Source organism: Cynara cardunculus (genome assembly GCF_001531365.2).
Source record: "Cynara cardunculus var. scolymus isolate 2C chromosome LG 14, CcrdV1, whole genome shotgun sequence".
Classification (NCBI taxonomy): Eukaryota; Viridiplantae; Streptophyta; class Magnoliopsida; order Asterales; family Asteraceae; genus Cynara; species Cynara cardunculus.
Genome location: NC_037541.1, coordinates 992,004 through 1,054,503, shown reverse-complemented (window position 1 = coordinate 1,054,503; position 62,500 = coordinate 992,004). Strand labels below are relative to the sequence as shown.

General features: G+C 35.2%; 3 protein-coding genes across 6 annotated transcripts; all 3 read right to left on the bottom strand.

Moving 5' to 3' along the window:
* Positions 1-9,765: 9,765 nt before the first annotated feature.
* Positions 9,766-34,099, bottom strand: LOC112526757 (protein MOR1). 2 transcript variants are annotated; one of them, XM_025137171.1, is made up of 54 exons: positions 33,779-34,099; positions 33,495-33,600; positions 32,694-32,817; positions 30,295-30,374; positions 30,026-30,203; positions 29,880-29,944; positions 28,033-28,115; positions 26,473-26,558; positions 26,257-26,370; positions 25,468-25,587; positions 25,056-25,158; positions 24,533-24,669; positions 24,076-24,141; positions 23,867-23,984; positions 23,748-23,785; positions 22,999-23,070; positions 22,797-22,895; positions 22,319-22,424; positions 21,575-21,687; positions 21,395-21,482; positions 20,253-20,353; positions 20,059-20,166; positions 19,838-19,943; positions 19,686-19,765; positions 19,455-19,604; positions 19,283-19,358; positions 19,051-19,175; positions 18,827-18,937; positions 18,154-18,303; positions 17,979-18,053; positions 17,816-17,897; positions 17,599-17,711; positions 17,419-17,520; positions 17,249-17,323; positions 17,060-17,155; positions 16,636-16,737; positions 16,431-16,532; positions 15,990-16,172; positions 15,807-15,918; positions 15,535-15,611; positions 15,145-15,224; positions 14,812-14,874; positions 14,524-14,650; positions 14,262-14,384; positions 14,070-14,147; positions 13,549-13,707; positions 13,311-13,469; positions 13,114-13,211; positions 12,855-13,011; positions 12,655-12,771; positions 11,860-11,955; positions 11,704-11,775; positions 11,314-11,614; positions 9,766-10,391 (listed from the first exon to the last, which is right to left on the bottom strand). In XM_025137171.1, the coding sequence occupies exons 1-54, from the start codon at positions 33,936-33,938 to the stop codon at positions 10,156-10,158; spliced, it is 6,048 nt and encodes a 2,015-aa protein (XP_024992939.1). In that variant the 5' UTR covers positions 33,939-34,099; the 3' UTR covers positions 9,766-10,155. The 2 variants fall into 2 exon arrangements, with proteins under 2 accessions (XP_024992939.1, XP_024992940.1); XM_025137172.1 differs by having other exon boundaries at positions 17,599-17,708.
* A 4,826-nt stretch (positions 34,100-38,925) lies between these two features.
* Positions 38,926-48,726, bottom strand: LOC112526829 (formin-like protein 20). Its single transcript, XM_025137250.1, has 10 exons — positions 48,291-48,726; positions 47,548-47,979; positions 47,004-47,099; positions 46,767-46,884; positions 46,412-46,632; positions 44,018-45,729; positions 43,776-43,941; positions 41,466-41,630; positions 41,226-41,378; positions 38,926-39,530 (listed from the first exon to the last, which is right to left on the bottom strand). Exons 1-10 carry the CDS (start codon positions 48,372-48,374, stop codon positions 39,357-39,359), a joined length of 3,321 nt encoding a protein of 1,106 aa, XP_024993018.1. The 5' UTR covers positions 48,375-48,726; the 3' UTR covers positions 38,926-39,356.
* A 768-nt stretch (positions 48,727-49,494) lies between these two features.
* LOC112526745 (COP1-interacting protein 7) lies at positions 49,495-60,706 on the bottom strand. 3 transcript variants are annotated; one of them, XM_025137151.1, is made up of 9 exons: positions 60,441-60,706; positions 58,899-59,075; positions 57,371-57,489; positions 57,214-57,269; positions 54,815-54,861; positions 54,572-54,724; positions 53,209-53,426; positions 50,287-51,776; positions 49,495-50,029 (listed from the first exon to the last, which is right to left on the bottom strand). In XM_025137151.1, exons 1-9 carry the CDS (start codon positions 60,497-60,499, stop codon positions 49,826-49,828), a joined length of 2,523 nt encoding a protein of 840 aa, XP_024992919.1. In that variant the 5' UTR covers positions 60,500-60,706; the 3' UTR covers positions 49,495-49,825. The 3 variants fall into 3 exon arrangements, with proteins under 3 accessions (XP_024992919.1, XP_024992920.1, XP_024992921.1); XM_025137152.1 differs by having other exon boundaries at positions 57,214-57,266; XM_025137153.1 differs by lacking the exons at positions 54,815-54,861; positions 58,899-59,075; positions 60,441-60,706 and having other exon boundaries at positions 57,371-57,445.
* Positions 60,707-62,500: the final 1,794 nt, after the last annotated feature.

Genomic DNA, 62,500 nt, shown 5'->3' with positions numbered 1-62,500 from the left:
CTTATTCACATATAAACCCTCTCTTTTTATCACTCACATATATCTACGGAAGGGGTATAAGTGGTATGAATTTAATACACATTTTTAAATCAGTTTAAAGTTATGATAAAAGTTATTGGTAGATCATAACTTACGGTTTATAAGAAGCTCATACATCTCATTTAAAAAAATGTCATATAAACACAAGTGTCCTATAAAATAATGTGTTTACAGGACATTTCTCAAAAGTGTCATAAAAAACTATTTAAGATGTCTAGCTAAATGCGTTCTATAAACCTATTGCAAAACTATATATACGATATATATTTGTTTGGTCATATAAAGTACTCTTTTAAGACACTTAGAAATTTGTAACGTCTTATAAATTTTATTTTGTTGTAGTGAGAAAACTAGTGTACTATGATCGGTCAAACAATCTTTACGCAGTATTATATTAAAGAAGTTAAATTAGTCCAATAAAACGATTTCTGAAATACTACGACCAAAGCCGGCTAAAGAAACCATTTTCCCTTTAATATATGAAAGAAAAAAAAAACCATCTGAAAACAGTGTAATTATACAATAATTAACCTTGGTAGTTGAACTGTATACCCTACAACTAGAAATCGGCAAAAAGAGACAATTAAGATCAAAACTCAATACTTGGACAAAAAAAAGTTGATTATCGACAACTCCAACCAGTCTCATACGGAACCCGTCTCCAAAAATACTAACATAAGAGGACATTTTTTTACTAACTCAGCAGTTAACGCTAGCAATCGATCTGGGATTGAATCCAGAATTTATCGTGTATTTAAATAAAGTCGTTTCACTAATTTATTAACTGAGTTACATGACCAGAGACCCTAAATGATGATTTAGAAAACCATATCTTTGTTAACATTAAAATCAATAAACATAAATTCATTTTTTACTTGAAAACTATATATTAAAAATAAAAGTAGAATAAATATAATGAAAGGAATGTTGGTCGCATATTTTTGTCATTAGTAGTTCATGTGTACTTGTGGACAGAAAATCATTGTTTTATTGTTAATTAACAAATATGGTACAATCGGTGGTTGTCATCTATGACTACTTCCAATTTTAAATTCCCATCTCATTTTGGTATATATATATATATATAGCAAATAGAACAAATAAGTTTGTACACCATTCTCACATTTGATGATGTTTGAACCTCTGATCTGTTAGAAGGCTAAAGACTCACGTACCGTTAGGTCAAAGTTCATTTGGTTTGATATATATTTTTTCTTTTATTTATTTATATTGTTATAATTTGGAAGGAAAATAATGATTATTTATAAAGGTTGTTTTATTTACACTTTATGTTTTTTGGGATTTTTAAATTTGTTTTATGATTAGAGCATGTGTTTGGTTGTTTAAGTTTATAATATTAAAGAAATTGGGATTTTAAATCGAATAAAACATAATTTCTTGATTTTTATTGTTAATTTTAACATGTCATATATGACGTGTATGTAGGAGCAGGTTTAGTTACGAACCTAACTTTTTGTTGTGACCCCGGGGAAAAAAATGAGAGAACATCATGTGTCGTGGACATTCGCAAGAAGTTCATCGTGAAGGTTGCAACATTCGTCATGAATGCTGAGAAAAATCTGCATTCACACTGCAACGGAGTTAGTTATATAGGAGGCCTAGATTGTCTAAACGTCCTAACAGAATACTTTATAGAACTTAAATTTATAGGACCCAACCAAAAAATGACGAATCTAAAAGCGTTACAACAGGTTTATTGGACGTTTTTAGGCGTTTTAACAAGTTTTTTTTAGAATACATTTAAAAATAAATGCCCTATTAGCTATTTTATATGACAATTTTGAGAAGTGTCCTATAAAGTATAAACTCCTCTTTTTATAGAGACTTATGTTTGTAGGACAATTTTTCCAATAGTGTCGTATAAAAACAGTTAATACGACACTTTATTTTAAAATCGTCCTAAAAACTTGTTAAAACACCTAAAAACGTTTATATAAACTTATTGTAACACTTTTATATAAGATAGTTTTTTGTTTGTTCCTATAAATTTAAGTCTTTTTTTTCAGACGTTTTTACATCTTAGACGTCCTATAAAATCAATATTGTTGTAGTGTCATTATTCATGATGAATGGAACAAGCGAGGACACATGTCGTATTCTCGTTTGTCCTATACCATCCACCTTTTTATCAATGGTTGATACGAATTGGAGGGAATTTTGAATTTGAAATAATGAAAAATCATGGAAAGAGCAGTTTTGAAAGACATTTTAAATATTTTAAATATGAATATTAATCAATAATTAGATGATTATCTATTTTTTATTATAAATATTCTGTGATTATCTCCTCCAACCTTAAAATATCAGCTTCACTACTAAACCAAACAGAATCGCCCTCTATATCAAATAACACGCAGCTCATTTTGATTTCACAGATTTATTAGTCTCTAACATCTCCCAACTGATAAAAATCCCGTTTGTGATGTTTCACATATGAAATGTTAGTATGCATCGTTTTTTAAAGTTAATGTATTGTTTAGTAAGTGATACAACACTCGTATGAAACTAGGGTAACAAAAATTGTTATGGTTTCATATGAGAATCAGTAATTGGTTTCGTTTCATACGAGAAACAAAATGGTCACATATGAAAACATGTGACGCGTTGTTTTGTAAGTGAAATAACACTGGTATGAAACTAGGGTAACAAAAACAGTTATTGTTTCATATGTAAACGAGCAATTGGTTTGGTTTTATATGAGAAACAAAACGATTACAATGAAGATGGTTGGAGAGAATGTGACGAAATAACTTGATGAGATTTTTAAGGAAGATAAGTAACCCTAAAATATGAATCCATTGAAAAGACAAAAATGCCCTTGTGTGTAGGGTTTATAACCTTTGGAGGGTTTGTCAAATAAAAAGAGGACTATATATGATTATCTGTGTGTGCACGCATGACTGTAGATTCAAACGAGTTATTTTACGAAAACGTGAGAACACCCTTATCACATGTGATCATAATACACTGTAGTAAAGAGTGTTCTCGTTTGAATTTTTATATACATATGTGTGTGTATATGTGTGAGAGAGAGTGAGTGTGTGTGTGTGTGAGAGAGAGAGAGAGGGGGGGGATAAGTATGAGGAAATGGTATGATTAAGAAATGGGTTAGGGTCCTTATGGAATTATATGAACATGTGCAACATATATTCTCCACTACAAAAAGGAGAAAGGCATGTGAATGGTCGTGAGCCCACAAGTTTTATTTCTAGTGGTCAAATCTTTGTTCTCAAGCTTGGTCAAATCTTTAATTGGATGTCACCTATTATTATTAATATATATATATATATATATATATATATATATAGGTCCAAGAGAGAACTGATTAGTTTGTGGTAACTGTGAGATCCAATCTCAACCACAAATCAATTGATAAATTAGAAAATTAATAATTATGGTAATTTGAGTTAAAATTATAATTAGAGGGTTTTTTAGGTATTTTTAAAAAACTCATCTCTCCTCTCTCCGACCTCCAATCTCCGGTCTCCGGTGAACATTAATCCGGCAGGTACCAAGTAATCACAAAGATACACAATGTGATACCCATTATAATATACTGTGATACCATTGTGATACCAACTATGATACCAACTCAAACCTTAAAAACAAAGATACACAATGTGATACCCATTGTGATATACTGTGATACCGATTTCACCGGAGGCCGAAGATTGGAGGTCGAAGAGATGAGAGAGGAGAGATGAGTTTTTAAAAAAAATACCTAATATGCCCTCTAATTATAATTTTAACTTAAATTACCATAATTATTAATTTCCTAATTTATCTGTGATTTGTGGTTGAAATTGGACCTCATAGTTACCACAAACTAATCAGTTCTCATTTGATTAGGCCCCTATATATATACTAGAAGTGTACTCGCACAATGCAGCGAGATATATCTCGATTTTAATGTTTCTGTTTTTTGTCTCGGTCGATATTAAAATACGGTTTTATGTGGTTTTGATAAAACGATAATGTTTTTATGTTTTGAATAAAATATAAATATGAAAATATCATAAAAAATTGAAAAAAAATATTGATATTAGTGCAAACTAACTATTAATTTTTTTTATTTTTCTGTATTTCTGTAATTCATTTTTTATTTTTAGTTTAATAATATAATATTTTTATAAAGATAATAATTAAGTATTTTGTTGGAAGTCCATTATTATCCTAATTTTATTTTAGATTTTTTATATTAAAAATAAGATATTTATCCTTTATTTGATTATGTTTATCTACAGTTAGTTACACGAAATCAAACATAACGCTTTACCAAGTTGTACTTGCACACAATTTAGTTGTACTATTGAAATTTAAGTAATATGCATCAATAAACAGTACTTCATGCATAAAAAATTGTWTCTAAGAGTTTTTGTCAAATGTTTTATAATATAGTATATATATATATATATAAATGCTTTTTTAACTCTTAATTATATCTGATTTTGTGTTGATTAATAAACTAATAAAATTGGAATTTGTTTTATCAAGTATCTGAACTATGGATATCAAGGGTGATGCCCGATTGGTTTGAGTTTGGATCTCAAAGATCAAAAGTGTTTGGAGGTACCAGGTTTGAATCTAAGGAAGGATAAGAATATCTTGTAGCCACAGAGGTTCAAATGCGGTGAATCTTAACTACCCGCGAAACGGATGATCGTCCTGGGATTAGTTGGTTTGCATAGCAGGTTGGATATCCAGGTTAATCAATATATATATATATATATATATATATATAGAGAGAGAGAGAGAGGGAGGATTTACTTTCCAAACCACGTTATTTGTACAAACCATACAAACCTCATTTAACCAATCATAATTTTACATTTTATTCATTTTTTTGTAATTATGAGAGATTGATTAATCATTTTTATTGTGGATGGTGTGAATCATGGATATTATCATCTTCATTATTAGAGAAATACATGAAACAATTTCATTAAAATTTCATAAGTATTATATGAAACAATTTTATAACTATATATGAAACACCTTTGTAAAAAAATATATATGAAACAATTTTATAACTACATATGAAACAACTTTATCAAAAAAAAGTATTATATGAAATAATTTCACAAAATTAAATGAAAAAATTTCATAAGATTAAACAATGAAATTGACGGATAAAAGTGGTTTCCACGGTTTGTAAAAATATAGATGGTTTGCATTTGATCGCTCATAAATATACGATTATTATAAAAGAGTTAAAAAATAAATAAAATTAAAATAATGTTAGTAACATCCGTCCCTATATATACGTTAGTTAGGGTAGGGGCAGGGGCAGGGGCAGGGGCAGGGGTTGATTGGTGGGGGGCAGTTTTTGCCCATAAAATAATCAGGCTTGTTAATGGTGTTTAAATTTTGATTAATTACTTGTTAAATAAAATTCAAAATATTTATGTCATCACATGTTACCAAATATAGGGAGGATCAAACAAACAAAAAAAACCGATCAAACTAAGATGACACAAGAATGGCTATATAACATACTGATTTTGAACTGAAACTACGTAACACGATTAACGCAAAGCTGTGTGAGCGACTTCGCCCATGACGTCCCAGGTTGCAACCAAGGTTGCGTGTAATCATATGTGATTTTACACATGAATTTACTGTAAAATCACATGTGATTTGGTCGTTCTTGTGTTCTCTTATTTGGTTCTTGTTTTTGTTCGAATCCAACTCTTAGTGTATATATATATATATATATATATATATATATACACACGTAATTTTAGTGTAAAATCACATGTGATTCAATTATTTTCTTATTCTATTTTTTGACTATTGTTCTCGTACGAAACTGACACTTTCTCTCTCTCTCTCTATATATATATATATATATATATATATAGTATTGGTATTTAATCTGTAAAATACGAATACGTTATTATGTAATCTGATGTATTTATGTAGGTACAGAAATTTTATACGTCTCCGAGTATATACATACTGTATTAAGATTAATCTATGAAAGAGCTGAATGATTAATGAATTTAATAATAAAACATGCGTGTAGCTTTTGGATGGGAGAATAGACATAGAAGCTCCCTAAAGATTTGTGGGTGTTAGAATACATAAAGTGGAGAGATATGCTCCAAGATTCATATCTCCCACCTTTTAACTTTTATTGGCAATCTTTCATCAAAATTATATCATCTTACACCTGTAAAATACAGTCATATATGGAAAAATACTGTATAAACACTACGTTTTCACACATGTTTTATATGTGAAACAACATATGAAAACTGTTCTGTAAGTTTGTACTGTTTATGACGTATGTAAATGATTATGTGTTTAATTCTTTTCTCTACCTGTATGTTGTTTCAAGTCAAGTGTATTGCCTTGCCAGGAAACACTGTTGATTAATTCTAATCATCGTGATCCAAAATTGTGTGTTTATCTGTCATCAACATCAAAATCTTTGTCGGTAATGACTACTGCAAATAGACAAGAGGGTTTCTGTTCTTGTGTGTGTGTCGGTCTTGATGTGGGTAGGAACCCCACTTATAAAGCAAGTATCTGATCGTGAAGTTTGGCCTTGATCAATTATCTACGTTTTCGTATATTGATTTCAATAGTTTTCGAATTTGCTTAAACATGTCTTCTCAGGCTCGATGTTGAAATATTTCACCATTAACTACAATATTTTTTTTTTTTTTTGTGCAACTATTATGTGTATGCACTATAAATAGAACAAATTGTATGAAAAAATAATGTACTTTAACGTGATTCCTATTTTGAGGTAATTTAGTTTCAAAACTTTCATTTTGATACATAAGATGTAAAGTTTTAAACATTTAAGTACCCAGGTAACCGGTTGAAGTATTAACCAGTTACTATGCAGATGTGGCGATTGATGGGATAAAATTGAATTTAATAGCAATTAATAATGAGTTAGATATCACATCAGCATGCAGTGGCGGACTTACTGTGTAAAGAGTGGGGAAAGGGCCCCCATTAAAATATAAAGAGAAAGAATTTTCCTAGGTTAAAAATTATCTTTTTTACTTTCTACGATGGTTCTCTTCAGTAATTTCTTGTTAAGGCCCCCACCAACTAAAGAAAGTATCTCGAAATCAACCAAAAAACTAAAAAATTCTCTCGAATCGATAAAAAAATACCTTAAAAATCCCTCGAAATAATTCAAAAATCTCTTGGGATGGTGGAATTAGGCTAAAAACACATCGGACGACTTTGTGGGCGTTTAAGCTACCTTAAAGGTGCCCCCACTAGACCAAAATCCTGGATTCGCCACTGTCAGTATGGTAACCGGTTAATGTTTCAATCGGTTACCCGGGTACTTAAATGTTTAAAACTTTACATCTTTAGGTACCAAAATGAAAGTTTTAAAAGTACATTACCCAAAATATAAATCAAGTTAAAATACGTTACATTTTCATACAATTTACAATTTCTTAAAATAGATATCAAATATAACACAACATATACAGGAATGGAGGGATATTGCCTCCAACCTACTTCAAATGTGGCTGTTAAAATAGCACTGCCTTATTTGACCTCCAAATATGAAGGTCAAAAAACATGGTTTTTATATCTAAATATTACCTTATTTTTTTTTAATTAGAGAGAGAGAGAGTCAGGTTAGAGGAAAATTGATAAAAAAAATTAAAAATTAAAAAACACCTTAATAATCATTCATCTGTACAATATGCATATGTTTACACTAGTAATTGAAGATTTTTTTTAGTTTCTATACATGTGTGTATGTTATGTATATGTGCATATCTAACAAAATACTTGTACGCACATGTGCATATTATATGAATGAATTGTTATTAGAGTGTTTTCTAGTTTTTCGTTTGTTTACGGTTTCCCTAAACCTGATTATATATATATATATAGAGAGAGAGAGAGAGAGAGAGTGTGTGTGTGTGTGTGTGTTCAAACGAGAACGTTAACTATTTAAGAAACAAAAAAAAATCGTTAATGTACGAAACCACATATGATTTTACATTAATGTCAAAAAAGTAGAAGCGGATGACTTTTGAACTTGTATGATTTTGTACGTAAATATATATATATATATATATAGAGAGAGAGAGAGAGAGAGTTTATTTCAAATACAACCTGTTGCATTTGTACAATCAATGCAACCCAATAAATTAAGATATTTATGGAAATGATGAGAGTTCATTTATTATGATTTGAATATTTATGGAAGCTGAATATGATTCGTTAATTATGATCAATACTTTATATTAGGAAACAATCAAAACTTCTATGAAATCACATATTAATCAAATGAAATGGACGGTTGAAATTGGGTTGTATTGGTTGCACAAATGTCATGGGTTGTATAATAACCAACCTATATGTGTGTGTGTGTGTGTGTGTGAATCATATATAATTTTGTATATTAACGATCTTTTTCTTGTTTTCTTAAAGAGTTAGCGTTCTCGTTTGAACATGTCTTATATATATACTAGAAGAGTACTCGCACAATGCAGCGAGATACATTTCAATCTTAATATTTCATTTTATTCTGTCCCTGTCAATGTTATAATGTGGTTTTGAAAAAAACGATAATGTTTTTATTTTTTAATAAAATATAAATATGAAGGTATCATAAGATTTTGAAAAGAATATATCCATATTAGTATCAAAATTAACTATTTAAAAAGTTATTGTATTCTTGTGTAATTTCTTTAATTCAATTTTTTTATTATAATTTAATTTAAGTTTAATAACAAAGTAATTTATTTTTTATTTGATAATATAATGTTTTATAAAGATAATAATTAAGTATTCTATAAAACTCAATGATTATCCTGATTATATTTTAGATTTTATATTTAAAATGAAATGTTTATTTGCAATTAATTATGTTTATCTGCAGTTAGTTATGCGAATTCAAACATGGAGCTTTAATAAATTGTACTTACGCATAATTTACTTGTAATCTTGAATTTTAAGTAATATGCATCAATAACAGTATTTCATGTAAAAATTGGTTTTTAAGAGTTTTTTTCAAATGTTTTATGATATAGTATAGGACTTGGGATCATGTGAGACCAAGGGTTTTTCGTGAGACTCGTAAGACCAATTCTCAACCATTGGATTAGATCTACAATATGAACATTCATAATCACAAAATTGCCACGAGACCGTACAACTTTAGACCATTAGATCATTAACTTATAAAGTTGATCAATGAACATAAATCGGACTTACGAACGCTACCAAACGCTAACTAAATTTGCACATTTATACCAAACAAACCAACTTCAATATTAAGGAAAAAAGAACAGCCCAATCTATGGGGACCCAAGAACAAACATGTCCACATGAGAAATCCATCAAGTCCCCTTTTCAAGATACCAAAACCTAAACACGCCCACTTACCAAATCTTTCAAGACCCAATATTCAATACCCCAATCAGTGGGAACACTTGATTGGTTAAAAATACCAGAAGGTTTCAGGTTCAAATGCAAGGAGGAATAAAAATCCCCTTGTAGTCCTGAGGTTCAAATGCAGTAACTTCAGGCTATCTGCAAAGTAGATGGTCCCCTGGGATTATAACGGACTGGATATCCAGGTTAATCAAAAAAATATTATAATAATACCAAGCTTTATACCATCTCTAAAATGGCAAAGGAAGATCAATACATCCATTTGTTCATTGTGTTACAATAAGTAACAAGATCTCCATATCAAAACTAGAAATATCATATACTAGCAGTAGCAGGCAAGCTATCCAAGTAAAATTCAACTTTCCATACACAAGGTTTCAGCAATAAAAATGCAAACATACTCGATTCCGATACCCTAAAAACGATGAATCCAAGAAAGACACAATGTTGTTTCGCAATTCCTACAAACCATATATGATGAGCACACACCATATCTATGCTTCCATTTACACACCTCCAGCATCAAAAATTAACGATACAACCCCCCACCTATTTGCCTTCCTTTCTTTCTAGTGTGATTTCCAACACCAATACCAACAGCAGTTGAGCAGACCATGTATTGCGTACCGCACTTGGTTGTACCATGACAACCGTAAAGTAAAGCTTATTTATCAATCAGACCATCAATCCGTTTTTGTGTTTTGTTGGTTTCTAAAGAGGGTCGATTGATCCACTTTTGAGCCTCTCCATTCGTGCTTGAAGCCCCGAGAGTGCCTTTTCGTCCATGGGAAGGACCCCACTGTGAACCACTGGATTCGGATTACTTTCTTGCTCTGTAGACTCGTGATGCTCGCTACCATTCATCATTGCTCGGTTTCCAGGTTCACCAGAAGCCAACTGGATGCTCTTCATCCTCTCTCTTATTGCATCTAGAGTCCCACTACTAACTGCAGATCATCAGTAAATACATCAAATGTAAAAAACTTCACACAATAATCCATAATCTATTTACTAAAATTCATGATGTATAGTGTCATTAACACATAAGCCGGTTCCATCAATGGTGTCGATCTTCTATTTTCGACGATAAACTTTTTATATCCTAAATTAGAATTGATATATTTAAACATTAAAAACCACCTTTACAAACCTGTTAACATTTTTTGCCAACAAGACACTTTATAATGACACATTCAATAGGTAAAGATTTTGGAATCATAAAGGTGTGTTTGGTACACTGGACAGGACAGAACAAGGATCACTGTTCCACATTCGACAGGACTTTTATGTGAAACAAACCTATATTTTATTATTATAACCTCAAAATAAAACCTAATTCTCTTTTAAAACATCAAATACACCTCCCTCTTTACATTTTATTCATTCTTTAATTTTTATTTATGCTACTTTACTGTCCTCAAAATATTATATTTATATAATTGTTATATTTTGGTTAATTTATGTAATTTAGTAAATATTAATAATATATATATATATATATAAAAGGTATAAAATAAAAATAGGGAACTTCGTGAACTTTTTATTTTGGTGTCATTTTAATCGTTTTAGTCATATATATATATAATTTATCTGTTATGCCCTATCCATTTCTATCATAACAAACACTGAACAGTTGTTCTCTCCTGTCTTGTCTTGTCTGGATACCAAACACACCCTAAAGAACCACTAACTCAATATGCAAAGGGCATGTAGCCCACAATTTAGTTGTGCATCAGTTTTGATTACTTAAAGTTTACCGAAATTTTTGGACATTTAACCTATAAAGATTGCAATTTTTGGACATTTATCCTATAAAGATAGCAATGTAAAGAACATAATACAAAAATAGTGAGTTAAACGGAGACAAACCTCCTGATGGGAATCTGTCATTCCTCTGGTCTCCTACTTGCTGCCTATAATCTGATTGAACAGCCATTGGACCTCTTGAAGCCATAACATTCTCCGTCCTGTCATCTTCAGCATATGACGGTGGTAAACTGAAATTTGTGGGCTCCGCTTTAGTATTAACGGATTTTTCGTCATTTAAAGAATTTGTATGTACAGGTGAAAGAGGTGCAAATTTCGGGGATGAAAGGTTCAATGCAGATGGTGGAGGTGTTGGCATAGGCACACTGGATGGAGTTCTTCCAGCTGCCGCGTTCTTTTCCATCTGGGTATACAAGATAACGATAATATTAGATCTGAGAAAATCCATCGATATCTTAAGTGATATTTATCCAAGATGAAGGCTAAGCAGACCTGAGCTAAACCATCTCTAATGTATGTTCGGAAAGCTTCACTTGCATTTTGAAGTTGAGAAAATATGTCAACCTGACAAAAAAGATTCAAACCTAAGATCTCATGATGGTGATGAATTAATCACAAACTAAAATGAAATGAAAACGAATATGTTACCTTTGGATACAACTGAGTTATTCGGTAGAGTTCATATAGACCAATACTGCATGTTTGTTTGTCTCCAATTTTCTTGAATATTGCCGCCAGTTCTTGCTGTGAACACAATACAGATGAAGTTTAGAAGCAGAAAATCTAGGGGTGTTCAAAAAAACCGGAAAACCGAGCCGAACCGATAATTGAAAATTCCAAAAATTAAAAAAAAACGAAAAAACTGGGTATCCACGGGTCAGTTACGGCTTTGAATTTTAGGTACCTGCGGGTACCCGAACTGGACCAGATATAACGTATATATAATATTCGATATTAAATATTTATATTATTACATATACATTTATTAACCCAAAGTTAAATGAGTAAAGTCTTTTACATTTTGATGTCAAGCATTACAGTGGTATTTAGTCATGAAGAGCCAACATTAACCAAAAAATTGATGTTTTAAAACAATTAAACTTATTTTAATTTGTAGCACCTTAATTATTTTTATTTATTTGTTGTGTAATTGTTTTAAATGCTATATTCAGTAAATCAGTACCATTTTTATATTGTAAATGATATTTTTTGTAAATCTGGTTAACCATGAACCAAACCGCAGGTAACCGCCTTATTTCAGTTCAACCTACGGTTCGGTTTCGGTCCGGGTAGCCAGGTATCTGCCTCATACGGTTCGGTTCACATTTTCCCTACCAACCGAGCTGAACTGAACCATGAACACCCCTAAGAAAATCAAACGTGGTCTACAATAAACGGGACGAAACGTTATAGAGGTCAAACAACAAACCAAAAGGAACACACCTTCAATTGGGCATCTGCAGAATGTGAAGCAGGCATTGGATTATTGGCCATCGAATCACCCCAATGTGTTTGGCCAACCGGCCCAGTTGGCGTCAACATTCTTGCAGCAGCCAATGTCTAACATTTGTACAAAAAACGGAATAAATACAAGTGTTTTACGACACATTTCATGGTCGATCATATGATATCAAACAAAATACCTGAAGATTAAGATCGATGTAGGCAAGTATTATAGGTTGGGGTTCCATATCTATCGGAACCATAGAAAGATGACCTTTTATTGCGGTCCCACGAAGCTTGACAAGCTCATGTAAGACGGTTTTGACCATGCGCAAAGGCTTGTCATCGGCTCCAGCTCTATAAGTGTTTCAAAATATTGACGGAAAAAAAGGAAAAACGTTCAGTAAGTTGGCATTTAGAGTTGCAGCCTCCAAGATATCTCATAAGTACAATACATACCTCCTCCTGATTTCTTCCATCCCGAGTTCTTGCAGATATACATGGATGCTTTGGAGAATGCGATCAAGGTCAACCTCATATATGGTGCTTTGAAGGACCTGCATAAAGACATGAGTTCGAGTGTGTGTTTAAAACTGCAAATCTCTCAAATATATAGAAACAAGAGATATTTTAAGTTGGATAAAAGAGCTACTGACCTTTGTAAGTTTGATCAAGCATTTCACAACCAAATCTGAAAACTTCATATTTCTTGTAGCAAAAGACTCGTTTGATGGCGGAGACGGCCATCTAGACGGGTCGAGTGGTTTTAGGAGATTGATCAGTACCACAAATGACGATGTTCGCTCTGCATTATCCTGCATTTACAAACAAGTCAATACAATAACGAACACAAATGAAAAAAATACATACATGAGTTTAAGTGGAAAACTTCACCAATATCTTAAGCATTAAAACATTTAACGCTTTCAGAAGCTGACTGCCATCATCCATCCTTGGAACCCTTTCATCTAAAAGCCAAAGCAAAAGCTCTGTAATGAGATTATCAAGTGTTCTCTCATTGACAGCATGAGCAAGTCGTTTGTTCTGAAATGTCTGCAAAAGGAAGGCACAATCTTGCAACGTAAGGGCATGTTTGTCAGCAGATTAATGGGCTTAATGGGACTCATAGCTTATCCAGTCAGCTATACATGACTGTTTGGTAGAGCCTTAATTATATAGAAAGTGGCTTATTGAGTAAGCTTCTAAGTGAGCTTTATGTAGAAAGCAAAGTTCTTCTCTAAACCTTCCCCTCCCAATTATAAAAAATGTTCCTTCCATGTATGAAAAAACCCTCACAAACATAAACCTTCTCAATCTATACAGACAGATTAATCCACACAGACAACTTTATCCAAACAGGACTTCATGGAAACTAACCAAACAGCCCCTTAGTGTAGAAGAGTATGCAAAATTACCTGCATGAGTGTGTTGAGAACATATTTACAAGACCTTGAAGATGCGCCTGTCAAGCTGAAGTCAAAGGTCTTCGCAACCTGGTAAATTAAAAAAAAGACAAATGTGAAAGGAAATATCAGAAAACACAAATTTCAAATGAATTGCAACAATCCCGTTCTAGAGACATTATGGAAGAGAAGAAAACAAATTACCTTAGTTGCTAAACAAGAAACAAGTTTGTCAGCATCTTTGACTAGATCATCCATTAAACTGCCCTCGGGATCGTTTGTTGCAGCTGCCAATTCATGGCACACAACTTTCATACCTTCAACAGACTGCAAGAATAAATGCAATTAGATTTGGTTGCAACAAGTAACCAAAGCAACCAAAATAAGGGGGGGAAATTAATTGCAGCCAAAAAGACGAGACGGGTTGTGTCTTCAAAACTAAGATGTAAAGAAGATGAATCCACACCTGCTCAGGAGAGCCATATGTAATGATATCTAGAGCTTCATTCCAATCTGTGGGGCCAATTGCACCTCCAGGTGGGCGGGCAAATGCAAGTCTTTCCATTTGAGGCTCTGGGGGGGCATACATTTCCCTAAAACACAAACCATGTAGCTTACACATATCAGAAAAAACAATTATGTAACCAAATGATGCAGCTTTTCGCAACAATAAGGAATGCAGACAAAAGTCTGATTACTAGTGGAAAAAGAAAAAGTACAACAAAAAAAAAAAAAGACAGAAGGACCTTATTACCTGCTAAATGCTGGTCCAGACATGGATCGTGAAACTTCACCACTTTGCTCAGCAACATCAGATCTGTACAACAATAAATAAATTTTGGTACAAGTGGTAATCAAAAAATATATTACGAGAGAACAATAACAGTATAGCATATTTTATTGTTGCATCAAGTCTTGCAATATGCTGAAATAGCTACTCAGACCTATTAATGTCCATATGGAAGAACTAATCAGGAGTATTGAGAGAAAGAATTCAAATAGACTTCATAAACTAATGAAGGAAGAAGCACAGAAGAGCATGGCAAAACTAAATGATTAAGCTGAAGTCCAGAAAGTGGATGTTTACCCATTTTCTCTCACAGAACGCCTTAAAGCAGCTCTTGCTTCACCTGGCTTCCCCTCCTTTCTTTTTTCCATTTCCCGGGTCTAGGAAAAATAATAAAATAAAAATAGGGTGACAGTTATATACCAAACGACAATGAAAAAATAGCATTGTTTCTGTCCCACAAGAATCGCAATCATTCCTCATCACATTTATTAAGAAGGCGATTAACTTTTTGCTTACTTCCCGAGTAATGTTCAAAAGTGATAGAACTGACCGCCCCCCTTCCCAAACAAAAAAGGGATCTGTCTTCGTGAGTAAACGGATAGGGCAGATATGCTTTTTGAGTTAAAGAACATTTCCCAAAATAAAGTTGCAATTCTTGCGGAATTGTAAACAGGAAAAAGAATATACCTTCCACTTGAATCTATCATCTAGCATGCTTCTTTGTGCTTCAGTCAGCTTCCCAACGTATCTCCAGATGTCATCACCTTACATTAATTTTTAATCAGACAATCAGCAATGAAGAAGGGCAAGAAATTTCCAACAAAGGTTTATATTATTCCTGTCTAATATGCATATTACATATTGCTGTTCAAATTTCAATTAAAATAACATTTTCATTTATTAAGATTCAGACATGAAAGTAACCTTAAATATGAGAGAAGATTAACCAGATAACTCACCAAAAATCTTATAACCAGTGGCTAGACAATTTAAAGCTGCCTTTCTAAGTTCACCATCTCGTTCTGCAGTTAAGCTTGCAACAATTTGCAAGGATTTTAGCTGTCCGCTTATCTGCACAGTGGTGAAAGGTATGAGCAACCTTCAACTATAAGATGAAGCATGAAGTGTAGATGATTACATACCTCTGAGCCATGATTATCAAGCAAAAACTCAACAAGATCGACACACTCAATTCTCGTCCTGTTATTTCTAGAACGCAGACCTTCCAAAATATAAGGGAAAGTTTTCGCAGCCGAATAACTATGTATGATCTGCTTCATTAGTTCCCGCAGTTTCTCTCGCAGCTTCTCAATGTTATGACCAGTCTGCACAAAAGTTCAATAATGGAGTCGATATTAAACTTCTGTCTGGTAATTGTTTATAGCACATCACTAACAAATAGAGAGAACCCGCGTCTATTTCAGACGGCATGATGAAGTTACTAAAATTTCACTTCAAGTATAATCTTCGAAAATGGAACTGAGATCAAGTTAACATTTAAAAGCATGAGGTCCCTACAATGAATACACTTGCTCATAAAAAAATAAACAATCCACTAGAATATATATTTGGGTCGGAATAACCTTCTCAACCAAACAAGGAAGAAAGATGGAAGCTTCAGATTCGTTCAGAGTATAGTTCTCATTCGTTAATGTGTCAAAGAGCTCTGGGAGGAACTCCAACACCTATTTAACATATTTCACAAAGGTTACAAGTTATTAACAAATTAAAACCAAAGATAAACAATATAATGTAACTGATAAAACAAAGGAGTAATAGAAAATTCACCTTAAGTAGGCAAGATGTGTTGGATTCACAAAATCGCAAAACAAACCACTTTAACAGTATATCTAGAACTTCAATTATTTCCTTGGCTATAGATGGAAGTGCCTGGATAAGAGATAAATGAAATTAACTGTTGCCTCCAATACTCAATTTGAACTTATAAAACCATGAACATAAAGGATTGGGTTCCAGTGAGAATGGAAGTTATGGTGAGAAGGGTAAGAAGGGATCTCCACCCTTGGATCAATCCTAATTGAAGATCAACACTAATGAGATGCACCAAGATGCACCGGATCAATTCCCGTGGGAAGAGCAATTCATAAGGTGAGGGTGAGATTAAAAGTGATCAAAGGTCCAGATCCCTTCTTACGCTTCTCATATTAACGCTTATTCTCACACGATCCTTCATCTATAACATAAAGGGTACCTTCTGAAGCATCTCAATCCCATCAACTTGCTTTTTGAAGTCTGTGCTCAAAAGCCGCCTGTGCAAATCCTCCCTGAAGTACTTCATCAGATCATTCTGTTTCAAGACAAATAAATACATCATTACACTTTAAAAATCTAAAAAACAACCGACAGAATGTCATTCTACTAGCACGAAATATATAGCAACCTCCAGATCTTGAATCTGCTCCAAACGCAGCTCTTCGAATTTAAACCTACGAACCACAATTCTCTCTCTTTCATCCTACAAGTAAATAAAGTAATATGATCACTACAATATGCGTTGATCCTTTTTAATTTGCTAAACAACAAAAAATGTGTATGCAGATTAGAGAATACCTTATTAGAGTCCTTGAGATTTAGCAAAGCTTGTGATTGGATATTAATATCTTGAACAGACATTATAGATTCTGGTTTTGAGCCCTTGGTTGAAACCGCTCTCTTGAACACAGAATTGAAACAATAACTCAATATATATTTCATAATCAAAATGGACAAAGTATAGCAGCAACATCATACCGAAGATACAGGTCTGCTTCCATGCTTCGATCCATAACCATTAGACTTTCCGATCTTTGAGCTTGTTTTTGCTGTTTGCCCAGTTGTGACGGGTTTTGAGGTGTCATATACTTCTGGAGAAAATAAATTACATAAGCTCATCAACCTCAAGAAGAAAAAAAATCCAACACAAACTAACTACATTTTGTAAAATCCAAAAACCATCTGTGAATCACACCTGGAAATGCACCATGTGACTTCAACCGTTCAAGAACAATTGCCAAAGCAGGTCCTTGGATATCTCGCACATTCTTCATGACCTACAGTGAACGAGAACATCAGATCAGGAAGGTTAAGAAAAAATAGAATACGAAAATAAAATATGATGACAGTTCCCGCACCACTTCTGGTCCGCACACTCTCACAATTTCTCCGAAGCATGCTTCTGCTGCTTTACGAACATCTACCGACTTATCCTGATGACAAAGAGAAATTACTTAATCATGCTTAGTGATGTCTCCAGGACTGAAAATTGTAAATTGACAAATGCATATAGTATTTCTAATCATCAAATACCGTCATAGCAACAGCGACCGGTCTCAGCAAATGAATCGCATCAGGGAACTCTGTTAATCCTGTAAGTTGTCTGGACAACCAATCAAAAAGGTCCTTGCGTCCTTCCGCACCAAGTTTAGCATCAGTCAATGAAGCAGTAATATATGGTACCTAAAAGAGAACCAAGGGTCAAGGTAATAACACAAATATATATATATATATATAGAGAGAGAGAGAGAGAGGGAGGGAGGGAGGTTCGGGGGAAGCCCCACAAAAAAATGAAAATTTGAGAAACATCCTGGTAAACAATCATCTGGACAGTATGCACATGTGCATACAAGTAACTGAAGTTGTTTCTTAGTTTCTATGCACGTCTGCATGTAATGCACATGTGCATACCGGACAAATTGCTTACAAAATTACTTGTATGCATATGAGGACACTGTCCGGATGAATGGTTATCAAGGTGTTCCTCAGTTTTTCATTTTTTTGCGGTTTTCCCCTGAACCTAACCCTATATATATATATATATATATATATATATATATATATAATATATACACACATATATATATATCCTATATATATACACATATATATATCCTATATATATACATATATATATATATATATATATCCTATATATATACACAACGAATAACATAAAGATAAGAAAAATATAGAAGACACTGACCATCTTATCAAGGTGAGTAGCAGCAACCCATGAATCCAAAGTTGCCAATGTGCATTCTCTCATGTGCTTTTTATTGTCACCAAGGCATTTAATAACATCAGATAAGATTCCCTGCAAGAAACATCATGGCATATAAAACTCGTTGCTTTATAAAGACCAGGCATGTTTTATAAACTAAGGCAGAGAACAAACAAATAATAGATAGACAGTCATGTTCAGTGGACCTTGCTTGACTTCTCAACTGCAGCTCCCATAGCAGATGCAAGACCACTTATAGAGGACAAAGTTGCCATGATTAAATTTTTGTTGCTGTCATACAACCGACCTCTAAGAGCCCCAAACAATTCCACTGAAAAAGTGAAACAACATAGTGAAAAGGATGTAATAAGTTCCATTTCATGCATGTATATATATATATATATCTTGTTTCAACAAATCAATGCAAACTATTATTACCAGTTCCAGTAGGCTGGATACGTTTGTTAGCTTCTTCCACGATTTTATTTACTGCTTCAATAGATTCCAAACGAATCTGAATACATTCATCAACAATTTCAAGATGATTCAAGTATGAACTGGACAAATGGGGATATAATTTTATTTAATAACTAATAAATAAAAGCATCACCTTCCAATCAGAACTCTCCAATCCTTTCAGAAGGGTTGGTGTTATCTTTCCACTAATATCCTCACGTGGCAAGCTATCCAACCCACCACCAGAAGCAGATGATAAAGAATCTAATGCCTTGACGGTCTTCTTTGGCACAGCAGCTGCACCCTGCAGAAGATGATACTTGAATGATGAACACCCAAAATGCAGAAACAATCAGAATCTAGAGACAGATATACACAATCATACCTCGAAAGGATTTTTTTCGCATTCTGCCTCTACTGCACTAAGAAGGGCAGGCTTGACATCCGACAGGAATGCTTTGATGTCTGCAGACAAAAATACATCAGTGGCAGCAATCCACTAACAAAGTCATGCACACAACAGCGCTAAGAACCTACCAGGACCAACATATTTGTGTAATGCACCAATAAGTTTAATGGTCGCATTTCTAGTAGCAGCTGCACTTGATTGTAAACCAGTATCTTTGCAGAAATCAATTACATCCTGTGTCAGAAAACATAAGCATCAAGAACGGAAGACTCAAGTATAATAGAGTAGCTATTTTGTCACATAAACAAACAGCTGTGCTAGCAGAAAAAAAGTCAAAGATTGAAAAAACCTTCAATTTCAGGTGTGTGACACCAAAGTCTTCAACTGCAGAGACCATCCACAATAGGCCCTCACTAAGAACCTTAGGATTCTTGTGCTCTTTCATGATCTTGAACATCTATAAAAATCAAGATCTTCAATTTCAGCCCAATTACAACATTATTTAACTCAAAAACATTAATTAGGACATTTCACTACACTTACTCTTTCAAAAACAAAACCTGGGCCCACCGCCTCAGAGAAAGTGGTTAGACATTTCATTGCTTGAGCTCGGGTCTTGATATCAGCCACCCTTTCACAAATACCTGTCAGCATGTAAATATAACCTTCAGATGTAAAACAAACTTAGAAGGCCATGTTCTTTTATAAGAACTCTGATTTAGTGCATGTGGCAAAGTATTTATCGCAAACTATGATATCAAAATGTAAGCCACACTAGCCCCTGCTGATGAGAAATATTTCTCACACTTACGATTCTATGAATGATTTGACAATTTGAAAACCAAAACAATAGTTGGTGAGTTAAGTTGCTAAGGAACCACTGGTTATAAGAGATTTCACCAAGAAGATAGATTCCCCAACTTGAAACAGAAAAAGAGGTTGCCAACCCAGGAACCAGCACAAGTTTTAATTTTGGTGAGTGAACGAGAAGATGAAAAATATCGACTTAAAAATGATATATGTCAACATTTCAATTCAATAATTCCTTGAAAGTACATATGTGAATATGTTATTAAACATGGAGACTGCCTTATTTCAGAATAACAATAAAGAACTGCATTTACAAATTCCACTAGATGATGTGTTATTCACATTTTCGCAAAAAAAAAAAACGAACAAATTGCGCAGATACGGTTCTGGAGTCTCAAGAATTACAGTGTCCAACACCTAAAAATTTGATTGAGATTAGAGAGGAAAGCTAACCAGATGCAAGTAAACCACACGAACCAAATCCAGTAAATCCGATACATAGTAGGTTCTCAAGAGGCTTGTAAAAAGGTTTCAAGAAAATGATTTTGAGAAGAAAAAGAAATGTTCTGAAAGTTCGACAAAAGTTTGACAGAAAAGCAAGAGATATGAAATATAAAGAAAGAAATGGGGTTTAGAATAGTTGAAGAAAAAGTAGTAAAAAGAAATAACAAAGCATGCAGGGACATCTAAATGCATAAAAGAAGGTACAAAATCACTAAATTAACTAAAGATTGCTGACCATCCTAGGGCTTTGCAAATTTATCAAGAAAGCCATCTTTAAATATGAATTATAAGATAGATAATTGATAGTGGAATGCAAAAAGAAACAGAAATAACAAAAACTTAAGAAAGTTCACACAAGAAGTCCTTTTTACCTCCTATGCAAAGTACAACACATTTTTTAGGGAACTTTGATGCAGTAGAAGCTATATTACTGACAACTTCGATGACCTGTTGCTGGACCTGCAAATTTTAACCCAAAACAACATATCATCAACTTAGCTAAATCAGAAGAAACGGCAAGCAGTGCCATATTTCAGCCAAGCTCCAAGTACCTGAACGTTTTTCTCACTCCAACCAGGAACAGCACAGAGTAGACGGATTAAAATCTCAACTGATGGGTTAAGTTCTTGGAGTGCTTCAACTTGTTCTTTTAATGAGGTAATTGCTGCAGGAAGAGAACATAAGTATCACTAGTTGTGATTTGGACGGAAACATATTGGTGAATGTTACACCCATAGATAAACATGAAACACATTTAAACCAACTTTATCATAATTAGTAACAAGAAAAAAGTCTATTCCATACGCCACTATTTAGGACTAAACTGAAAGTATTTGCATAAAAATTAATTTATGTTTATATAACAATTGCTAATATAATCCTTGTAAGGGTACATACGCCAACATCTGAAGATTTTGCGACTTCACATCATAAACAATGTATTGTTTAGCTTCATCTTAATATGAAAGTTGATGTGATATTATTATTCACAGTCTAGTGTTCATCATTATCGCTATGCGTTTAAAGTGGCTAATCTATTACTCAGATGTACCACAAACAATGCTTATTTATAGCTCTATCAAAAATCACCTAATACAGCCGTGAAAAATCGTCAATCATGTTTTAGTAAATTCAGGACCTCTCTCCTGACAGTTCCTGTCAACATGCCTATCAACAGTAATATGGATTTCTGAAAATTTGAAGTTTGGTTTCAGATAGATATTTGTTATGCTAACATGCATCATCCTTGTTCCATTCTTATGTATCATAATTACGAAGAAGAAGAAAATTAGAACCTTCAAGTCGCTCTTTCCATACGGCACTCTTCAACTGAGAAATAGTATCTTCTTGAATGAGAGATCCTAATCTGCTTTCAATCTCTTCAAGGGTCATCTCAGTTGGCTGCACAAGCAACAAGCAAGTCGTGTGACGTTGATTAAGAAGAAGACATAATGTTAGTCCAGAACTTCGGAGAGTTGGTTTCCATTAAGAATAGTAGTTATCATGAGAAGGGTAAGAAGAGATCTCCACCCTTGGATCAATCCTAATTGAAAATCAATTGAAAATACTCTTCTAAGCTAATTCATGGGTTATTTTGGGACTTAATTTGAAGCATTAGATCAACACTGATAAAAAGTGATCAATGGTCCAAATCCCTTCTTACACTTCTCACCTTAACTCTATTCTCAAATGATCCTTCGGCGAACTTCAGAAGCATAAATATCATCTGTGTATAAATATCTATGGGTGTGTGTACTTGTGCAAATAATTTACCTCAACATCTTCAACTTCAACAGGTTTTTTGGTTTGACCCGGTCCATCTACTTTCTTGCCAGCACCTGTCTTAGCAGAAACCACCTTCTTTGAAGCAGCCTTGAAAAGGGTAAAGAAAATTAAAAACATGGGATCAGTGCCAATAAGATATTTCAAAGATTAAAGAAAAAAAAATGAAAGCCAGAGTATGGGTAAAACTCACAGCAGCTGGAACGGGTTTCTTCCCACTAAGCATGCTTGCTGCTGACCTTCTAACAGAGGCTCCATCAGAAGCCTGCAAGTGTATGTCATGAAATATATTCTTAAATACAGCATACTCTTATATGAGATATATTCTTATTATCAAGACAGCACGCATGTTTCTATGGCAGCTATATGACCAAAAACAACTTCAAACACTTCAATTAACTTCTTTTAATCTAGAAAATACACAGCTCACATCTGTAAAGTTTTCCAGTTCAATTACATGTCATAGAAACCATTCACTTGGAAAACCGATTATGCAACAGAAAGGGTGCAACCACAAGCTTTCTAAAAAAGGTGTGAAGAATTATGCAATTTCATACCTTAGACATAACGATAATGCAATATAGACAACAGAAAGAACAAATGTTGATCACTCTATGTATCAGGTTTATGACAATTCTCTACTAATAGGTTCCTGATGGTTACCAAGCAAATGAGTTTAAAACCAACACACTGAAGATGATGAATATAACACCCAAATCAAAAACAGCTCCTGGTATTTACCATTTACATCTAATCAAAATAGTCTCTCATAATTTGTAGTTTTAATATCTTCTGCAAACCGTCTATGAGTGTTCAGCACATTTGAACAAATAAACTCAAGCAGTGAACCCCAAGGGCAAAAAAAAGAACATGTTAATGTGAGTGTATTGCTAAATAGTATTAATAATGCATAATATTAAAGAAAAGACCAAACAAACACACCTCAACAAAAGATCCCGTTCCACCTGATGATGGGACAACTGCAAAAAGAAAGAAAGTGTCACTCTTCCATGTACATGAGTGACTAGTTTAAAATAAAAATAGAACACAAATCTATAAACCTGAGCCTGCTACAGTTGAAGCACCACCTCCAGAAACACCAATCATTTCTGAGAGCTTCTTTCGCCTGACATCATCAAGTTTCTCCAATGACTTCTCCAAAGGCCTCATGCCAACCGACTAGAAAAAGAAAATAGATAAGTCATACTCGTATTATTTGCACCAACCAGACAAAGAACTATTATTAGTAACCAAAAAGAATGGACGGTACCTTCGCAATTGCTGCCAAGACTGAAAATGCAGCATCCCTCACTTCAGGTGTCCCATCATTCAGACACTAAAAAAAACGAAACAGTTTTTAATAATTCATTGGTGTAACCTTAGCAGTGAAAGTTGAGAACAAACGTCAAGAATTCAAGATAGTGCCATCAGAAAGAAAATAAATAACACTGAATTTTGCACCATAATGTTAAGATAGCATGCCCAAAAGGGCAAAAATTAAAGACCTGAAAAAAATCTTGTGAGAGAACTTTTCTGAAATCCATAAGAATGGAGAACATGTATAAATAACCATTTATAAATTATTTTACTTGAATAGAAGCTTGCTATTTAAGAACTTCTAGTTATAAGCTCATCCAAAAAAGGAGAAGATAACAAATTTTCTCTTAAAAATTATAGCAAAATAATTGGTCAAAAATCTATCTCAGAACCGCACTCAATACACTAACCTCCATGCAAATTGGAACGTAGTCCTTGTGCACTTTAAGAAGGATGGCCTTGTTGCTCGATTCAATGCAATATGTTACCCAATTCAATGTCAATGAACGCACAAGTGGAACTTTATTTTTCACGGCTGCTTTAACATCTGTTGTAGAACCATTTCAGCCAATATTAGGACACTGATAGAATCAGCGATTAAGAACAAAAGCCATAGATACAATAGATTCCTACATTTTACAATAAAAGAACGACGAAATATACACAAATATAACTCTTACCAATAGAAATTAGAAACAGAAATAAGAATAAAATCACAGATTGCCAATTTGCAGACAGGGTGGTATGTCTTACGTACAACAACAGAACAAAGTCTTCATGACAGCAACAAAAACATTCATCTTAAACAAGTTAAGACAACAATGGCAGACTGCTTTATACACATAAACTTACAACAACGAGAAGTGGCAGATATGATTTGATCGAGCAGATTCTCCCCTTAAAAAATTCAAATTAATAAGCATAAAACCCTACCTTCAACAATATCAGCAAGAGTCACGCATCCAGCCTTGTGAATTGCTTGGAGAGTCTGACTAAGCGCTTCCGTCATAGTAGGCTTTTTCTCTTTTAGTTTTTCCTATAAGAAACAGAACTTGTTATGTAACAGATGCAGATATCCCATCACATTCTCAAATAAGTCCTTAGAACACTATATTTCATAATCAGATCCTGTCTAGTTGGTATATTATATATAACTAAAAAGTGTACTGGTTAGAGGACCAAAGCATATGTTGGCAAATATTACACATATAAGCATATCATTCCCGTGCCAAATTAAAAGAAACCCAACCACTTGACTGAACAATAAGTCACTGATCTCAACACAAGTTAGATGACACTACAAGTAGCATCTGAAAATGTAAAACAAGATATGATGTACACTTACAATTAAAACGGGAAGCAAGAAGCGTGAACTTGCAGAGAAATGAGTTCTTAAGCCCCGTGCAAGATTCCCAATGGCTTGAACTGCTTCTACTGCAACAGCAATATTTACGTCCGTAATAAGCTGCAAAGAGGAGCAATTGCAGAATGCAAGTAGTTAAAATCACTTCCCATAGAAGCAAAAAAACACGGATTTAGATGATTTCACATTTCTAAACACTTACGGTAAGGTGATACAAAGGATGAATCGCCTTCATTTTAAGTTTAGCCACTTAGGCTACCTAAACTTTGGTTGACTAGCAAACAACTAATGCACACAAGGTCTTGAATTCCAAACCACGTTAACAACTATATTTCATAAATTTCTGCTAAGAAGCACAATCCAATTTAACTATACAAGAGTCAAACAACTTTTTGCAGTACGCAACAGTGATACAAAACCTATATCAATGGACTTAATGACACCATGCCATATTAGTCAGAATAACCTTATAACCTGAAAATGAGCATGCAACAGGACATTGACAATGTCATGAAACAACACTGCAATGTACCAATAGGATGCTTACATACAGAAATGAAGTATAAACCAACAAATTTCAATTTTTAAGGTAAATTTTCTTGTCATTAAGATAATATGCCAGTCTTTAGTTTCTATTCCCAGCCTTCATGTCTTCAAAAAAAAAGCTCGGTATCGATGCACATGATACTAGGGGCTACAAGGAGGGCTTTCTCTGTCTTCCTAATAAACAGTCACAAAATAGCTCAGTCGAAAGATAGTTCATTTGAGGACCTTCTTTAGTGTACGGCATATTTCTGTAAAATCTCCAGGAGCAATCCTCTTTGTTGAAGCAAGCTTAGTCAATTCTGCAACAGCATCTTTCCGCTCAGACCACTTAGTAGCTTTCTGGAAAGAGAAAGTACTGTAAATATGCTAGCTGTACAAATGGGAATTGACAAAAGACAAAGCATGGGTACAAATTTTCATAAAACAGAGAGGAGCACTGACCACTCCGTTCCAAAACCCTGACTTCTCCAACGGTGTTAAGATATCAACAGGGTCAACGAGTTCATATTCATCTATTTCCTGTGGAACTGGCACACAATTTTATATCAGAAGAGAATACAAGCATAAATGAAAATACAAATCAAGCATACAGGTCATGATCTTAGTATATACTTCATCCATACATAGAAACTGTCTTCTCTATGTGTTCCCATCAAAATGTCCAGCTCCAAGAATTGAGCCTCGTAAATGTGGTTTTACCACCATTACCTTTTGCAACATGTACTAAAAACTAGCCTCAAGAGTCATCATGTATTTCTCATCATTGTTCCTTGCGTTACTCTTAGAAATTCATCCACTATGTAACTTACACATTGACCATTTATACATGTTTTAAACCCTTCTCCATTAATACTTTGTAATGAAATGAATTAATATTTTCATGATTTCATCAAGGAAAACATGGAAGAGATTGTTTAAGCTGAAGGAGGAGCTCCCAGATATCTGTGCCAAAAACTCGTGAAATACGGGGTAGATGTAGTTTCTATAGAAATATTGCAAGTAGCCATAGCATTTTTCACGCAGAATCCAGTTCAACTAGGGGCTATGCTGTTAAAATCGCGATATATCGGATATCGGACTCTGGAAAAATATCGGTGGTGAAATATCAGTCAAAATATCAGTTATATTTTGATGGAAAATCGGTCCGATATACCAATTTTCTATAAGACAAATGTTTGGGCTTTTTTATTACATGTTGGGCTTAGTTTTTTGGGCCTCTTTATTTGGTCAACCAGTCAACACATATATTAAGTCTCACGCTTCTTCTCTTCTCAGTTCTTCACAGTTCATGCTTCTTCTCTTCTCGGTTCTTTCACAGTTCACGCTTATTGTTTGCGATTAGCTCGTTTATGAACATTTTTCCTATTTTGTTTTGTGAGACTTGTTTATGGGAAACAATATTTTTGATTATTTATTCATTCGAATTTTTCGCCTATTTCTGAAGAGGGCTATATTGCTCCTTTTTTTATTTAGTAGTATTTACCTTACATAGGTTATTCATCAGCACTGGTTTAGCTTACGATGTGTTTGGAAGCCCTCGGCCAAAAATCTGTAGATCGAATTTGACTAACTGATTCATTAATTATCTGATTGCTGATTATAGAATATGATGTTTTAGTTTTTGAACTATATTTCTAAACTCTAATTAATGCATATGATATGTTTATGGATGCATACATATAATATATATATATATATATAATTCTAAGAAATATTATATTAACCGCTATTTTGGACCAATATATCTCCGATATATCATCGATATAACCGAAATATCGAATATCGGTCCTGACCGATATTTTGTATTTTGACCGCAGTAGCAGCATAGACTAGGGGCAAACTTCAACGCTCACTGCAGCACATATTTCTAGTCTATCCTAGACATTTCACCTCATTCAAAAGAATGACTAGCCAATGCGATTACACATCCATTATATATACGATAAAAAAATAACCAGAAGAGTGAAGAAATATAGCAATTCCTTTAAGTTGATCACATACCATCGGCAGCAGATTCTTCAGAAGGGCCAGAGCCCACAGCCTCAGCTGCAACTTCCTGTTCTGGTTCCTTATCTTGCTCGGATCTGGCAAAAATTGGAAAACATATTTATAACTATTATTGTCATCTTCATTAAAAATTAAATAAATTACTGATAAGAAAGCAAGTACAAGATGCAGAAACCAACAATACAAGTCTACTACATAAACAGTTGGAGGCTTACATGTTTAAAACAGCTGATGGTCAGAATTATATCAAAAATAAGGAATACATAAAAGACCTACTGAAGATGGTTTAACTTGTATACATGGTTTTAAAAAACGGTTGAGGTGTGCGCCTTGAGGAACGCCAAGAAAAGTTCTTGAGGCATCGCCTCTCACTCCTTGTTTGGGACGCACGCCCTGCAGAGTGGAGGCGGTGGATTTGGCTGTGAGGTGATAAGTGTGTGAGAGGCGTAAGCCTGTTTAAAGATGAGTTGAAGTGTTTTTATACATAGTGTGCAAGTCTTTATTAGTGGTAGTGTCAGACCAGATGGCGTATTCTCTCCCAGTCTCAGTTTCTGTATTTGTTGTTAGTGGTAGTGGCAGAAAAAAGTATCCCCCTTTGAAAAACATTATATATATTATGACTTACTTATCCGACTCCCTCACAGTCCCACCGGTGGTAGTGGCAGCTCAGCATAATATATATCTGTGTGTATATATAGTTCGGTGGTAATGGCAGCAGCTCAGCATAATATATATGTGTAATAGTCCGGTGGTAGTGGCAGCCTAGCATAGTGCATGATGGTGGTGCCAAGGTATGTCATATTCGCTCTTTCTCTCTCTCTCTTTCACAGGTCCACCAGTGATAGTGGCAACCCAACATGGTATATAAATATGTTGTATGATCACGCTGAAAGTAGTGGCAGCCTCTAGCAGAGTGTGTGTATATATAGTGCACGGTGGTAGTGTCAATATATATATATATATATATATATATTGTGTGTGTATATAGTGGTTATGTATTAACGTCTAGTGATTGTAATTTGTGTATATATAATAATTTGAATTTTATTTATTTTCCGCCTCGAGCTTACGCCTCAGACCGCCTTGAGGCTCACGCACCTAAGGGGAAAACGCCTTGAGGCTCGTTTCCATTCTTTAAAACCTTGCTTGTATATGTACGGGTCTGAAGAACTCTCATCCTCCCAGAATCACCACACTCCTATGCCATTAATAACCCTTCATAATTCTCTTAAATAGTCTGAATTTTCTGAAGTGATATTACTTGTCTTCTCTCCGTCCCATGAAAATTGCAAGGTTTGACTTGGCACAAAATTCACTAAATGCGTTCTGAATATTAGTCAAATGTATAATACTCTTTCAATAATGGCAAGAAGAAGTTTATAAACCAAAAACAATAGACTAAATAAATTGCAGTAATAAGAATCGGAAATCAATCTATGTAGCAGCCAGTTCTCGTGTAGTCTAACATCAGATCCATATAATAGGGAAAGGATATTGTGTTATGAGAATGCCAACTGAATAACAATTAACAAGTGGCACTTAGCTGCTCAAACCACAGCATATTAGCCAGGCGTTCCCAAAAGAAGACGAAAAATGAAGAATTACCCCATTCAGAAGCTAAACTCTGTGTTCATGTGTGCAATGATATTGACACAACAGATACAACAATACTAACAAAAAGAAAATCAAATATACTAACTTTGGGACGGTAATCAGTTTTCCACCCTACATCTCTGAAGATGTAATCAACAATCAATGAACTTAAAGAATCTTATTTATTATCTTTAGTTTACATATAAACGTGAACTCTATGTGCCTTTCTGGTGTAAGAAGAAACAAACCTTATTTTCCGAGTAGGCTTAGCAGTCCCAGTGACATTCGCGAGCTCAGCCTCCAGCTCTTTTTTCTTAGAAAAAGAAAAAAGGCAAATATTAGTCTTCTCAAAACTCAAACAATCAGTGGAAGCAATAATAATTTATCACCATACCATTGTATCCCGCATTTTCTCAAATAGTATCGATTTAACGGGTTCTCTCCCAATCCAACGACAGAGCTCAAGTGTTAGGCCTTTAGATGAAGCACGAACATTCTGATCTTGATGATCGAAGAGTTCCGGAAGCATCTTTAATATTCTCTTTGGTGGCACAATCTTTGAACCAAATTCACTGGTTATTGGAAAGAAGACCTCATATTATAAAAGGCAAATAGATAAGCGTAGATATCCAAGTACTAAAACCAAGTAACTCAATTGCAAACCTTAAGGCTTGAAACATGACATCAATGGCAGGAACAACAGCTTTAGCAACTTTGTTTTTTATTGCTTTCTCCATAGCATCCTATCAACAAACAATTTAATAAGAAAAATGACAACATTTACAAAACAATCACAGCTATATAAACAAAATGACACTAGAAAAACGATGCACATGGCAAACGAGTTTACCATCTAGAAAAAAAATAACATGGCAATCATGTACTAAAATACTCTCTTTGCATGATCAACATTGTAACATAGTGCAGAATTCATATGTCCCACGAAAAGAAGTTTCCATGATCACATAATCTGACACTACACATCCAAATTGTTATATTTACATTAATAAAACAAGCATATGGTCATTCAACATTCTCTGCAAAGTAAATTGTAACTATTCTCCCAAACTAAAGTTGTGAAAGTGGAAGGGCCACACGTATTAAACTCTTGTAAGATAAGCACCCCTTATTTGCAATCCATACGTTGATAAAAACTTCCTTCAAAATGGAATAAACCTTAAAAAAAAGGGTGTGAAATAAATATGCATACACACACACACACATATATATATATATATAAGAAAGGATATGATATATGCTAACCTTCTGGGAACTCTAAGATGCTATTATTGTAAAAAATAATACTCGAGATGACACTCAATCTCAATATAAAGCTTAATGTTGTAGAACATTACGATTTACAGCACAAAGTGTAGGTTCATTTAGCATTTGGCTAATAATTTCATGCTACAATCAAACATACTTTTAAAGATTCCAAAGCCAGAGTTAGCATTTTAATGGCAATCACAAAATATTTATGAGATTTATGCCATTCTCCATTCTGGTACCAACTATCTAATGCCTCCTGGGAGATGCGCTGCTCATTTAAAGAACACCCTTAGATAGACAAATTTCTCAATAGAACAGTTGATACTGCACGCTTTCTTGAAACTAGATGAACAGGTGAAAATCTAAAGAAATAGAGAATGTAGGTTTAACTGTTTAAGTTATGGTATTCATAAAAAGATATGACTACGAGCCGGCAGGTGTTATAATAGACAAGAGTCCAGAAAATAATGCAGATGAAATTAGAAGACTAGAAAATAGAACCATATCAACCACACTAGTGCTTGTGTATGTAGTTATGAATGCCATTAGTGCATATGTCCCTCATGAACTTGAGTGAATTTTGGGACAACATTAAATAAGTCATTTGAGGCATACAATTAGCAAGAAGCTCTCTGTACGAGGTGATCTTAATGGTCATGTGGTATAGATGATATGCATTTCAAAAAGTCATCAGGTTTGTACATATCATAACAAAATCAAGGAGAATAAATGTTACAGTTTGAAAAGTTAATGATTTGTTGGTTGTAACAACTTCCTTTAGAAAGTATCATTGTCACCTAACAACCTTTAGTAGTGGTCAAAAATCTAGTCACATAGACTTTGCCTTTACTAGGAAGGGTGTGGTATGGCATGCAGAAATTATAAATTCATGCCTCGGAAGTGTGTCATGACACAGCATGAAACTGAATTGGATGCAACAAGCTTTAGGAGTATTGTGTATGCATACCATTGCAGCTAAAAGGTAAGTTCTATAAGACAGAGGTAAGTCGTGCTATGATTTATGAAGGGGAATTCTCAATCACAACTATACAAACATGTGCACAAGATGCATATAGCAAAGATACAAGTGTTGAGATGGATGTGTAGCAATACACCAAGGGATAGTTAGAACTAGAGATATATAAAAGACGGTTGAAGTGGCAGTTGTAGAGAAGTTGAACCAGCGTCCTTTGAGGTGGTTCAATCATGTCCATTGTAGACCTTGGATCTAAATGTGCATGAGAGAAATGTGTAACATGGAGAGGTTGTTAGAAGAGGTATAGGTCAACCAAGATTAGCAGGGTGAAAGTAGTGAATTAGAAGAGCGGTTTATACTGAAAGAATCGGCCTCGTATAAGAATACATGGAATGATGCCCTTTCTATCCCATAACCCCTTGGGGTTCACTTTCTCACTTTTGTCAGATTGAACCTTCTACAATTTTATTGGTTTTACTTTTACCCTAGCCTAACTGGTTTAGGATAAAAAGTTTGTTCTTGTTTGATGCTATGCAGTCAAAATCATTTTACATTCTAATAAAGACAATTTATAAAGTATTTGTCATTATTAGACGTTTCCTGTTGTAATACTTTTATATCACACTTCCATAACAAATTCTTGCACAAAACTTGACCCACCGAAGAAGTTGTATTGAAATACAGAAGCAATAAAGTAGGCTTTCATCACTAATCGTTAGAGAGTAAAGCTATATCTAACGACTAACATGATGGCCAACCAGCAGCTCCTAAGCTAAACTTCAAATTCAAATATGCAATATCTCTACATCAAACATACCAGGAATACATCCACAGCCTCCAACTCCACCCAAAGCATAAACACCATTTGTGCCTTCTCCACCGTCTTCGGCCGCCCTGTAAGGCATTTTGCCACGATTGCATCGCAAATTTCCTTGGCAAACCTGCACCAATACATAAGATCATCTTCAAGCACAATGCATTTCAATATGCCCACACATTAGTTCAGAGTTAATAGTGCTTCATCCATTTTGCAATTAGAGTCTGCATTCTAAGTTCAGGAATGAAAAACCAATCTCTCTTTTTAAATGCAAAGTTGATACCAACTCTTTCTATTTGTTGTACCCCTTACCATGAACTAATGCGATCATCAAAAACTTGAAGAAAAACTAAATAAACTAATTGAAATTAAAGTTCAGATCTAGTCAGCTTGACTCTCTAAGGTATAGACTACATAATTTCAATTTAGTCATAGAACTTTCTGATAATGTTGTGTCAATTCATATCACTTAATGTGAGCTTAGCCCGTCTGATCCTCCAACAAAGAAATTTAGAAGAGGGAGAGCAACGCTAGGAAACACTAGTGGAAATGGTACACATATAGAATCAAAATGTAAGTTCTCACTCTGTCTTTAAAAAGGATGAGGCTAAACATCTAGAACGAACTCTTAACAAAAAAAAATAACGATTTTACACTTGATACAAACACAAACTAACGAAATGACTCTTCAAAGAAGAATTGGTAATTTAGAAACATCAATTTTATCTTGGTGGTAACCGTCAGGCACTCTTCCTTGGGAATACAATTAATCAAAATCACAAACAGAAACAAATTGGTAACCTTCCAGCATCAGCATCTGCAGCTTTTAAGTAGGCAATTAGAGCATCGAGAGCCTTATCTTGAACAGGCGCATTCGAATCAGAAACCGTCTTCTTGAAAAAATGTCCTGATCAAACCCCAGCAAAAAAATCAACAAAAAAACCAATATTCAACACACATTACACGGATCGAGGCTAAAAACAAACGAACTTAGATCTACAAGAACCAAAAAGTGGAAAAAAAAATTCACAAAAAGAAAAAACATATACACAAAAAACCCTAAAAAGGAAACGAAAGTGACTAACCGAATTCACGGATGCGAGGATCTTTAGGATCGGTAATAGAGTCGCAGAGGGCGGCAAGGTCAATGTTGGCATCGTTACGAACCTTCCAGTTCTTATGTAACAAGCGATCCTCCCATGGCAACTTCTTGGCCTCCTTCAACAACTTATCATCCTCCGACATTATTCAAACAAATATATATAAATATATACAGAAAAAGACGATGAAATCGAAGTCTGTAACTTGTTGGGTTTGTGGCAAGTGGGTGTGAGAAAGATGAAGAAACGTTTTGTTCCCCCAATTTTGAAAAAGAAGAAGGAGAGAAAGAGGGAGATTTGGGGGAATGGATGAAATTTTGAGTTTTTACGGCTTAATTTTGACGGAGATGGGAAAGGGATGATGACGGTGTGACCTGCCGTCCCTCGGGTCTAGATTTGGAAATCTCAACACAACATACCCCCACACTATCATTTCTTTTACCATTAAAACAAAAGAGTAAACTATTATCTTGGTTCTTTATGGCCATGTATGAAATTGGTCAATTTTTAGGTGTTTTCGGTATATGGGACAGTATAATTTTACTGTTAAAGATGTAAAATAGTATTAGACAAAGACTTCGGGGACGTTTGGTTCGTATTAATGGTGGTTGGCGGTGGTTCAGATCGATTATGGTCGGAAGTGTTTCAAGTTGGCGATGGTGATCGGCAGTAGTTCAGATCGATAGTGGTCGGTGATGGTTTAGATAGGCGGTGATCGATGGTGGTTCAGATTGGCGGTGGTTCAGGTCAAGGTGGTTCAGATCAATGGTGGTCGACGGTGGTTCAAGTTGGCAGTGGTTCAAGTCGGTGTTCGTCGAGTGGTGGTCGACATAGGTTGCAGTGGTTCAGATCAGCTGTGGTCAACAATGGTTCAGATCGGTGGTGGTCGGCAATAGTTCAAATCAAGTAGGGAAAATGGGGATACTTTTGTCCTTTTGAGAAAATAGGATTGAATTCCTTCTTAATTGTGATGGAATGACCAAATCCATGAATGGTAGAAAGTATGAAATTCAATTCAATTCCATTCCATATGTAAAACAAATGACTGAACAAAATTTGGTCAATGGAATTGACCATTTCAATTCTTTCGAATTCCTTCAGAATTTTACAAATCAAACGCTCCATTAGGGGGTCTTTAACTGTGACGACGAAGGTGGTGGGATAGTGGCCGGGTGGCTAGGAGTGTGTGTATGACGACGACGGTAGTAGTATGGTGGTCAATGGTCGGTTAGGTAGGATGGGTGGAGGTGAGTGGCAATTGTGACGGCGATAATAATGGTGTGGTGGCGAGGGTTAGGTTAGGGACGTGACAATAACGGTAGTAGTATGGTCATAGTAGGGATATGCAGTAAGTGACCAGGGGTGGGTGGTGATGAGAATAGTAGTAGCATGGTGGTTAGTGGAGGGATAGGTTGGGTGGCGGCGATAGTAATGTGTGGTGGGTGATAATGGAATTCAATCCCTTCTATCATGCCAATGAATGATAAATTCATTAATTTGTGGAATTCAATAGAATTTGAATGATTTCATCAATTTCAATAAATGAATCAAACAAATGAATTGGAATTTGGTCAAAAGAATTTATCAGTCCAATTCCATCAAATTTATTTGAATTGCGCGAACCAAACAGCCCCTTTTATTTGAATAGCACAGGACAAGGTGGGATAACATGAGACAAAAGGTTTTTTTTTTTTTTCTTCTTGTTACACCAAAATAAATGGAACAAGGTGAGATAAGGATAAGATAGGAACTAAAATAATTACTAATCTATTCGTGCTTTGATATATATGTATACACACACATTATATGGTAAGCGTTCATCCGGACCGTATGTGCATGTACAAATAAGTAATTGTATACTAAATAAATTGCTTACAAATTACTTGTATGCATATGTGCATATGGTTCAAATGAACAGTTATCAGAGTGTTCATCGGTTTTTATTATTTTGAGGTCCCTTCAACCTAACCCTACACACACATATGTATATACAGAAGCATAATCAAATGAGAACTGTGTAATTTGTCATAAACGTGAGATCGAATGTGAACCACTCATTTGAGATATTTAATAATACTTCTTAAATAAGGTAAAAAGGTAATTTATCTACAACTTATCAAAGATTTATTTACCTTTTTTTTAAAGAAAATATTTAAATTAATTTTAATTACTCAATATATATATATATATATATATATTTTAAATGTTTGTGGATCAGAGTGTATCACGATGATAATGTTCACAATGTATTTTCATTGTTTTATAGAGTATATCACATTATACATTTTCGTTATTTCTTAGATTTACAAAGGGTATCACAATGTGTATTTTTGTGCAGTTGTTTTACAAATGTATCACACTGTGCATTTTATATGTATATATGAGTATCATAGAGAATATTGTTTGTATGTATCTTTTTTTAACGGTATTTTTTAGGTATCACAATGTGTATATTGCGTTCACATAATGTTTGCTGAAATAAGATTTGTGAGAAAAAGTTCGTCGGAGAGAGAATAAAATGCCCTTAATTAAAAATTTAAGTTAAAATTACCAAAATTATTAATTTCTCAATTTAACTTTTGATTTGTGGTTGAGATTTAATCTCACGGTTATCACAAATTATTGATTTCTCCCTTAAAAGGCAATGTTATTTTTGTAATATTTTTGGGATTTGAAACTATTTATTTGATAAATGACAAGTTGAAAGGAGTATTATAGGCATTTGACATCCAATCTACAGTCAACAATGACAACCGTCAAAATTATATTAATTATAATAAAAAATTTAAATTAAAATATATTAGTTACAATAAATTTATATAAAAACAAAACGAACGTTTTATCTTTTTTAGTTGATACGGGTATCATTATTTTTTTTTAATTTTTAAATAATTGCAAATTATGAAATAATGAAAAATATTTAATTTGTATGTTATTTCACCTTGTGAAACAACACTTTAGTATTTCACATCAAATTTCTCGTCATTTTTTTGTTTTTTTCCACATAATGAAACAACACAACATTGTTTCACCATGTGAAACAATACTCTAGCGTTTCACATCCCATTCTTGCCGTGTGATTCTTACCGTTCTATTTCTACCCCGCATCTTGATTTATTTCTATGTGATTCTTACTGTTCGATTTTTACCCCGCATCTTGATTTCTTTCTGTTTTATTCTTTCTCCGATTCTTGTTGTCCGATGTTTGTTCACTCTCCTCTCTTCTCTCTTGTGATTTTGTTTATGGTGTTGAATGGAAGCAAGTAGTTAACAACTTAACACGGTATTAATGTTAATGGAAGTAATTGGTTAACAACTCAATTTTTAGTATGTGTGAGCTGGAAGTAAGTGGTTAACAACTATTCTTTTTGCATTCGTTTGATCGTGCTTTAGGTTTCATGTTCTTTGTGTTGTTATGAAAGTCAATTAAAACCACAAGGGTGGTGCCTGATTGGTTTGAACTCGACTCCAAAGGTCAAAAGTACCGAAGGTCACATGTTCAAATCCAGTGAGTAATAAAAACCCCCTTGTGGCCACAGAGGTTCAAATGCGGTGACTCCAGACTATTTGCAAAGCAGGTGGTCGCTCTGGGATTAGTCGGCTCGCATAGCGGGTTGGATATCCAGGTTAATAAAAAAAGTCAATTAAAACATATACCGGTAGGTTCATCACTTGGTTTTTTTTTTTTTTGGTTCGTAACAGGGAGAATGACAAAGTTCAACTATTATAATGGGTATTTCTAATTTATCCAAATGGGTTCAATCTATATGCAGTGGCCATTTGATATATGGCCTATCATGGATATTTCTTATTTATCTGTTTTAAGATGACTTCTTTTTTGTGTAGTTCAATTGTTTTAACCTGGTTGTATAAAATACAGCAGTCATCTTTCGTGTTCCAGATCTGATTTTCTTTGAACGTAGGGCTACTGATTTTCTTTGAACATGAAGTTGTTTACCTGAAGCATCATCATGGGTTGCTCTGAAGGGTTTTCAAGACTTAGTTAAGCAAATGTAGGAGGGTGGCGAATTCAAAATTTTATAGTTATGTAACTTTTGTTTGCTTTCTCGTTATAGCTTTTTCATTGGCTTATTGACAGATGTTTGGATTATTGATTTCATGACAGATATTGTTTATACTTCTCAAAAGAGTTGATGTATCTATTATCAGATTTTACAAAGAATCATTTCGGCTTTTTGGTTGTAACAACTTACAAACAGCAAGTGGTATAAGCATACCTAAAGTTTGGTTGTATTTTCCAAATGTTCGTGTGGTCTCAATGTTGTGGTATCTGGTTCTTGGTCTTTATTTGATCCCTTGCTCCTAATAGGGACAAGGACAACGAGCCCTTTCCTGAAGAATGAAATCATGATCCATTAGTCAGTGGAACTAATGGATCCAATCACAACATACATTTGGATTGTAAGTCTAATCAGATCATTAGCCGATCTGCTTTAGATTTAAATCCAATCAATTGACAAGCTCAATGAGATACACAGTTCACTTCCATCTTGAACGTTATGTATACATGCAAGCAATAAAAATCCATTTTAATGGTTAGTAGTCACTGTATGATTATACTGATTCCTGTTACTGTAATTATGTATATAAAACATTCTTGATATTTTAAGCAAATGCCAAAATAACAGTTTAAGCATTTACGAGCTAAACACCCTAAACTTGTTGGTCTAGTTATCATCTGAAACGTAATCCAATTCCTGAACAAGGCAAACATGTACCTCACTTCGTATATGTTGGGAATTTCCTTAAGCCGACACACAAATACTATCAATATGTATGTAAACTACCCAACAATAAATGCATAAACGAATCGAATCCTATATGCGTTTGAATGTCTCAAATATATGGCAATACAGAACAATAACCACCAAACAACATAAACCCTTTGGGGGTATCTCAACCAATAAGACCTTGGTTTTGCTTCTCCCCTAGGGCCACTACAGGCTTTTCTACTATTAACTTCAGGGCCCATTAGATCAGTAGAGGTGCAGACAAGCTGGCCTGGACACCACAGTTATTAACAAAACGTAAATGCAATGAAAACAAATAAAGAACAAGATGAGGCTAATCGCTTCACCATTGTTGTGATAATGAAAATCACATAGCGACAACGAACTATATATATTGATAATCAACATAAGGAATTACAAGAAATATTACCTTAACAATAATCCACATGTAGATCTACAAATGAGCACCAATATAACTCTTGGGTTCTTATGGTAGCGTTTGATACACATATATGACTGGATTAAACAGAACCGAACAAGAATCTTCAAAACTATCAAAAAATGGAAGGGATTTGTGCAGCCAAATGCATCAATTATCAAATATTGATGCAAAAAGTTGATTTTTATACACAAGTGTCCAAAAGTTATGTACTATGGGACACAATACAGCCTAATGTAACACATTGCTCGGTCACAAAGCTCTCATGATCACGAGCCTCAAAAGGCTCGATATTGTGCTACAAGCATGCGTTCTCTCTTCTATATATACATGTTAACCAAAATTCTTGTTATTTATAGAGTACTACTACCTGCTAATTAATGTCGGTCTGTATTTGGCGTGCAAGCTCTTTTGTTAAGTTTTCAGCACGATCATCGTGTCCGCCTGCAAAGGAATAGACCCGAAACGCAAACTGAAATGCCTTCCAAAGGATTTTCCCTGAATTCATCTTCTTGCCATTTGTTTTGGAGCTTGTCTCTCTTTTTTCCTATTCGAAGACAAGAACCCGTTGCCAGGTTCAAAGTTAGACATGAAGCGGAGTACGATCGTATATCCATAATGCAACATATCACACTCACACACACGTATATAGATCTATATATGGAAGGTCCAAGGGAAAACCGCAAAAAACGAAAAACTTAGGAACACCTTAGTAGTCATTCATCTGTAGCTATGCACATGTGCATGCAAATATAAGTAATTTTCCGGTATCCACATATGCATAACATGCACACGTGCATAAAAACCAGGAAACATCTTCAATTACTTGCATGCACATGTGCATACCGTACAAATGAACGGTTATTAGGTTGTTCCTCAGTTTTTCAGTTTTTAGGGGGTTTTCCCTGAACCTTCCTCCCTCTCTCTCTACACACACACACACACACACACATATATATATATATATATATATATATATATTAGTTCTTATTGGACAAAACCAAACCAAACCCATAATATCCTAGTTGAAAGTAGGGTCTAGGAAGGGTGGAATGTATACAGACCTATCCTCAACTCCAAAGAGTAAAGCAATTATTTCCATGAAGACCCTTGGCTTGTGCAGAAGGGTGAGCAAAAAGGAAAGAAGAACAAAAACTAGTAGATATAAAGCAATATAAAGAGAAAAAAAGTACTCCTTCATCCCTTAAGAAATGTCCACAATGAAACACAGTTTTAGAAATGCATAATTCTTACACTTTTTAATTAACTAGGGGGCATTTTTACCCTCAATAATAGAGATAAATATTATCCGTCTCATAATTAAGGGTAGAATGGGAAACTAGACGATTACTTCTGAAAGTAGACACTTTGGAATAAACTAAAATAGAAATGTCAACACTTATTTTGGGCCGTAAGTAATAAAAAGTGGCAACAAAAATAAACATAGTAAAGGTAACGAAAAGCATACAACCCTCAATCTATCGTATCAGATACAAACTCGGATACTATGCCTATATGATATTTGGATGGTTTAACAAGAAAAACCATATTGTGTAATGAACAATGTATATGATTTCCTGTTGATTGTCAAAAACCTACTTTAAACTAATTAAATATCACATCCTTATTTTTTAAATTATATTCATTGTTTAAGTTAAAAATATTAATTAATTATTAATATACTTCACAAAAAATCCATGTATTAGATATTTTCAGGTGCGTATATACAATCATAGGAATTAGGATTACTTTTCAAATTTCAAAGCTAAGCTAACTCGTCACAAAACTAAAACCAACATATTTCTCTATATAATTTTTATCATAGAATCTAGTATCTTTATAATTTCATTCCATATGCGTTTGATAAGCAGATGGGACTCGACAGGACTTTGGACGGCAAGAGTGAGGTAGGTGGTGAAAGAATTGTGGAAGGTTTTACGGTTTTAATTTGATATGAGTAGTTTATTTAGTAATTTACCAATTTTGTCTAATCTCCTTAAATTTTTGTTCCACCTATTTTGGTGGGACAAAAAAATGTCCCACTAAGTCCTGTCATGTCCCATTTAATGTCGTACAAAACGGGGAACAAGCTTATGTTTTGTCCTGTCTCGCTTACCAAAGGCACCCTAAATCTCAAAGAAATAAGATCAATATTGGAACTGAAATTTAGTCAATTTGACCCCCAAATACTGAAATCTTTCCCTTATTTTTCATTTATGTTAAAGCTAGTTTACAGAAATACCTTTAGTGCCAATTCCATGCAGCTTGAGGAAACATCCACCATCAGTTCTTTAATTCTGATAAGTATGCCAAAATCGAAATGGATCTTTTGACTTTTGAATTTCTTGATTTCATCATCCTTTGTTCGATCTAGTGTGTCCACTTCTCCTTTGATCTTCATGTGAAATTGCTCATCTGTTAGTGGTGGAAATGGAACATGGTTTGAGAATATGATGTTGATGATGATAAGCCTAGATGTTACCTTATTGAAGTAATTCTCAACTTGATCAAGGAGTCGGTTCACCGGAGGCTCTATCTTCCAGTTTTGCAAAGTATTGGCCATCGTATCTAGCTTCGAGTATAGTGCTGCGGCCATCCTCAATCCTTCCAACTTCTTAGTAGGAAAATCTTCAAATCTTGCCAGAACCTACTAATTTTAAGTGTTTAGAACAGGATCATCAACCATAGGTACGGAAAATTTCAACCAATGTAAAAAAAATCTAACCCAACTGAGCCGGTTGAACCTCTACCCTGTAATAAGATTATTTGGTGCCAATCCTAGATACCAAAATTAGAAAAACCAATATGAACCAAATGACTGAGAGGCTCGAGCATTCAACCCGGTGACCCACAGAGAAGACATGTTGGCCAGGGGGGGACCCACAGGGATAGATATGGTGGCATGGGCCACCGCTTCATGGTTCTGTCATAAAGTAAAAAAATTACGTTTCTGAAGGGTAACAATGTATTGTTTGTTGGATCCCACCATATAGTTTTTGGAACTAAAATGTTAATTAAGACTTTAATAGCTAAGATGGTAAATACTCCTGCCTTTATATAAAAGACCCAGGTTCGAGTCTCACAGTTGTCAAATTTGTTGTTTTTTAGCTTAAATTTTTGGTGTTTTTTATATACCTCTTCTTATGTTTTTAAAAATATATGTAGATCGGACTTGAACATGGGTCTTTTCTATGTAAGGACAAGGAACAAACCAACAGATCTATACTAATATTATGGAAAAAAATAGATATTTTTTTATAGTCAAATTAAGCCACCACTTGAAAATTTCCCCAGGGTCGCCTTTGTTGTTGGCTCACCTAACCAAACCAAACGACCCCCATATATCCCACTTGAAACTAGGTCGTGTTGTGGGGGGCGGTTTGAGATGTATGCAGACCTATCATCTACCCTAAAGGGTAAAGCGGTTGTTTCCATGAAGACCTCTGGCTTGTGCAAAAGTGTGAGCGATAAGAAAAGAAGAACCAAGACTAGTAAAAGTAAGTACAAAAATAGGAGGATTGCAACATAGAAAAGGTAAGCAAAAGCACTCAAGTCTCCATCTAACATAGAAATCTTCTATCCTATTTGCTACCTCTCTAACTCCCTTCTAGATGTTGAGCACTAAAGTATAAGAACTATCCACAATGTTGTTCTACCCTTTGTTTTTAATATATATTTCCTTAAATTGTTTACTTTGTTGTTTGATTTAGCACTTAGTTTTGGTGAATAAATTGTTTTCTATTCTTTGTGTTTATATATAACTATGCTAGAGTCACACATCGACTAGACTTGGAACATTTCTTCTCAATATATGTTGGAACCTCCCTTATCTCCTTGAGGGCTCTTTTGAAGAGTAATCTAATATGATACAGACTCTAGGGATTCAACACTTTGGGCAATCTAAACTCGTCTAGCCCCCTCTCGATACGATGGAACAATCAATCTCCATCTAGCCTCTGTTGGAGGGGCATGCTAGAGTACCACATTGGCTACACTTGACCATTTTTCCTAGATATATGTTGGAACCTCCTTTCTCTCCTCAAAGGCTACTTTAGACAGTAATATGGGTTCCACATATTCTCACAAATTAGATGACTTGTTTATATTTGTTTGAAATTTGGAAGGTTTTAGTAAACTTTTTATGCATCATTATATAGAAGTTTTCAAATTGTTTCATTGTATTTTTATTTAATTAAACATTGTCATTATTGCCATCCAAGTTTTTATTACACGAATTTGACATCAAGGTTCAAATAATGGTTTCACTGGTCAACTTGTAAGTTCCAACATAAGTGAAAGGTAGATTTTAAGTATTGTTTTAACATGACAAAAAACATGACAACACGAGTCCGCAATAGGTTCATCCACATACATAGAGTAGTAGTTAGTTGAGACAACCAACATGATGGATAGTGCTTAAGAGGGCTCCCCACACACACATGTAAGAGCCATTTGTTATATTCCTTATGCACTATCCATCATGTAAACAAACCAAACCAAACAAACCTAGTATGTACCACCGGAGGTGGGGTCACCCTGGGGGGAGGGGATGTATGCAGACCTGAGTCACCTGATCTCTACCACCCGAGAGAGTAGAGCTGCTTTTTTCTGTGAAGACCCCCGACTTGTGCAAAAGAAAGGATAAATCTTGCTCAAAAAAGTTTTAGGAGAAAGAACATAAGAAAAACTCGAAAACAAGAAAGGCAGTAAGGCACTATCCATCTTGTCCCATACACTATTTCTGAATATATGCAGACATTGAAAAATTTGGTAAGCTTGTAAAAGTCCAGACCTGCGTTTCATCGGTTAGTTTCTCAAGATGGGATTCCACATATTTGTGGAACTTGACCATCTCATCCATGTCTGTTGTTTGGAAAGATATCAAGGCAGCTTTCACCTCTCTGATGGCACTTGCATAATTTTTAACATCCTCTTCAATTTGCTGGAAGTAGGATGATCTGAAAACAATGAAGTTAAAGATTTGAAGCAACAGAAGTTTATAAATGTGTTAATATTTTCTAAGATTTGGTTCACCTTTTTGTCATCTCTGCTAGTGCATCAGCCATACTCTTTCCATTTCCACCAGAAGCCCCAACTTTGCTGGCCTTCTTTTGTAATGTTTTACCCTTTGTACTGGATCCTTCAACCTTTGATTTGAGTTGACGGTACAGGCATCCCATCTGAGACGATCTTCTCAATTTACTAACTGATTTGCGTAGCAACTTGCCACCAGCAGCAGCAGGAGGTGGTGGTGGTGGAGCACCCCCTATTCCCTGTTGCCCTGGTGGTGGAGGTGCTGGGACTGAACCATCGGACGAAACAATAGGTGGTGGTGCTGGGACCGACCCATTAGATGAAGCAATAGGTGGTGGTGGTGGTGGAAGGCTTCCTGGTGCCGCAGGAGCTGGTGGATGTGGAGGTGAACCTGGTCCCACAGGCTTGGCATCCCCTGATGCCGTGGGTGGTGGTTGAATGCTTCCTGATGCCGCAGGAGCTGGTGGAGGAGGTGAACCTGGTGCCGCAGGCATGGCATTGCCTGATGCCGTTGGTTGTGGTGGAGTGCTAGCCGTAGGAGCTGGTGGAGGAGGAGATCCTGGTGTCACAGGCATGACACCTGATGCCATGGGTGGTGGTGGAGTGCTTTCAACAGGAGCTGGTGGAGGAGGAGGTGAACCTGATGCCACAGGCATGGCATTGCCTGATGCCGTGGGTGGTGGTGGAGTGCTTGCCACAGGAGCTGGTGGAGGAGAAGTTGAATCTGGTGCCACAGGCATGGCATTTCCTGATGCTGCGGATGGTGATGGAGTGCTTGCCGCAGGAGCTGGTGGAGGAGGTGAACCCGGTGCCCCAGGCATGGCATTGCCTGATGCCGTGGGTGGTGGTGGTGGAGTGCTTGCCGTAGGAGGTGAACCTGGTGCCACAGGCTTGGCATTTCCTGGTGCCGCAGGAGCTGCTGGAGGAGGTGAACCTGGTGCCACAGACATGGCATTGCCTGATGCCATGGGTGGTGGTGGATTGCTTCCTGGTGCCACAGAAGCTGGTGGAGGAGGAGATGAACCTGGTGCCACAGGCATGGCATTGCTGGATGCCATGGGTGGCGGTGGTGTTGATGGCGCTGCTGGTGAATGTGGCAATGGTGCTGCTGTGTTACTGGAGGTAGATGGGGGCGGAGGAAGTGGAGGCGACATTGAGGGTGGTGGTGATGCCGTATTACTTGTTGTCACAGAGGGTCCTGGTGGAGGTGGCACAGGTGTTGCCATGTCACCCTTACCCTCCGAAAGAGGTGGTGGTGGTGGTGGAGTGTTTCCTAGTGGTGTGGTGGATGATGATGCTGTATGGCTTGTGGCCATCTCAGATGGAGGTTTATCTTCTGACGCCTTGGGAATTGGAACTGGTGGTGAAATCTTCGACTCCCCACCTGGCTGTGGTGGTGGTGGTGATTTTCTTGCTTCGGAAACCGCTAGCTGCTTTGGTGGTGATTGGATTGTCGCTGAAATGGATGGCCGTTCCGATGATGATGATGGTGATGCCGAACCAGGGATCAACTGTACATTCTCTGCACCTACAATTGATTCTAACGATGATGGTGGTACCAAAACCTCCATTTGCAACTTTACAAAACCATCAGAATCCACATCCTTTTTCTTCCCATCAACTTCTGCTACTTTAGAGTCCCTCTTTGCTGGTTCATTGTTATTCCTCTGATCAACAGATTTCTCAACTTGGTGTGCTACATTAGGGTGCATCTGGAATGACAAACATTTAGATCAATGACATTTAATTTCTCAACATCTTGATCTCTCAGAGCATCTCCAACAGATTCTTTATAATTTCTACAAAATGGAGAAACAAAAGTTAAAATCTCCACAAAAAATTACATTTAGCTCCAACAGTTTCTCCATTTGAAGATTTCAACATTAATTATTATTATTAAAATAGGGACAGGTTCAGGGGAAAATCGCAAACAAATGAAAAACTGAGGAACACCTTGGTAGACGTTCATCTGGACAGTATGCACAAGTGAATACAAGTAATTTATAAGCAATTTATCCGGCATGCACATGTGCATAACATGTACACATACATAAAAACCAAGAAACAAGTTCAATTACTTGTATGCACATGTGCATACCGTCTAGATGAATGGTTACATGGTGTTCCTCAGTTTTTCATTTTTGGGGGTTTTCCCAGAACCTCCCTCTATTAAAATATTCAATAGATTTAATACCATTCTCTCTCTCTTCAACATTTGATTTTGGAGAGTTCTCCGACTTTGGAGATTTTAATCCTCTCTCCTACTTTCTCCATTTTGGAGGATCTTTTGGAGCAAAAGAATAGGTTTAAAACTCCAAAATCTCCATTTTGGACAATTTGTTAGAGATGCTCTAAGAGGCAAGAGAACAGGTGGAGAAGATGTAAAGAGCATGCCTTTGCAGATTTGTTATTTGGATGCTCCGGGAGAACTGAGGTTGGAGTTGTCGATGAAGATGAAAATTTTGCTTTATCTGAATCCGACCTCATAGAATCCTTCCCACAGGAACTAGAAGGTGAGTCTACATCTTCTTCCATTTCTTCTTTATCATCCCTATCCTTCATATTATTCATTCTCTCTCGTGTGACGTTGATCATGTCATCAAGCAAAGACAGCACTATAGCAATTCTCATAGCCACAGGAACCATATTACAAGAAGATTAATTTGGATCATATACACTGTAATGAAGTACACCAGCATCTTTAAACAAACTCGCTCACTAATTATGTCAATAGAAAACACTAACTTACCATGTTTCTCCAAATCATCATTAGCTTTGTCATCTTTTCTGGATCTGACCATCCATTCATCACTATGCATCCAATGATTCCCAAGAGACTTGATAGCTACACAAAGTTCATCGATTACCTATTCATAAAACTCGTTGAATTACTATGCCTCAAAATTGGTACAAGAATCTAGTTGTTTGTGCATGTTGAAGTCTACAAAAATCCAAATTCTATGTTTATGCTCTATGGTTAACAAACCTTATCCATAGGCGCTCCTTTTGAATCTGACACAGAAATACAATGCACAACATCAGGATGTAACGTATGCAGTTCTTTCACGGTATCTTTCACCAACTGCAGACAAGTCAGAGAAAGAGGTTGGATTAACAATTTCCTACACCTTCTACAAAGGCTATTTGCTATGGTCGATAAGCTAGAGGTTAGTTAAAAAGCTATTCATGTTTGGTAAAAACTAGCTGATAAGCTAGACGACAATATAAAATGACCAGAAAGGACATGTTGAAGAATTAATTGAAAAATATAAGGGAGAAAGTTGGAAAAGAGTTGAAAAAAGCCCATGAAGATTATTTCAAGAAGCTAGCTTATGACTAACCAAGGGGATTTTTCAATAAGCTAATTTATGACTAACCAAGGGGATTTTTCAATAAGCTAGCTTGTGGTTTCCAAACATGGCCAAAGAAGTTCTTTTTTTCACCAAAAAAGGAAAAGTTCACACATGTGGATCAGTAATCACCGACTCTACATTTCCATTCTAATTCCATAACCATATAAATGATTATACCTCTATAATGGTTACAGAACCAACACAAGGAGGCAAATCAACCAAGTCTCTAAAGCTCATGAGCTTCTCTTGAAGCTCAGTCATTGCGGCAAAGTTGGCAGCTTCCCCATGTGACTTCTGCACCACCTCATCATTGGAATCTCGAGCCTTCACTGATGATTCAGACTTCTCCATCCCATCGTTTGAATCTTGAGCCTTCTTCAATGATTCGGACTTCTTCACCCCATCGTTGGAATCTTGAGCCTTCTTCAATGATTCAGACTTCTTCACCCCATCCTTAGAATCTTGATCCTTCTTCAATGATTCAGGCTTCTTCACCCCATCTTTGGAATCTTGAGCCTTATTCAATGATTCAGTCTTCTTCCTTGTGGATGAAAGGTTTTTACATGTCTCCCGAATGCTTTTAATCCTCCTCGAGGAGCCTTTTCCTTTCTTTCAGATAAAAACAAATCAATCAGCAGAGTAAATATCACTACTACTAATACTACAACTCCTTGAACCCATTTGGGTTTTTCATCAAACAGCTTAGGTGCATTAGATCAGTAATATGGAATACACAAAAGAAGAGTTATGATCTTTATCTAGCATTCCCATTATTGGATCATACTTAATGACAATGATTAGCAGGCATAGTAACCAAATAATAAAATATAAATACAACAACAGATTTATATCAAGCAGACATAGAATTGGAAAGTATAATTAGAATTAACAAGACAAAAAAATCTTCAAAACAAGATTACCGCAGACCCAGAAGGCTTCTTTCGAAAAAGAGAGCCGAAGCATGCTGCCATTCCAAACGACTTAGATGAATCCTTACGCCCCATTGTAATATAAATTGATAAAATCCCTTTCGGTCAAATCATTTGGTTCAGTAGTACTTGGGTTGAACAAGAACCCTAAGGGTTGACAATTGATCAAATTAATGCAGAAAAAATACCCAACAGAAGATTGAAAGGATAAAGAACAATCACATAGAAAAAAATTCAACTTTTTTTTTTCTTTCTGGTTTGAATTATTCAACTGATGAACATATTATCGAGCGACCCATTTTCTGGACTCTCTTCGTTGAATCGAAAGAGTCCAGAAAATCAAGAGATTTTTTCGTATTTTTGTATATTTTTGGGGGAACTTTTACTAATAATGTAAAAGAAAACGACCCATTTGGTGCATGATGCTCGCGGGCTTGTGTTCTTGAGTTCCAAATCCAACCGGTGAAGAAAACATGGAAGCTTGCTATTTATACTAACGACTAATTACATAAATAGTCCTTCAACTCAATCATGATGTCCAAAATTCATCCCTTAAAATTTTCATTTTTGGCTTTATTTTGAGAAAGTTTTTTCATTTTAGTCCATGGCTTAATTATTGTTTTTTATATTAAAATAATCAATTTAAAAAACATATAAACATGCCTGTGTTCTCTATCGTAATATAAAAATTATGATTTTTAATGGTGTGTATCACTGTGATTTGTTTTGTATGAACATACAAATGCAACTTCCAAGCTGAGTTTGTCGGTGTGAAACACTGAAGTTAGGTTGTAGATAAAAAAGACTGAGATGCAAGAGTTGCTATACAATATTCGCAATACAGCCAGCGTTAGAGCAGATTATAACATAGCCCACTTCGGACCAGATGATGGATGGTCGCTGAAAAGGTTGTTAGATGACGAAAATATGTAGAAGTCAGAAATTATTTTACGTCACCAGTGACATAAATGAATCAACCCATTGCATGGAGAGCTAGTATTTATAACAAGGATTCAACGAATCAACCACTTCATGAATTTAGTGTTTTGATTAACATATATTTGTTTCACAATGTAAATATTTTTTATGTGTTTATTAAAACAAAAAAGTTTCACATTGAACCGAATACAGATGAAACAAACACAATATGAAACAAATATATGTTGATCAGTATATCATATTCTAGTCTTAAATGGAAAAAATCACGTGCAACAATAACTTATGATAATAGCTCTCACAGTTATTACAATATATAACGTTCTCAAATGATTAAATCTGTTACAGATATAAATAAACCAATGAGACAAATGTGACACAACCAACAAACATATTTATTGTAAATTAACATTATACATACAAAAAAATATTCCCAAAGAACAAAAAATACCCGTATCGTCGTATTTAATAGACTCCTCTTTGGACGTGTGAACGTATTATACACCAACTCACAACCATCAAGCGGAAACACGAATTAAGAACACCATAATAACAATCGTTCTTCGTGCCAGATAGGCGTTTGTAAATTCTTAAGTTGCTTTCGAACTGGTTTTCTTAAGTTGACCGGAAGTACCCTTCTGGTTAACTGGTTTTACAGGAGTTGTAGCTCCGGTTTTGGTTTTAGAACCAGACCCAGAGCTACCACCTGCACCAGTTTTCGTGGCAGTTCTTTCGGCTATTCTCTTTTGTCGTTGGATTGCCAATTCTTCCACCCTCTTTCGAATCTCATCTTCCTGTTTCAATATAAAACGCATTATAAAATCAAACAAACTCAGTATATCCCACCTATTAGTAAGGGTAACATTGTCATTTAGTTAATAAAAGAATGTAATAATTATACTTTTTTAATACTTTACAATTATACCCTTTATCATTCATGGAAAATTTTAATTTCTCCATTTGTTAGTAAGGATAAAATTGTCATTTAGTTAATTAAAAAGTATAATAATCATACTTTTCATTGTGTACATTTGAAACTTTATTTTCATACCTGTTCTCTTTTGCTCTTGTGAACGATCGGCCGGCTCACAAACGGTAACCTCTTATCGGTCGGGAGAGATTTCGATAACGGTCGAGTTTTCATCACCTTCTTTTTCGTTTTGACCGGAACCTCTTCGGGTTGTTCTTTCGTCTCAACTGGAGCCGGCTTCGGTTCCGATTTTGTGAAAGGAACCTCATTCCCGTAGTCGATTTCCGGGGTCCACGAGGACCGAACGGGTGGCTCGGCCCCAGAATCACGTGAAACCATCAGATAAAGGTCATCCGGCTCGTAGAACCCGGTTTTAGCCACCGGACCACCCGAACCATCTGTGACATCGGGTTTATTCGCATTTTCGACCATGCTAACATCCGCCGATCGCCATTGTGAATCATATGCTGGCGTAGTTTGCGGCTGTACCATGAATGAATCATCGATCGGCACAATCTTTTTGCTCGATTCCAATGAAAAAACATCGCCTTTCATCGAAACATAATCATCGTCAAAGGTTGACTTTCCAATCGTATTCTCGGAGTTCTTGACCACAAACCAATCTTCTTCCCGTTTGTTTCTGATCATCGAAGACTCCGATCCAAGATCCTGGAAGTTCTTCATTTCATTCATTCCCGTTTCTCCGAATCTCTGCGAAATCACCATATCAGCATCCGAAGAATCCCGTCCCTTCACACGAAAACTATCGCCGCCCTCGAAATCTTGAGAGTTGACATTTCTAGATTCGTTGACCCCGCTTCGTTCTGGAACGACGAATGAGTCGTTAATCCCGGTTTTCGGTCGATTCTTGACGAAATTCTCCGACCCCATGTCCATCGCATCCTTTCTCGGCAAAAACGATCCGTCTTCCGAGTTTCTGATCGTAAAATGTTCATCTTGAACATCATCTTTCAAGAGCAGATTTTGAAATGCATTCCAGTTTTCGTTCCGCTTTCCCGATTCCGAATCCAAATCCAAATCCGCACCCTTTTTCTTATGCGATTTCGACGATTTGTTATGGTGTTTCGCCAATGATTCAAGAACACCATCAACTTCATCTCCATCAGAATCATCGGTACCTCCATCAGAATTCTTTCTATTGGAAGTTATATAATTAATGTTCCGAATAACAACCGTTTTCGAAGACTTCTTTCGGTTCTTTTTAGCCGACTTTTCTTTCTTCGAGTTCGTACCTGAATCAGTTACGGAATCCGAACCATCCTCATTGCTATCATCATCATCCTCTTCTTCTTCATCTTCCTCTGAGCTTTCTAGCAATTTCGACTTCTTTTTCGAAGACGATTTATGGTGGCGCCCATGGCTAGAATCATCGGCATTCGGAGGCCAACTCATATGAGCCGGATAATACGGTGGCATACCCGGGTAGGGATACGGGTATCGTGGTCCTTGTGGGCCCGGAAAATTGTACATATATTGTGGAATCTGGTTCGGCCACGGCATCTGCATCCCGACATTTGTAGGAGTAGATGGTAACTGATCCGCCTGAGTAACTGCACCAAAAAATCTCTATAAGAAACCTTTTAAGCACATTTCAAAGTTGAGCGGTAAAACAAGCAAGTAAAATTAGCTGATAAGCTAAAAACTAGTTGCCGGCTAATAAGCTAGTTAATAAACTAGTCAATGTACCGTTAAAACTAGCTCATAGGCTCGCTGGTCGCTCATAAGCTAGCTACTGGCTGAAAAGCTAGCTGCCGGCAACTGTAATAAGCTAGCTGATAAACTAGTATATGTACCATTAAAACTAGCTTATAAGCTAGTTGGTAGCTGATAAGCTAGCTATTGGCTGAAAAACCAGTTGCTGATAAACCAGTCAATGAACTGTTAAAACTAGCTCATAAGTTAGCTGTTGGCTGAAAAACTAGTTGTTGGCTGATAAGCTAACTGATAAACTAGTCAATGTATGTGTTGAAACTAGCTTAAGCCAGTTATCTTTGGTAAAAATAACTGATAAACTAGATGACAATATAAAATGACCTAAAAGTAAAGTAGAAAAAAGTGGAAAAAAACCTTGGAGCTTATGGCCAACTAATTGGGGATCTTTCAATGAGCTCAAAAAATAAGGCAGCGAAGTTCACATGAATTATATTAAGAAATAAGGTGTCCACTTAGTTTTTTTATAGGACACCCTTAAGAAGCATCCTATCAACACATTTTTTTACAGGACACTTGCTGTTACAAAGACATTTTTAAAATAAATTCATATGAAAAGACCAATAGGATGTTTTATTTCAAAATTGTCCTAAAAAACGCCCTCGGGAGCGCAGCTGAGTTGGCAAAGAGGCGGAGCGACGGGCTTGAACCCCTCCACTAGCCTCAGTCATTGAGTCAGCTTTGAAATGTCTCCTCAGATATGCTTCCTAGGGGACGGGTTCCACGTGGGGCCGGTCGGGGTTGCCTGTAAATTTGTAATCAACCTTTTTCTCAAGGACACCTAATTGGTTGGTCCTTACAAAATTAAGACCTATTAAGCAATCTATTAGGACACTTAGGGGCTATTTGGTTAGTTTTCCATTAAGCCCTATACGGATAAAGCTGTATGGATTAATCTATTTGTATATACTGGGAAGGTTTTTGTTTGAGTGTATCTTTTGACTGGCAAGGTAGGTTTGGAACAATCAATCTTGGTTTTCTGCATAAATCTCCCCCTAGAAGCTTACTAAATAAGCCACTTTCTATATTATTAAACCCCTACCAAACAATCATGTATAGTTGACCGAATAAGTTGCCAGTTCCTTTAAGCTCATTAAGCTGCTAGCAAACAAGCCCTTCGACATAATATAGCTTCCTATAAAACCTATGTCTTTATTTTTCAGGACCCATCTCCTTTTATCATCACATTTTTTATCGAACCCTCAAAAAGACGACGAAATGGATACGTTGAGTGATGAATAAAAAGCAAGAAAATGGATATATGTTTTTCACCTTCAGAATTCGTCTGCTCAGATCCATTTTGCATAGCGATAAAGTTAAGATCGTTATTCAAAGTCGAAGCATTACTTTCGGTCGTTAGTAGTAATCCGGAAGTACCAGTGTAAGCTAGTTCCGAAGGGGGAAATGCTGCCATTGCTGCTAATTCATCCATCCATAAACCATCATTATGCTTCTTCTTGCATAAATCTTTGAATTCTATGCATGCTTCCCTGTATTATATAACAAATTCTTAGTTTGGAGATTTAAACATCATGATTTTTAGAAGTTAAATTGGGGATTACATTCAAAAATTATGAAATTCTAAAAGAATTCTATGATGGGACCCACAAAATGAAAAAAAGAACGAAGCTCCAAGCAAGTTTCAGTTATTTAGGCAAAAGTCGATTATCGACAATCCCAACCGGCTCGACACGAAACCCGTGTCCAAGTACACCGATATGAGGGGGCATTTTTGGCTCACTCAGCGGTTGAGGCTAGTAGGGGCGGGGGTGGGAGCGCGATCGAACGCATGATCTGTCTTGTACTTGTGCAAAGTCTCCCTGCCCCTTTGCCAACTGAGCTACACGCAGAAGACAACAAGTTTCAATAATACCATTGTGATGGTTATAGATGTACAGGGCGAGTGGTTTCTTGGTCCTTTGGCGGTGTATCTTATCCATCACATCCAGAGTTAGAGACAATGGGACCCACAAAATGCAACGAAAATCCCGACTCTATTTAAGAACATGAACATTTTTTTGTAACAGTGAGTGTCCGGGCCAGCTTGCGTGCACCTTGACTAATCCCATGGGGATAGTGGTGGATCTACTTGTAACCATGTGGTGGTACATGCTACCACTAATATATTCCGTCCGTAAAAAAATTACGACCCTTAAAGGTTCTACCACCGGCATCGTTGCTGAAATTTTGAGAAGCTACAATAGCATATCGAAACTTAAATTCGAGTTTTAGTGGTTAATAATAGTGGAACACAAAAATCCTAACCGTAAATAATTGGAATTACACTAATTTCTTAGTGTTTTGTATTGTAATTTGTAACTTTAATAAAACTTAATTTATTTCATTTAGTATTATTTTGTGCTACCACTAGAAAAAAATTATGGATCCGCCTCTACATGGAGACCTAAAGAGAACAAGAAAGAAAATCCTCAGTATGGCCCTTAGGAGACCCGAACCGGCCACCTAAGGGGAGGAGCCACAAGCCCTAGCCTCTATTTGCCGGTTAAGCTGGTCCGCAAGGTTAAAATCTCAAAATAAGCAAAAAGATGATAAAAGAAAGGAATTCAAGACAACCTTGAGCTTAAAATTAGTCTTTTTATGATCTCTTTTCTTTGAGCCCCTAAATGTTGCATACCTTAAACGCGAGGCTCCGAAATCACCAGCAAACACTATGAGATCATTCATGTTTTCTGGATCGAATCCAGCTACAAGTGCACGGGCATACGCCATTGCTTGTTCTTTCCTAAGCATTGCTTTCCGTGTCTCCAATAACCGTTGAAGTTGAATCCTGCCCGAATGCAAATTACAAAAGTGAACTTTAGTTATATTGACCTAACAAGATTTGATGAAAACTTATTCACAATGAAGATCAATTTACTTGGAATTTTCTTCTTGTCCCTGGTCACCAGCTTCTCCGGCTTTGAGCTAGAACAAAAAATATAAATTAGATACAAACAAATTTGTTCCCAAAACAAAGATATAATCGACTTATGTGGCCAAACTATTCAAGATTAGGATATGAAATTGATGAGGAAAGTTCAAGTGATAACCATAATTTTTTTTTTGAGAAACTGGGAACTAACTAATTCATGTATTATTCATAATGAATAATCATGAAGTTTGAGCAAAAGGTTGACTGCTGTCAACCCCGACCAGCCACACAAAGAACCGACCCCCTAGGAACCACATGTGAGGAGGCATTTCAGAGCTTACTCAACGGCCCCTGCATGATTCGAACTTCAGGGCCGGTCTTAAGCTTTCCGATGCCCTGAGCGAAAAAGTTAAAAAATGCCCCTTTGCCGATTTTTCAACAAATGAAACATATGTTTTAAGGGGTTTGCAACCTAGTCGATTTTAATTAATTATAATAAACTACAACGAGACATAAACCAATTGATATCGATTTTAGCAAGAATAGTAAGTTTCCAAATATTATTATATGGATTTTCAAAACAAAAACCTATAAAAAATATTAATGTTATGTTTTCGAAATCTGTATTACGAAGGAAATGGAGGGAAAGGAAGAAAAGTAAAAAAACTCGTGTTCCCAAAACCTTTTTAGGAGAGAAAGGAAAGGAAACAAAAGAAAAATAAATATAGGTTTACTCCCAAACTTTCCTCCCAAATATGGAGGAAAGGAAATGAAAGATTTTTTTTTTGATTAACCTGGGATATCCAACCCGCTATGCGAGCCGACTAATCCCAGGGAGACCACCTGCTTTGCAGATAGCCCAGAGTCACCGCATTTGAACCTCCGTGGCCACAAAGGGATTTTTATTTCTCCTTAGATTTGAACCTGGGACCTCCTGGTACTTTTGACCTTTGGAGCCAAGCTCAAACCAATCAGGCACCAAATTCAAGAACACAACGGAAGTGTAGAATGTTACTAATTTTATTTTCGATAATCAGAAATATGTGTAGTCATAAAGAAGAATACCAAAAGCAACCATTTTTTAAAATATAAGGCATCAAGAAAATCAAATAATTAAATATATAAATCAATAGTAGTTGGGTGTTAAAAGTGTGTAGTTTTTATCTGAGATCAGTTGTTCAATTTTTGGCATTTGTAGATTTCTTAACTTTTTAGTAATCCTATCTTAGGAACTGGGCCTGATTTGATGCCCCTTGGGCTTTGATGCACTGGGCCGCTCACTACTTGGCCGGGCCTGTCGAACTTGAACTGTATTTGAGCAAAGTCGCTCCGCCCTTTGTCATCATGTACTTCTATTGTTTATGATATCATGCATTTTCATCTTGAATATCTATCACCTCATCATGAATATCTATTCATAATTAAATATCTATGACGACATTCATAATGAAGAAAGCAGGAAGAGTTGGTTCCCAAATTCTCAAAATATTAACGGTTCTCAAAAGATATCCCGGTCAAGTTTCAATTCAAAATTAACTAAGGGCCTGTTTACTTGTGGCTTAATGAGCTTAGTKGGTAAACCGGCTTATTCGCACAGACAAACAAGGCTGTTTACCTTGGGCTTATTCGCTCAGAAATGGGCTTATTCGCCCAGATGAAAAACATGTGTTGTCCAGGTTAAGCCAGGTAAAAGACTTCTCCTACCCTTCGTTCTCTTCTCCATCGATCCAACATCCTTCGTTCTCTTACACCTTTCTCAAGTAAACAGGCCCCCATCGATCTCTTCTCCATCGACAAGTAAACAGGCCCCCATCGATCTCTTCTCCATCGACAAGTAAACAGGCCCCCATCGATCTCTTCTCCATCGACAAGTAAACAGGCCCCCATCGATCTCAAGCTTTTTAGAGAGAGAAATAGGGTTTTAGAGCGAGAGACCAAGGGTTTTTAAACCTCCCTCAAGAACCAATTATTCATCGATCGACGGCTGTTGCACTCTTTTCCGTCGATCGACCATACCTGTTGCAACGAGTAGAGCGGCGAAGGCGACCGGAGATGGCGGCGAAGGTGACCGGAGAGAGCGGCGAAGGCGAACGCCAAACAGGCGAGAGGGAGGATGAACAGGCACAAATCAATTTTTTTTTTTTGGGTATTCAAGCTGCAGTTTGCATTTATTTTATTTATTTTGGGTATTTGCTGTTTGCTTAAGGTTTTCTATCCTCAGGGGTAAATTGGTCATTTATGTTATTCAGATAGAAAAGTAAACAACAACATAAATTTATCCAGACAGACAAATTTATCCAAACAGACAAATTTATCCATACAAAACTTAATAGAAAATTTAGTAAACAACCCCTAACTTGACTTTAAAAAGTCAAAATCTCTTTGTAAGTTCTGCAAGAATTTACCTTGGAGGGATCAGCAGACTTCTTGGTGCTTCCATCAGATGATAATAAACTCCCTACTAACAAATCAAAAACAAGGTGAAGATAACATATAAACACGAAAAAAAACAGATAATTGAGAGTTGACTTTAGGTGTTGACTTTTGACTTTCAAGTAATACCTTCGCCCGCTTGCTCTTCTCCATCATTGCCATGAACAGAATTCTCGATCTGTGAAATTTCTTTTTCAATTCTTATAAATCTCTCAAGAACTTCAGGTGAGTTTATGAATCGCACAAGCCTACAAAAACCAACCCAAGTGTTTCAAATTCAAGCAGCCCCAACTAGTTTGTGTTAAAATTACCTATTTACCCTTGTCAGTATTGTGAACTATGATGCCAAGATTCCCTTATTTTGTCATTGAATCGTGGATATTTTAGACTTTTGATTGATAGTCAAACTATGTGTGGAATCAAAGGTTGTAGTACATATTAGTGTATTTTAGATACTCCAATCGTCCGGAAATAAATGTCAACAATGAAAAAGGGCACACAATTTTAGAAATGTATAATTATTACCTTTTGCAAGTGGACACTTATTTTGGGACAAACTAAGAAAAATTACCTATTTACCCTTGTCGGCATTGTGAATTATTGATGCCATGATAGTTAGAGTTGCTTAATTGCTTGCCTAATTGGAGGTTTACTCGATAAGGAAAAAGGCAAGGCAATTATTTTTGCTTTCCAATCAGGCAAGCAATCGAAAAGCTTGAATCAATAAAGATAGGTTTCTTGAGGCTCATGGACCACTTGATTCTTATTTATATCTAACCACACCATGCAACATTTCGATTCTTGGACCATAATGTTAATGAGGGACCACGATGCACAAGGGTTAGGAACAAAAGTCTTTTTATGTGGGTTTTCCTCAAATTTTGTGAAGAGGTTGTTTTTTGTAATTCACAAGCCAGAGGTCTTCTCAGAAACAGTCTTTCAATCTCTTGAGACAAAGGTAAGGTTTGCGTACAACTTAACCCCCTGACTTTAAGGTAATATATACTGGGTGTGTTTGATTTGGTCGGGTCTTGGTTGTTTCCGTGACTTGGACCACTTTATATACACAAACATGGCTTGTTGAAAACTACCTACATCCCAAAATAAGTGTCCACATTTCAACTTTAGTTTCTCCCAAAATAAATGTCCACTTTCAAGAGTAAGCGCCTATATTCCAATTCTACCCTTACTATTATAGATGGAAAAATTCATTACTCCCTCTGTTATCAAGAGTAACATTGTCATTTAGGGGTTGTTTGGTAACTCATGTATAGATAAAGCTATTTGTGTGAATTATTTTGTCTGTATAGATTGAGAAGGTTTTTGATTGGGAGAGTTTTTTCATAGATGGAAGGAGTGTTTTTTTAATTGGGAGGAGCGAGTTTGGAAAACACTTGGCTTTCTGCATAAACCACTTTCTATATCATTAAGACACTACCAAGAGTCATGTATAGCAGACCGAATAAGCTGTGAGTCCCATTAAGCTCATTAAGCTGCTAACAAACAAGCCCTTAGTTAATTAAATTTTTTTAATAATTACACATTTCTAAATTATTTGTTTTTTCATGGTGGACATTTGTTTTGGAACAAAGCGAGTAGTTCTATGACTCAAACCTAGTCAGATAAAATGGAAACCAAAGTGAAAAGTGAGTCATACCTTTGGAATGTGTATTTGGTGAAACAAAATGCGCTATTGGTGTTTGGACGAAGAGTGATCGAATACCCGCCTTTTGAAATCTGATCTTTAAAGAATTTCAAGTGAGATATGAAAGGTTCCACCAATCCAGATGCCAATTTCTCTTTGTTGTTTCCAGAAAAGATCAAAAGATCACATCTTCAAGATAGTTCCAACATGAACAAAGAAAACCCCAATTAGCACAATCCGAATCGCACATAAAAATCTCCATACACACATTTTTAAATCTATAAACGTTTCAAGAATCTTCAAAACATCGATCAATTGTTTTGATGTTGCCACTAAAAAGTTGTCCAAGATCACTATTTCTAGCATTCTTTTTGCATTTTTTTCACTCCGAAGTGCCTAAATACTATTGTTAGAGATGTTGATTACTCAAGAAGGAGGTTCAGGGAAAACCCCTACAAAAAATGAAAAACTAAGGAACACATTGGTAACTATTCATCTGGACGGTATGCACATGTGCATAACGGACAAATTGCTTACAAATTGGTTGTATTCACATGTGCATACGGTTCAGATGAAGGGTTACCTTAGTTAATCATTTTTTTGCAGTTTTCCCCTGAACCTGACCCTACTCAATAATCTTTTTCAAGTCTTTAATCCAGAAATACCCAAAAACATTCAATTGCAACAGGAAAAATACAAACCCAAACTAGCAAATTGAAATCACACCCCCAAAAGGAAACATCTATAAACAGTTTTAAGAGAATCAATGAGAACCCAAATCAGCAAATTGAAATCAGACCCAAAAACATACATTTTACACCAACTTAAGCATATTGGTGCATACAAACACACACACACACACACAAGCCACACTCAATTTCTTTCATATGAACACAGAGAGAAAACCAAGAGATCAAACTTTTATGATTTTCAACAAGAACAAAGTAAAACCCAACTCAGGGGATGTTTGATTGGGTTTCCACTAAGTCCTGTACTGATAAAACTGTCCGTGTAGATTAATCTGTTTGTATAGATGCGGAAGGTTTTTGGTTTTTTCCTAGATGAAAGGAGAATGTTTTTTGATTGGAAGGGACAAGTTTAGAAAAAAAACTTGGTTTTTACATAAAACTCCTCCTAGAGCTTGGTAAATAAGCCGCTTTCTATATCATTAAGCACTACCAAGCAGTCAAATATAGCCGACCAAATAAGCTAGGAGTCTCATTAAGCTGCCAAAAAGCAAACCCTCAATATAACTGAAATCAAATCATCAAAATCCAACAAAAATCTAGGTAAACACAAGCAAAAAGAACCCAAATCAGGGATATTGAAATCAGACCCAAAAAAAGAACAAACTACTCTATAATCAACCCAAACATATTTGTTCATACAAACACACACTCAATTTCATTCATATGAACACACAGAGAACACAAATAGATCAAACTCTTCTGATTTTCAACAAGAACAACGAAAACCCAACTCAACATAACTTAAATCAAACCAAAAACAACAAAGAAAATCAATATACCAACAGAGGATAGAGAGTTAAAATACCTTGTTCTGGTTGGAGTAAGTTGAAACAGAGCATATTCGAGGTGGGTATGAGGATCCATACTGCAAAATCACACACACACACACACAGAGAGAGAGAGAGAGAGAGATGTAAAAAAGAAATGGAGGAAATTAAGAAGAATGAGTGTTCAATTCATGTTTGTGGAACATGGGGGATTGGGATGATTCACAGATCTGGTCAGATTGCAGAGTGTTTTTTAGGGAAAGATAGTGAGCCAGCAGGAAATGATGAAGAATTGCACATGCATAGGAAATGGGTAATGGGGGAAAGAGAGTGAGATTGAAGATTATAAAATGTAGGGTCACACTCAACCTCTTTTTCTTAATCTTGATGCTCTGCTCTTATTGGGGACGAATATGAATATGAATATGAAAATAATATATCCACTTGTTTCTTTATGCTATTTTTGAATGCCAAGAGATCTTTAAATTCCGTTGATTATGGATCAAATTTACCGTTAAATTCAAAGGGTATTTAATATAATGATTTATAATAGGAAGAAGTCTAAAAAAATTTCAATGGACTTTGGTGTTTGAAATAATTAATTTTTTGGATAAATTTTTTTAAACAAGTAAATCTTTGAACAATCTAAAACTTGTTAAATAACTTTTTGGATTTTCTAAAATCTGTTAGGTACATCTTTATGACATGTAAAACTGATTAATGTTGTAAAATAATTGAAAAGGTCTGGAAAAAAAAACCAATGGACCTTCATATTTTAAACGATTAAGTTCTTAAACATTTTTAAACAAAAAAAAAATACTTACATTTAAAAAAGATTAATTGATGAAATTTATATTAATTAAAAATAAAAATATTTTGTCAGTGATTTTTCAAATTAAAAAAAGATTACTGATTAAATTTATTTTAATTAAAAATAAAATATATTTCTTATACGATTTCTCAAAATAAAAGAAAAATAAAAAAAGATTACTGATTACTAATTAAGTCCGTCATGGTCGACCAATATTTTACTATTTTTTTGAGTTCTTGTACTTGATTATCGTGTATTTCGTTTATTTAAATTTGAATTTTTGATTTATATATCCACATTAAATTTAGCAAGAACTGAGGTTCTTTTAAGTTACTAACAAGGTAAAGTTTTATATAAGTTTTTAATTTGTTAAGTTGACAATAATACGGTAAAAAAGTCTAACAAATATGTTAAAATAGATGTTTCTATTTCTTGACGAAATCCTTCTCTTATCCGTCTCGTACGTTCGGTTGTTTCTGTTTTGATAAGATATATATATATATATATATATGTAAAGTAAATATATAATTAAAATAATAATATTTTTTCAATATAAATAAATATGTATTTACATAAACCTTAATATAATTTATCTGTTCCAAAATAAGTGTCTACTTTCAAAAGTTGATAGCTAATTTATTAAATTTGTCCTTAATTAATGCACAAATATTTAAAAGGTGTTAATAGAGATAAATTAGATAAGGGTAAAGATGTTATTTAGTTAATAAAAAAAATGTAATAATTATGCATATATGAAACTGTGCGTCATTTCAATTATAAATACTTATTTTAGGATGAAGGGAGCATTATTTTTTATTAACTAGAAGCGTACTCGCGCAATGCAGCGAGATACATCGTGATTTTAATATTTTATTTTATTCTTTATCTCAGTCGATGTTATAATATGGCTTTATGTGATTTTGAGAAAACGATGATGTTTTTATTTTTGAATAAAATATATGTTTGAATATTTCATAAAAAAATTGACAAAAATATATCGATATTAATATCAAATTAACTATTTGAAATTCCTCATTTTTTTGTGTAATTTTTTAATTCGATTTTTTATAATTTAATTTATGTACAATAACGAAGTAATTTATATTTGGTTTAATAATATATTTTTTTATAAAAATAATAATTATTTATTTTGTTGGAACTCAATAATTATTCTAATTATATTTTAGATTTTTTATATTTTAAAATGAGATGTTCATCATCTAATTGATTATGTTTATCCGTAGTTATTTATATGAATTCAAAATCGAGCTTTATTAAGTTGTACTT

Bases quoted from the DNA above. Each gene is read 5' to 3' on its own strand.
- LOC112526757 (XM_025137171.1), bottom strand. From the start codon at position 33,938: ATGTCGGAGGATGATAAGTTGTTGAAGGAGGCCAAGAAGTTGCCATGG. The intron at 20,167-20,252 runs GTAAGTGTAGTG...TGATTTTTATAG, and splicing joins CAGGTTTTGTTTTTGAAAGA to ATGTTCAAGATCATGAAAGA. The intron at 15,612-15,806 runs GTGAGTTATCTG...AATTAATGTAAG, and splicing joins CACTGGTTATAAGATTTTTG to GTGATGACATCTGGAGATAC.
- LOC112526829 (XM_025137250.1), bottom strand. From the start codon at position 48,374: ATGGGGCGTAAGGATTCATCTAAGTCGTTTGGAATGGCAGCATGCTTC. The intron at 41,631-43,775 runs GTCTGGACTTTT...TAAAATTAGTAG, and splicing joins AACTAACCGATGAAACGCAG to GTTCTGGCAAGATTTGAAGA. The intron at 39,531-41,225 runs GTATTTCTGTAA...GTCTTCGAATAG, and splicing joins GCATGGAATTGGCACTAAAG to GAAAAAAGAGAGACAAGCTC.
- LOC112526745 (XM_025137151.1), bottom strand. From the start codon at position 60,499: ATGGATCCTCATACCCACCTCGAATATGCTCTGTTTCAACTTACTCCA. The intron at 53,427-54,571 runs GTATGCAACATT...TATATAATACAG, and splicing joins TTCGGAGCCTCGCGTTTAAG to GGAAGCATGCATAGAATTCA. The intron at 51,777-53,208 runs GTGAAAAACATA...TTTTTGGTGCAG, and splicing joins TGAGCAGACGAATTCTGAAG to TTACTCAGGCGGATCAGTTA.